This window comes from Lineus longissimus, chromosome 1 (genome assembly GCF_910592395.1).
Source record: "Lineus longissimus chromosome 1, tnLinLong1.2, whole genome shotgun sequence".
NCBI classification, from domain to species: Eukaryota; Metazoa; Nemertea; class Pilidiophora; order Heteronemertea; family Lineidae; genus Lineus; species Lineus longissimus.
The window spans coordinates 20528917-20589864 of record NC_088308.1 but is presented as its reverse complement, the minus strand read 5'-3'; the positions used below and the strand labels follow the sequence as shown (position 1 = coordinate 20589864).

General features: G+C 40.6%; 3 protein-coding genes across 9 annotated transcripts; 2 read left to right on the top strand and 1 right to left on the bottom strand.

Moving 5' to 3' along the window:
• The first annotated feature begins 497 nt into the window (after positions 1–497).
• LOC135491429 (uncharacterized) lies at positions 498–6647 on the top strand. The gene is made up of 5 exons (XM_064777299.1): positions 498–622; positions 1146–1219; positions 1620–1736; positions 2224–3078; positions 3574–6647. The coding sequence occupies exons 2-5, from the start codon at positions 1166–1168 to the stop codon at positions 4822–4824; spliced, it is 2277 nt and encodes a 758-aa protein (XP_064633369.1). The 5' UTR covers positions 498–622; positions 1146–1165; the 3' UTR covers positions 4825–6647.
• Positions 6648–7951: 1304 nt separating this feature from the next.
• On the top strand, positions 7952–23865 carry LOC135491397 (dynactin subunit 4-like). Of its 6 annotated transcripts, none has more exons than XM_064777263.1 (17): positions 7952–8092; positions 10000–10070; positions 10272–10450; positions 10782–10825; positions 11139–11240; positions 12580–12627; positions 14113–14183; positions 14917–15029; positions 16185–16211; positions 18399–18508; positions 18769–18842; positions 19108–19162; positions 19464–19565; positions 19911–20011; positions 20392–20415; positions 22347–22425; positions 22783–23865. In XM_064777263.1, the coding sequence occupies exons 1-17, from the start codon at positions 7964–7966 to the stop codon at positions 22918–22920; spliced, it is 1467 nt and encodes a 488-aa protein (XP_064633333.1). In that variant the 5' UTR covers positions 7952–7963; the 3' UTR covers positions 22921–23865. The 6 variants fall into 6 exon arrangements, with proteins under 6 accessions (XP_064633333.1, XP_064633315.1, XP_064633341.1 ...); XM_064777245.1 differs by lacking the exon at positions 16185–16211 and adding an exon at positions 15210–15260; XM_064777271.1 differs by lacking the exons at positions 12580–12627; positions 16185–16211 and adding an exon at positions 15210–15260.
• Positions 23866–28233: 4368 nt separating this feature from the next.
• On the bottom strand, positions 28234–46186 carry LOC135491386 (sodium/calcium exchanger 3-like). 2 transcript variants are annotated; one of them, XM_064777224.1, is made up of 11 exons: positions 46103–46186; positions 44870–45591; positions 43279–43374; positions 39857–40095; positions 38356–38567; positions 37435–37676; positions 34187–34419; positions 33830–33935; positions 32531–32709; positions 31924–32253; positions 28234–31669 (listed from the first exon to the last, which is right to left on the bottom strand). In XM_064777224.1, exons 2-11 carry the CDS (start codon positions 45561–45563, stop codon positions 31427–31429), a joined length of 2574 nt encoding a protein of 857 aa, XP_064633294.1. In that variant the 5' UTR covers positions 45564–45591; positions 46103–46186; the 3' UTR covers positions 28234–31426. The 2 variants fall into 2 exon arrangements, with proteins under 2 accessions (XP_064633294.1, XP_064633303.1); XM_064777233.1 differs by lacking the exon at positions 43279–43374.
• Positions 46187–60948: the final 14762 nt, after the last annotated feature.

Below are 60948 nucleotides of genomic sequence, written 5' to 3'. Positions count from 1 at the left end.
AATCGGGAAGTATGTCGCGGAAACTTCTTGTGTAGGCCTAGCCCTGAAACTCAAACACACTGTTCCATCTGTCTCTACAGTATATTCTTAAACCATTTCTTTCTCATGTAAATTCGGTATTTTTTGAATTGGGGCCTAAATATATCAATGCAAGCCTCTCAATTCTTCGCTCGACAGATCAATTTATCTTGCTTTGATGACCCTCGGATTAGCAGTTTTATAGGGGCCTCCATCTTGGGAATTTTCCCTGCCCGCTAAAGAAAAAAAAGGTAATGCATTTCGAGACGGATCGGCTCCAATGCAATAATTTTTTTTTTTTAATCTGGGTAATAGTTATCAGTGCGTAACCGGATAGTAAAAAATCATATTTTTATGGGCTATTCTGACTCACGGAACTGACGCATGCGTGGCAGACGATATTAGGCTTCCGATGCTAGTAACTGATTCGGGGAATCCCAACGATCCATCGAGATCAATGTCGAGACTGAAACTGAACATTAGCTTCGCATATATTGCCTGTAGGCTTGTCTATGTGAGATGAAGCCATTTCATATTTGCCGGAATTGATTGGGACACATTGATTAGCCTACAGCGGATATTGGCCACTATAACTCATAAACAGGTAAGAATGTAAATATATAGATAGCCAAAGCAAAAAGTTTCCAAAAAATTGGTCTGAATATATACTGCTGGTATAGACCATTTGTTTGTCCAAATCGAATTGCGTAATGTTTGCCCATCCGCCCATCACCAGGAGGCCTTTCACACAAATCAAAGGTCTGCTTTCAGTCGAGGATTACGATTACCTTAATATTCATTATCAGTGTCTAAAAAACGTCACTGAGTGTTTTTTTCTGAGCAATGGTGTTCGGCCTACCTCATGCTTTGGCCTGGTCTTCCGAGGCAGTTCATTTGACATCCCATCAAGTACTTCCAAATGGGGAGGGACGAGGGCGGTCCACTGCGTCCGGAGTATAGCTTAAGCCAAACTTACTGCCTGTTAAATCGCTGTATATATCATCTTCCAGTTTATAACGGGGACCATAATGAAATGTGCAAATACATGTTCCAAGATGTCCAATATGGAATGAGTTTGTAGATTTTGAAATAATGCTGGGAACTCACAATCCTACCTCCTCTTACAGGCAACACCTTATTAGCAAGCATGGCAGGCCTAGACGATGACGATAGTCTTATAGATATCAGCGAAGAAGAATTGGTAAGGGAGGCTTCGGCCAGGAATAAAGTTAGGATATAGACACTTTAAAAATCCCATGAATCAGAAAAGTGGAAGAGCCCCTCGCTTCACGCTTACCCCTTGACACTGTTGGCAGGGAAGTTCTGCATGAGGAGTGACCCATATTTGCAGCGAGGAGGCATATGAAAACACCGGGGCGGTAATGATGTGGCAATCTGGTGCAACAAATTGGAAGCTCGAATTAATGTATTTCAATTCTGCAACATATTGATGCTAATGTCCGCAAAGATGACTCAGATTATCTGAAAACAAAAACTACGATTGTGAAAATGATCTATAATTGCTCAGTGGCATTGATTTGCACATACCGGTACTGTAAGAGGATGATCAATTCATAGATTATTTTCTGACTGCATTTCAGGAGCCATTCCTAGGCTCGAATGTTTATGTAACTATTGACGACGATGTTGAAGTTCACGATCATGTGCAGTCTACAGAAGAACAAGATGGCGAACATCAACAGGAAGACGTTGATGAGGTATAGATTTATTGTTCCAAAGCAAACGTTAGAGGGCTATCCTTATCAGCATTATTCATCTGCCTGTCAGTGTCTGGTTATTCCTTCTGCATCTAGGGCAACCTGTAAGACATGTTGAACCTTACGAAGGCTAATACCACTAGTATGAAAAGAAAGGAGGGGGAGGCAGGACACCACTTCCGTCCTCGTCTTCAATCGGCATCAGTGAAAAATTCGCTTTTTGGAGACGTCTGGAGCTGGTATAGCAGCACTTCTGCCGACCCTCCCCCCCCTTGCTATCTGTATCGTCTACTGGATAGGTGGTGAATATAAGCACCTCGAATAATCAGAAAAATCGACGAGATAAGGGTATAAACTATGGGGTTTTTTTGGCTCATCGAAGAAGGTTCTGTAAGTCATTACTGTGCCACTTCGAAGATCCTCGCATAAAGTCGTTGGACCCTTTCTATTTTATAGTTGTAGGACTATAGGAACATTTTCTTTTCAGGACTTAACTTCTAAGCCCCCGCTTCCCAGTGAATTCATAGCCTTTGATGAGATCGTGACCAGGTACTATCTCACCCCGTACCTGCTCTATCTAGAAAACGACCAACGGGTTCTCAACGACAAAGCAGTCAACCTGCGGGAGAGCGATCGCCAGAGACTTGCCTCGGACAAACTCACTTCTGCTGAGATTTCATCATTGATACAGGATGTGGTCCAGTACCTAAACGAGGAAGGCGACCCCTTGTTCAAAGGTGGGAAGCTTAGCATGTGTGGTAGTGTTGCGGAGGGTACGAAGGTAAGCAGTTGTGACGAGTTTGACTACCAGTATCTCATCACCTTAGATAACTACAAGGCATATCGTAAGCCTCTTCTCAGAACCAAACCGAGAGCAGCGAATCAGGAGAGTATGGCATTCTACAAGCTAACATTACCGTCTGCTGTTGATGACGGGGAAGGAGCCCATGAAGGAGAAGTAGAGCTGGTGCCCAAGGAAGTCCACGAGAGATTCAGACAAGATGTTTGTAAAGCCATTATCAATCTAAAACTGCCTTACCAACATTACCTTGGGAAGGCTGGTCCTGCAGTAAAGATTGCGCTCTGGGAGAAGAATGCGGTCCAGCAGAAAGTCATCAAGATCGACCTCACCGTTGGAATAAAGGCGGATCCATCAAAACTCTTCACGACAGAAGAGTTGACTCCGCTGACAAGAGATCTTCCATGGGGGTTGACCTTCAAAAGTCACTTCGTCTGCGCTCATGACTACTGGAAAATATGCTATGTTGAGACCGAGCAGGAGTTGATGAAGAGGGTCTGTCATGACGACATGCACAAGCTTACTTGTTACAGAGCTATAAAGGTAGGCTATTTATGAACTGCTCTGTAGCGTAAGAACGATTTTGGAACAACTGTGTCTGAGCGTGATCTTAGGAGTCTCTGGCAATCACATGCTCCCCTTTGATTTATGATGATGCAAACGGTGGTGTGCCAAGTAATGTACGTGTAGTAGTTGTTCCGAACTGTGTGTACGTATTGTAAAACTTCAATAGTACACCCTTACAATAAAAGACTTTTGAGCTTTTGGAAAACATTTAGTGGTTTGACCAACACATACATGAACCCTGTAGAGGTTATTTAAAGTGAAAAACAATTGGAGGTTTTTCAAAAACCGTACTTTTAAGTGTGTCAGGGTAACATCCTATTCCAATTGAAGGTTGCATACGATCTGCAAGTAGTGGGCTTTACAGAGGTAACGTTAGAAGAACTACCTCAGATCATCAAGTTAAAATCGTATTCTTCATTTGCGTGTTTGTGCTAACATTGTATGTATTGTGTATCAATTTTTATGTTTCAGTGTCTTCGCGATAATGTGGACATCAAAGATCCATACGGTGATGGCATTCTTCCCTCCTATCCAATCAAGATGACCTTCTTGGACATTGCTCTAGAAGCTTGCAAAGACAACACCGAATGGGATATGTATGACCTTGGGAAGTACACCATTAAAATCCTCAGGGAAGTGGAAGCTAGAGGTCAAGGCCACAGGCTGACTAGCCCGTTCGTCAGCGGTGATGACGTCATGGCAGAAGCTGACAGATCATACTTGGAGAGCCGCAGAATCCTGAAGGAGTTGAAGCGGATTGAAGCAGTCTATTTTGACCAGCAAAGTCTGCTGTTACCATTTTTGCTTTTCTTCTCATTTCTGTCCTACCTGTTGACGGTCGTTTACTACTTCACCAATATTCTTCGCTATTCTGTGGATCCGGATGATGTCATGTGTTGCTTCTTGTTTCCAAACTCTGTTCTCATATTTGCCATCCAGTTAGAGTTGGGCATCACAGTTCTTGCCATGGGCAAAGGCTTGAGGACGGTCCATCCGTTGCATAGGATCTATCCTCACATAGTTCTGATGAAAGGCGTCTTCTTTAGTCTCTGTATCCTACTAATCTTCGTATTCTTGTTTTCTGGTGCAATTCCAGGGTGCACGAACGTCGCTTCGCTAGAAGGAACTTTGACCAATAAGTTGACTTGCATTGACAAGGGCCCATTCGTTTCCTTCCTTGGAGCCCTACTTGTCATGATTCCCTTGTTACCAGCGTTGATAGTAGCCACGTCAATAAGCCTGAATGCCATCTTCTCCCTTGCCAACGGCAAGAATCTCCTACTTTTTGATCATTTCCTGACCTTTCCCCCATTCAACTGGAAATGGAGGGCTCCAGATGGTGAGCTGTACGAATTTCTGCCAGAGATCTCTGGTAAAGAAGGACTGACAGGCTTCTCCAGGCTTCGTGCTTTGTTGGTAGCTGTCCTGTCACCGCTGACCACCGCGTTGACCATTGCCACGACATGTTTCCTGATGTTCGAAAATGATGTCAGTAACTTTGGGTGGCTCCTCACTGCATGTTTGGTAAACATCTTGCTGGTCGGCGTCACAGTTGTCCTCCTCTCGCACCAGGTATTTGATTCGGTCGACATGAAACACTACCTCGGAGGGGTCTGGCTCATGCGGGCAAAAGCCGTCTTCAGGTTTCCAGGTTGGTATTTCTTCCCGTATCAGTTCTGTCAAGATTGGAAGCCGCTTCGAGATGATCTGAAAACTGACTGAAGAATCAGTGTCCAAGGTTATCAAAATGTAGCATTGGCGGTCATCATGTCTTGTATTACTTTTTCAGCCGGTTTTTGATTCGGTATATGCATACTTAAAGCAGTACAGTAAAAAGGTTGGAACATGCAGGGTAAGGCACTCCAACGCCGGGATGTTCTGGTAACCTATTTTCCCGCATCAGTTCTGTCATCAACTGGAAAACTCCACGAGATTGGGGTTGAAAACCAGGAATGTAGTAAATGGCTCAATGCCAAATAATGTTCAAATTTTGTAAGTAACGTAAACGTAACCGGGTTTTTGGGCATGAATGCAATGTATGAAATATGTGTACATTGACATACAATGTAGTTGTACCGGTAATTAATGTACTGTATCGTTGCATCGTTTATTCAGCACTGAAAGCATAATGTCAAGTAACAACCTCATTTTATGATCGCATAATTACGATATAGTATGTGTGTGAGCAATGTACAATATATACCATTTATTTTATAGCCGCTAGCTAGCTCAAGTTGACCCGCGTAGTCGTTTTAAAACATGAGTGGCCCAAAAGACTTACACTCCGGATGCGGCCTTAACGTCTCTCACATTACATGGGAGAGCGTAGGATGAGGACGGGACTGATCCGGGTGTCTACGAGTGCAATGTTGCAGCGAGTTTACCGAAATTAGACCACGTTCATTTTGTTGTTTTTTGTAATGCATGCTTTATTTATATTTTCAATATCTCATTTAAATTGGTCGCCATGAAGTAGTGTATATACTGAAATCAGAATCTTATTAGTCTTACTGGGTCATTATATTGCGTAATCCGTCGGTATAAAATCCCTGAGATCTGTACTTAAAAATCTGCACCATATTGCCTAAAAAAAGGTAAATGTAGGTCTGTTGATGTTCTGTTTTAAAAAGAACAGTAATTCGGTGGGGGGGGGGGTATAGTAACTCATAAACGCGGCCTACTGTATAGTTTTCTTTATAATCCACGGTTTGACTTTTTGCGTGGCCTGCCTTTAGGCTCAGACTCCTCATGCGTGCATGATATGTTCGTTTTACGTTTTTGGTTAAAATTTTAGAAATCGTTTACATATATACATGTACATGTATGCTGTTATTGTTGGGACTTTTACAAACCCGGTGTTTTATTGTGTGTTTCCGTTTCTGACTTTTTTCCTCTGTTACGTCTGTACGTGTTTCTCCCGATTGAAAAAATCATGGTGTCTCCAGCTTGTAAGAAAACAGTGAAATATGGGGAACAACCACTGATGTTACACCGGCAGTCATATTCGTGTTGTAGTTGATTTGCTTTTCGTGACGATAGTTCAGAAAAGCCTATTCAAATATAGACCATGGGCCACATCCAAAAATGAGTTAAGTTTTAATTTTTAATTCGTAATAACATTTGGGGGGCAGATTAATGCTCTTATCGAGATAATTACCGTGCCTATACTTCACATAAAACAAAAGGTCCGCAAAAATAGTTGCTCCTAAGAAATAATTTTAGTTCATCAGTTGCTTCCTAAGCTGGCAGGACTGAAGGAAGCAGGTTCGGCCACCTAATGCCATGGATATTCTCGTGACTGAAGTCAGTACATCCAGTTAACGAGCGACTACATTTGTCACTGGAAAGTTTATGATTAATATTGTTATCACCTGATTCATCATGTTAACAGCATTTTTACTTTGCCCCGAAATGTTGCCATGAATGACAGCTTTTTGGATTTGGTCAACGGCCTATAGCGCAATTTATAGTGTATAACAAATCATATCGGACTGAGCTAATATGGCATGCGTTTTGTTCTTATTAAATATAGTTGTTAAGAAAAATGTGTTTATTTCTTAAAATCTACCATTAACCTGCCAGAGGTTCATTCACTCTGCCGCATCCGTCGTGCCAATGAGCAATTTTAACGCTGGAAAAAAGACGCGACTCCTGGTCTGGATGGTGTATAATTGTGTCTTGCGAGCAGTCGGGGATCCTGGCGCCATTGGTTTTCAATATACTCCGCCTCTCGATATTTGGCATTCAAAAACTTGTGCCGCGCCCATCCGTACAGGTATGTATGATTAGGACGGACTGTCTCCAATACATATCATGGATCGTCCCAATTAGAATATTATTATGTCTTGTCACTAATTTGATAAATATTGCCGAGCAAAACTGCAATAACAATTTTTTGTTTGCTGGTTTGTGATCATCAGCAAACTACTAGAAACCTTATTATAAGGGACACGGGGACCCTAAAAGGCATGATCGGACACTTGTACTACTCTGACCGATATTTTGGTACTGCAACAGCTGCTTGTCGCCGTGGCTAAGTTGCGATATGGTACAAATGAATTAGTCTGTATCGATGGGTATGCACACCCCTGTCCATTGAAACTTTTTGATGCCCTTACGGCAGTCAGCAGCTTCAATCCACACCCTTTTCTGTCGAGAAAGAAGTATGAATCTGCCCGGCGCCAGTGTTGCAATTACAATTAACGCCCGGGTTGTTTCAAATCTGCATGGGCTTCCCCGCTGTTCCTAACGTGCATGCCCGCGCGGGAGATCTTTAGCCCCCCCCCCCCCCCATTCAATTGCTTAATCAACATTCTGCTGCACAAATCTCCCTCTTGGAGTGACATTCTGCTGCACAAACCTCCTTCCGTTCTGGAGTGACCCCCCCCCCCCCCCCAACCCGGGCATTGACAGTGCAATTGGGGTCCGATAGTATAACATTATAAAGTGGTGGCAACATTTGAAATAAAAATATCTTTGGCTGGGCATGGGTGCCGGGGCAGCCAAATCTGGGCGAGCTGTACTCCGCCTCTCCATATTTCAGTTTCAAAGAATACGAACTCGAGGCCAGGAGTACAAAAAAAAACTGTAGGCCTATCTCAGGATGATATGAATTATGTCCATAAAAATCCCACATTGTCAGTATTGACATGAGAAGGCCTTTTTGCGTTTGTACGGATTCGAATTCTGTTACATCATTCCTAGACTTAGAGAACGACAACCACGCCATTTCCATTCATCAATTGCCATTCGCCATCTCGCCTTTACATCCGGCGACATCGCTTTCCGCCGTTTGCCTCTCGCATTTGGGCCCCGTTTTGTCTGTACTCCTTTAGAGTTTATATTCAGAAACTGCAACAACATGGCGACTTATGAGACCCAGTGCAGTGTCTCATATGTTTGCTCTTGTGGTTCGAAATTCCCCATCTGCAAGCTCTATTTTTGTCGACATTGTCTGAAACTACGATGTGGAGATTGTGTTTGTCACGAAGTAATTTTCATTTCATTTCTTAACCCCCCTGATTTTCCACAAGACCTATCCATATTCTCGATGACCCTCCCAAAATCGATTGCAAATGTACACAAAAGCTAGGACCTGAATTTCGCCAGTTCCCTATCTCTACCTTTGGATGTTATTGTTCCCTACCCTCTCCTGCCTGAGAATCCTTTTACAATGTTTTGACCCATTACTGACACTTGATTTAGTGGCTTGTGGTATGAGGAATATTTGCCAATAATGGCAATTGGACCCTTTTACAGCAGGCGAAGGTGGAGGAAGTCATTGCGGGCCTTCCTCTGGTCTGCCTGGTGTCAAGGGCGTCTATAATATCTCATTTCGATGAGGCAAAATCAAAATGTTGCTTTTGGAGCATGCTGCATATCCCCGAATCTCGACCTCGGTGGGGGAGGGGGGGGGGGATATGCCCACTGTTATTAGTCTCCGTCAACCTACGTATGTAGGGTTGAAAGGAGACTCTTGGTTTAGCTAGGCAAATTCCCCCAATTTATAACCCCGTTCCAGGTGACTACGGTGTATGCAATGCACTGTGTATATCATTAGTGATTGGAGAACCCAGGTAGATTCGTGTTCGCGAAGTTTAGGGAAAACTGGACATTAAGTAAATCAAATAGTATAATGAGTTGTTTATCGAAACATCAAAGGTGTGCAGTGCGAATTTTCAGAATTATTTAGCGAGCAATAACGACATATTTTAGGGGACGAGACAGCCGTTTGGCGATGGGTCGTGAAAATTTGATCCGCCATTACACAATCTCCAAACGAGACGTATTATGCGACCATATTCCCTGCCAATTTCGATTTCCGCCATTGCACATTCTCCAAACGAGACGTATTTTGCGACCATATTCCCTGCCAATTTCGATAGCTTCCATGTTGGACAGGAAGTGGCCCGTGGTTATGGACTGAAAATGGCCGCAATTGATAAATTCGTACTTAAGAGCAACGATTACAGGAACACACTTGCTTAGAAATAAATTGAAATCTTTTATGATTAATTGTTGTTATAAGTTATTCTTGCTACAAACAAATTTTCGCGGCAACAATAGTGGTCAATACAGGCAGGGCCTTGGAGCGAGGCGACGGCGTTGATAAGACGATCAAGTTCCGGTCAACACTCAACCGCACCTGATACTAGCCTGGTACCACTGGCCACCGTCAGACGACGCTGTTGTGTTTAGACGTCCGTCCCGTCAATACAAAAGTCAAAATAGGTCAAACACAACAGCGTCGTCTGACGGTGGCCAGTGGTACCAGGCTAACCTGATACCAAATTCTCCACAGTCCACACTTACTACAGTTACCACAACATCACCATCGCTGCTATCCCAACACAGCGTTAACACAGCAGCAACATAAACCCAATGCAAACCTTGCCAGCGAAGACAATTCTCATACCAAGGTCTACAAACCAGTAACCCGACTTTTAATCTCCAACTATGTATATTATGTATATATCTATTTTCCCAATAAACTTTTAACCAAAACATACTGCCTCCTCCACTTCCTCAACAAAGCACCCCACAGTTGACGGAGACTCCAGAGTCTGCCTGCAGACTCAACTGACAATTCTAGTTGTTAATTGTGGGAATCTGGTCGGGCATGGATTGGGGAGGGAGCAGGAGCAACTGTCCCACAGGCCCAGAGATTTCCGAAAAACATGTTTTTCATACAGATTTGGGCTCTATACTGTTGGTATTACTATTAGGACGAAAAGTGGTGTTCTGCATTTTGCCAAAGAATGCTTACAGAGCAACCGCCGAATATGCTTAGAGTGGAGAATCCTAACACATCAACTTTTTCTTGCCATGGTACACCCTGGCCTACCTCCAGTCCATCCTCCTATCATCACACATCCATACATAATTTTCCTTTTTCAGGTTGATTCCCATTACTGTCCTAACTGCCTAGAAAGTTTACCATCAGCTGAAGCCAAGTTGAAGAAAAATAGGTACGGTATGGGACTCGAGTTTTGGCAATGAACATCTGTTTTGGCTAAATCTTCACTCGTGTAATCTAGAACATCTAGAGCAGTTAAAACGTTTTAAACAAAGAGTTGTTTTAAAGTGAAGTTTGCTTGACCATTTTTGCTATCATTTATCTTATTCTTAGTATGTCAAAGTTTGATTATAGCATTTCTAATTCTTTCTAGATGTGGCAATTGTTTTGACTGCCCCAGCTGCCAGCACACTCTGTCGACCCGTGCCACCACAGTACCAGTACCAAACCCAGATGACCCAAGCAAGACAGTGCCAAAGAAGGTCTACTACCTGGCGTGTGGGTTCTGCAGATGGACATCACGAGATGTTGGACTTGCAGATCAGACTGTTGGTAAGGGTTTCAACTTTGTCCCATAAAAATTCAAAGATAAAGCCAAATTCCAGATACACTCCCTTCATGTCACAGTACGACATAAAAAAGCATCTTGGGTGCATTCAAATTGTGATACCTCCAGACACTTTCTCTTGATGCCAAAGTACAAGATTAAAAAGTGTTAGCTAAGGCATACTGGGTGTATTCAATTAACGATAACTTCAGATACTTTCTTTATAGAAAAGTGTTGGCAAGGGCATCTTGCTACCCAGCAGATAGACTAGTCTTAGTTTATTCTTGGTTATATTTCAATAATGCGATTGCATGAATTATGTTGTCTTTACTTCAGCAAGCGGAGGATGGATTGACCAGGAAAATCCTCACAACAAGCGGGTAATGATATGGTTTTTAAATGGCATTTATCTATGGTTGTTTTGATTACGCAAGCAGTCACATTAAATACGATTTTTTGTAGAAGAATTCAGTTAATTGAAATATTCAGCGAAGAAGAAGGTAGAACTGACTATACTGTAGTTAGCCACTCGTCAGTTTTAAATCAGTAAAGACCAGGAACAGTATTTTTTGCTCGTATTGTAAGGTGCAAAATGGTAATGCTTGCATTCTGACACTTTTGATCGGCCCACCAGCTTATTTGTCTTGGGTTCCTCGAACTGTTGATATTCATGATTGTATGTTTCCATTCCAGCTGTCCTCAATCCTGGAGTACTATCGCCAGTTAGCTCAGAAAGAGAAGGCGGAAAAAGAAAGGCGAAAATATACCCGCAGGCGTAGTTACATGCATTTTTCTGTAAGTGTTCGGACATGCTGATGAGAAAAGTTACAAGCTAGCATATAGCCAAACCACCCCATGCAGTGAGAAAGACATTTGTCATTCTGATAGCTAACAATTTCATTAACTAGGAAGTTTATCAGCTTGGTTTTCGATAATGTTTAAAGGTTATTTTTGACAGTCTCCACCAAGAATTGATCATGAAAGTGCCTTCAGGTATTTTGACCAAACACTGTCTTCATCAGACATGGCAGTAAAAAATGTAGAAGATTTGTCGGCTACTGTAAAATTCACATGACCTAGTTTGAATTACAATGTGTCTTTTTCATCATTTATAAGACTGTGCTCTTTCTTCTCCTTTGGGGTCGGTTATGCTTTTGCTGCAACTGTTCTTGAGAGCATGTTTGTTCCTTGTAATTACCGGTGAAGTACGATACGTTACTCACCAGTAATGATAAGTACTGTTGGATGATGGTGGGAATAGGGTCTGCTAAGTGCTGTGGTGTACATTTTCAGGTTACAATTTACTCCTGATCGGATACTTGATACCCACCATAATACCTTCCTACTAATCATCACCACACTAACGTTAACCAGTCAATGAAGGATCCCCAAATGGTGGGTTGGTGCCAATTCAGGCGACAAGCCATGGGTAGGTTTTCGCAAACCTGTCCTTAGACATGCAAGGGTAATAGCGAGAATACTTCCAGACATGGCTAGGTTCATGTATGTAGTTGAATCCGCAGGTATTCAGACAAAATGGCTCATTTTGGCACCAACTCGCTGTTCAAGGATCCTTGCTTGACGTAACAGCCGAGACTTGCATGCTGTAACTGTTTAGCTGTTTTAACCTTAGCATCTGTCGTTGTTCATACACATAACCCCACCCCCCTCCTCCAAGTTAGGTCTGTTCTTCCCAAGTGTAATAATTACATACCAACACCTATCTGTTTGGCTCAGGATTTAAGAAGACAAGAGTTCATCTTGAGTTCTGAACATTTCGTCCATGAATATGACTTGAGTACTGTACGTTTCTCTCCTAGATGGTGGGTTTCATAATCAAAAACCTCCAAAACTTCCAAATTGTTAATGTAGGCGCTGCCAATGCTTGCCATGTTTTATGCCACTGATGATTCTGGCTTAGTATTTCATTTTTTACTGATGCTTGACTTTTGAAATTAGCCACCAAGGTACTGTGTCATTTGCAAAGTGACAATTCTGCAATAGATTTTGAATCACTGTCCCCTCTGCTGAGCATTGCTTAAAAATGGGTGGTGGCCTTGAAATTTGAACATTTTATAATGCATGTAGATACAAAAAATAACAGTATACTAATCTTCTTACCTTTTACCCCCAGGATCAGATAGCCCCAATGAATCTGACCCAGGCCAAAGCAACTCTTGATGTAATTGTAACGTATTACATTCTGTCTAGAACCAAAGTCTGCTTTTCGAGTACTCCAATGCAATGGTGACACTGGTGCACAGTATCTCTGTTTTAGATTATATTAAATCTGAGGCATAGGGTTGGACTGACTCCACTATATTTGCTGAAACAGATCTTGCTTACTTTTAGTTTGAAAGAACTGGAATAGATTCTGTCATATTCCCAGTTTATTTTGTATTTATTTCCAAAGACTGTATTATTAGTTTATCCCTTTAAAGTTTCTTTAACACCACTTTGACCTTTTTATGGTTTTAATAATTTGGTCCCTGGATTTCTTCAAAACCTGTCTGTTTGTGTGATGTACGTCAATAATGTAAATGCCATGCATGTACTGTACTACAATGTAGGCAAGTAAAGTAAAGTGGTACAGCTGAGTTATATAGTCCATGCAGTGGAGAAAACAGCTAACAGTGAAAATTAAAGCATACGAAGAGTATAGTTAATTGTACATGGACTGTAACTGTTCCACCTTACTTTTCTATAGTACCTCTCAATACCTGTTCAATGAAAAGGAGGAGTCCTTGAAGAAAATGTTCAGTCTTTGAAGACTTCTGGATTATCAGCACAGTCTTTACTCAATACCTGCTTACATGTATGGTGATACTGTGACACATTACTAGAATCAGTGCTCTCATTTACTAATAAGAGAATACATTTATAGCCTGTAAGAAATGAGTAAATATGCCTTTCTGATGGCATCAGTGAATCTGTGGACTTCTCCTGTGATGTTTTCCAGTAGAACATTGTGAAATTGACCGTCGTCTTAATATCCTCACAAGCAAAAGGTGGCCCCTTCTAATCAGAACTGGTCAGCCTTTTCTCGCTTAGATCAAATACTCACCACTAATCACAAGTGCTTTTATAATATCCTCCTCACTGGAATCCACTCAATTAATGATACATGTAGTATCACTGGTACATCCCATCACAGTGGTCCTTATGTCCGTTTGAGACCATTATCCCAGAAAAATGTTGTCACCACCCTCCCGGTAGAGTTAAACTTTTCAGTTTTTAGGAAAGGTAGCATACATATAATTAAGGTTGTTGGTGTACTGGTATTTGTTTAGCCTAGATTTCCTGACTGAATCTTTTCATGTACTGGTTCGTGGGTTTTCTTATGCTTGTGTCAAAAAATTCATTTGTACTATACAACAGGAAGAAAATTTAATGCATTGTCATTGATCAGACACTGTCCTGATTTAAAATTACCTGCTATATGTACCGTGGGATCGCTGCAAGCTTGCCGATGGCGGAAATGTAGCTAGTCCAGCCAACTAGTATAGACAGTCTAGTTAGCTATTTCGAACTAAGTACATGTATAAACAAAGAGATCTTAGCTACAGACTACCAGAACTCATTGATAGATCCAAGCAGTTTTCTGTTTGGGGAACATCTCATCATCTCCTATGCATATTGTTACATGATATAAGTTACTCTCAAATAGGAAAAGTACGGTCTGACATCGGTTGCTGCCCGAAAGAGAGCTAGTATCACTGCTGGCATTGCATCAATAAGGTAAGCCCTTTGATAGGTAATCTAATTCACAGTCTAAATACTGGTCAAGTCAGAATATCACGGTTTTCAGAATGTTTCAAGCAAAACGAAAACTGATATCAGACGAATCTTTAACGTTCATGTTCTGGGATCAAACCTGTTGTCCTAATATCAATTATGAAGCAAGTGATCCTCTTCTGTTGTCTTTGACTTCCATTTGAGGAATGCCTTTCCCTAGTGCACTCAATTTTTATACAAAAAAGCAAGTCTAGTTATCGACTTTGGCTATTGAAAGAGAAAAAATTAGCCTTGGAGTTATCTAATTTCAGGCGTGCTATTAATCGGTATGTCAAATTTGTTGTAAACAGTGTCGGAGTTCATATGATTTTCTTTACCTATTGGTCATTGGTGGCTTGTGTATTATCACGATCTGAAGATAATTAAGGTTCAAAATGGAGGTTAAAGTGACTTAAAATACTAGCTTAAAGACTCTGAAATAATGCTGAACATCAATCCAAATAAAGCTTGTGATTGAGTGGCTGTATTGTGTTTGTCCTGTGGTTGTTTTTGCTTGGCACAAGTGTAATTGGAAAAGAAAACTGCCTCAAATCCTAATACTGTCTGAACATGTTTTATAATCCATAGCATTTTTCTGTTGGTCCGAGACTTCAGTTTTATTGGACTCCATCCCAGTGGTTTCTTCCATTTTACAAATACTTCAGTCAAGCAATTTTATCAAGCGTGTCTTTTCCAGTCTGAAGGAAGGTGAAGAAGTCAAGGTATCGGAGGTGACGCCATCAGTCGCATCTGAGGAGGTGGAAGAGTTGGATGAAAGATTCCTGACGGAGCCGCTCTTACTAGCTGGAGGTAAATATTGCACTTGTTTATCTGTGGAGGGACATCATCTTGATGTTACCTTCTTATTACAATGTAGTTGTGTATTTTGATGTACTTATGACGATCTCTCTCCCAAATTTTAAAAAGAAAAAACATTTAATGAAAAAACCTCCGAACTAATTTATTTATTTCTTTCCCATTCTATTCTAGCCTTGAAATCAAAGTTTGGTCGTAACCCTAACAGTGTAACTGTGTGTACATGTAGGTCACTCTATACAACCAATCCCCGAAAAACTTCCCTTGAACATAAACCAAAAAACAAACTCCCTCTCCATTTCTTTGCCTATCACTCTGCCTGCCCATGATGGTTGTGCAAGCATTGTTTTACATTCTCAATCAGATTGTATATACATGTACATATTAGATTTTACAAAACCGGCCTCACCGTTCATGCTGTTCGAATCTTACCAATATTTCCCAAGGCCTTTCAAGCATCCATCCTGATGAGACTTCTAGTAGCACATTTCCCTTCCCAATCACTAATTCAGTTATGAACTTAGTGTTGTGCAATTGAATATGACAGGAAAATTGTCAGCCCAGGAGTCAGTATCACTATTATGTCTGTTGGGATTAATGATCACTGGCAATAATCTAAAAATGGAATACTTTTGTTTTTTGTTGCAATATTTTCTGACTGTTTGGTGACAGAGTTGCCTTTCTGCCTACTGCATGTCATATTAGCCTTAGGCATGTTTAAAATGCACAGAAGAAAAAATCATCTGCAATTTGAAATCTGTGATGAACAAGATCACTGACATTATAGCTACACACTGTTCTTTCATCGATGTTATATCGTAACTGGTCTTAGCAACATTCATACTGATTTGGCTAGCGCAGTTTTTCTGTCTGTCTTCCGAATAATACAGTGGTGCAACAACTTTCAGATCACTTGACATCAATTTCACGTTGCCATTATATAAATCATTAGCATCCGTAATTTCTATCCAAGCTCATTGCCAGAAAGATCAATAAATGGGGGTAGCGCACTACTTCACGGAACTCGACTTCCTCAGCTTCATCGATGATTGATAATTGCAGATTAGTATTCCGTAGTGTGCTACCCCCTTAGGACCTTTTCTGTTTCTGCATGTTATTGACCCTGTGTCTTGTTCTACATGCATATAGGACATCCTGACATGCAAGTACCTCAAGGTATGTAGGTTGTAGATGGGTGCATAGGGTGCAGCCTAAACAAATTTCTAACTTGTCGCGAGTAAAGCTGGTACAACTTTTAATAATAGACTTCGCAACTAGGGACACACTGCAAATGTATAATGTAAAGATGCCCTCTTGTTGCCAATGGTTCAGTTGTGGTATAATTTTTAACAGACAAAGGATTTTTTATCTTGAAATCCATGACTTCTGTTCTGTATGACATTGAATTTGATGCAGCATGAAGACTTCTTATCATGTCTTAGGCATTCTCACAGCTGAAACTTAACTTGGACTGGGTAAACTGTGGAGGAAGAGGAAAGAAGAGAACTCTGAAATGAGTGCTCACTTCTGATAAAGCAACCTACCCGCAGGAATAAAGTATTTGTGAAGAGCTACTATAAGAATGAATTGGTAACTCTTGATTCATACTTTGGTAAATAAATCAAGTTGTCTATTGTTACTAATGATACAACAAACAAACAAGTAATATAGAAAGTAAAAGTTAACCATAATTAATTGTCATCTATTGCTTGGTGTGTGGATACATGTATAAGTAGTTGGTATTGGGTGTAACAAAACTGGTAATTTTAATCTACCCTATGCACTCTTACCTGACATTAAAACAGGGTTTTAGGATCTACTTGTATAGTGTAAAACTCACACTCCCTGTTCCATCTCAACTTTTAAACGGCTCCAGGTAGGGGACTAATGGGGAGGGCGATGGTTTAGTTATTAGATTTAGCGTACTCGTCCAGAGGCCTCTTTTGAATGGAACAGGGGTACTTGATCTCAAGTCAACTCTGGAGTTGGTTAGTACCCTAAACTGTAAAATGTTGGCAATCGTTTGATGTTCATGATGCGATTTGCCCACTGTTACCTTTGAAACATTTCACAGCACACAGTTTATTCGTACACTTGGGTATCACAACAATATGATTAACTTGCTCCTCTGTTGACTGGAGGTTTTGTTTCGTGAGTTCACCGTACTACATCAATGGTGTACCTTTGTTACAGCTTCATAGTAAACCTCATACGCTTACAGTACGGACTAATTACTAAGTACAACTAATTGCGGATTTCTTTTCAGGTGTGTGTCCAAAAATCTGTTCTCATCATCAAGAATGATTGCGAGTTTTGCCATACCCTATGAAACCTTGCAAAGCTTTTAAAAACTACAGACTGCTGATTTAGCTGAAAAGACAATACATGTACCTTTTCATTGAATTTCAAAGTTGACTACATACAAAGAAAAAGAATGGATTTTTAAGTTTTTTGAAGGAACAGGTTTTTGTGCATGCTCATAGAATCTTTGAACCTGCAGTTGCACTTCATACATACTGATCACGCCATCTTAAAATAGTATGAAGCTTTCGATTTTGTTTCAGCTTTAAGTGGCCTGCTGTCAAACTACATAATGCACAACCCATAGAAGTCGAACAAATCTCATTAAACCTCTGGCTGCTTATCCATAGCCTGTTCCCTTTGAACTTAAGGCAAACATGTAACGTGGATAAGTGGCTCACTCGAACAGCCTATGGATACGCAACCTTAAAGTGCACCATCACTGCTTTCGGTTATTTTTCAATTCTGTCAGAATACAATATGTTTTGTTTGAATTTTCACCAATATTCAGTCGCACATAAATCCAAGGGCTACACTGCGGTCCCTCTGATCCCTAATCCCTAGCTTTTGGGGCAGATTTACATAATATCATTCAGAGAAGCTGTTAAGGTGCGTGAGGAGTTGGTCCTGTGCTTTGGTAGCATTGTACATTTCGCCACCCTCAGAGTTGTTTTTGGCTGCACTGTCTGCTTCAGCCGCGATCAGGAATTTCTTTTCCTTTCAGATTTATTTTCGAGGTTATTATTGCAGCATGTGCTGTCTGGAGAGAGGATGTTGTTATTCAGATGGTGTAAATCACTAGCAATGATGTATAAAGGGGTAGATGTCTTGGGGGGGGGGGTGTTTCTCCTATTCTCAAGGAACCTCAATAATATGACATGAAAAGTGATTCATTAAAGTCACATGAAGCTCTGCTTCAAAGATGAATATCACAGATTTTTGGTATTCTTTTTTCATTATAATTTCTCAGCAATTGCCTCACTCGGATGAATCTTTATTTCACATAATCACAATAAATGTTAGCATCGTTTGTTTCTTCAAATCAAGAATTTCATATTCCAGTCACAACTATGAAACAGCGACTGTCGTCCACAGAATTTCAACCTGAAGATGTGAAGGATCTGTATCCGATTCATAAACATCTCCTGATCAAGAGGTCACAGAGATGTAGGGTAGGTAAAACTTAGTTGCCAACATCCGGGCCAGAGATCAACAAGAAATGACCTGACAGACCCTGATAATCTGTGTTGGGCCAGCTACAGTTACTTGATTTGTCTTGTAATTCAAAATTGCAAGAAGATGAGAATTAGATCTTTAATTTGGTTCCAAAGTTTGATTTCAAGTGTTAAAATTCCATTTGCAATCTCTTCATAAAAAAAGACAATTATGTACGGTATCTTATGCATGTTATGGTATCTTTGTTACCTTTCAGGAGTGTGAGCACAATCTCAGCAAACCTGAGTTCAGTCCTGCATCCATTCGGTTCAAGATTCAGCTAGTAGCACTGTAAGTAGTTGTTGGATGAGGGGGGGGGGCATCTAGTGGAGAGAAAACACTGAAATCAACTGCGTGGTCACCCAGGCAATGGCAACTACTGGGAGATGGAAACTCAGAAACTAAAACCTGATCTAAGATGGAGGGCACTGGCCGCACCATGTACACATAAAGCTACAGTACAGCTACTGCATTGTTCCCTTCAGAAGGTGAGCACGAAGAGGTAAGCATAGGAAAAATGTGATTTCCCTGAAAACAACTGTCCTCTTTCTTACAGGTACTTTGTTCCTGAAGTCAAGATCTTGGCTCTACCGAAACTCCAGTACTTAAAGGTAGGCACAAAAGGCCCCAATTCTGGTTTGCTGTTAGATATTTTGGCGACCATGTTGTGTCCGCTTCCCTGAGGCCTTCGAATGTCACAGGCTGCAACTGGATGATGAAAGAACAAATGCTGCAACTTACTCTATTTCCTTAAATTCTCATGTTGCTAGATCGAGGCGCACCATTATTTATACCATCTTTGTCAATCTCTTCTATCATTGCCTGAATGTAATGTAGTTAATAGTTGATTACTTGTTATGTTTACGATGGCTGCTGGGGTGAAATTCTTACTTGTTCCGTTCAATATTTCAGGAAAGTCGTGTGATTCTGAGTATGTTCAACCCTGCTGACTATATAAGCCAAGTGTTTGTCAGGCCAAGAGAAAATGCGAATGATTACTTAGACACTGCCATCGTAAGTCTTACTCAATGTTGTCCAAGATAATGGCAAGAGCACACTGTGACATCTGCAGGATAACTTTGTCTCGAGTGATAGTCTGATGTAGTTGCGTCAGGAGGTGGGGAGATGTGAATGTTTGCCTTGGCAGGCAAGAATCTAGCGGCGACAGGTAGAACCCAAGAGCCCTGACACGCAGTCTACCTAAGGGTAGAGAAATACCAACAAAAAGCCAAACCATGGTAGACCGAGGTCATCAGCCATTGTGGCATGGAAGAAAAAGTGTGTCCACTCACACCAGATATAACCATGCAAATACACGTATGCCCTTTAGAATTCAGACAGGTAGTTATTATTTTTCAGATGAAAGTACCATTGATTGAGCTGCAGCTGGCAGCCAGGGATGACACAGCAGAATTTGATGACGGGTTGACCAGCCAGCAACAATTCAAAGACAACCCCGAGTAAGTTATCAGCATTTTGACATTCAGAGTAACAGATTCTGTGCCTGAAAGCATGGTATTGGTCTGTACCTTCTTCGCACTTCATTGGCACTCTCCCACAATTTGAATTCATTTTTGAGATTTGATGACAACTTTGACGCTAGGATTTGTTTTTCTACTCTTTGCAAAACAAATCAGATACGAGTTTTGAGTATCTATTTAATTGTTCCTGTGTGCATGATATAATGCATTTCCTTGATTTAAGTGTCATTCCTTTTGCACAGCATGTAAAGTTAAACTGAATGCATTTCTCTCTCATAAGAATGTTGGCATGTCATTTATGAGTGAAACCGAGCCTTGCAACAGTCTGTTACTTAATGTTTGCACTTGTTTGTCTGTAGACCAGAGATGAAGGATCCTGATGGGTGAGGCTGCTAGATCTTTACCTGGAACCTTGCATACACCTGCTAATCAGTTTCCCCACTTTACGAGGAGGTTCAATATGCCCTGCAGGATTGCCACTTTGAAGCATTGGTATAAAAGTGCTCATCTTGGCATTTTACTTCCTTGGCAATGCCACTCATGAAAATATGATAAGAGATTGAGGCTCAAGTACGGCAGACCTGTTATTCCTTTGAAATATGGGGAAACTGACTTAGTTGGACGTCATAACCCCTACTCTGTGACGAGGCTGATGGTGATTTCTCGAACAGCTGCAGTTTAAGCCCAGTTTTGTTCACCTCTCAATACGAAATATCATGTAATGTCATGGAACATTATCAGTAAAATTCTGCGCAGAGAGGGATGTACCATAACTGGATATGGATGTAGCATCATACTTCACGCATATTTCAAGAGGTCTTCTCCTGCCCTTTGGGGCAGTTTTGAGATTTGTGTTAGCCAGAACTGTCATCGTGGCACTTCCTGGTCGGTTTGGTGTGATACATGCAGAGATTTTTCCATCAGCCTATGAATGGTTTTACAATTAGCTTACCTGTTTATAATACCAAGTATGGATTAAACTTATCTATACTTGATCATACATGTATGTTCTGTGCTGACATGATCATTGATTTGGTCCAAGCAATGCTTCATGTTGAAATGAGTGTTGGAAATTGTAAATAAGTGACGTCAAATTTAGATGGGTGCAAAATCTAGTTAAGCTGATCTGATGAAGGGAGACATATCTAACACATGTACATATATATGCGGGAAAAGAACAAAGAATATTGTCGAAAATGGGAGCAAGTCGGATATTTTATTGATATGGTTCCGCATTCTGGAGTTGGTGAAGGTCACTAGAGCATCTAGTCTGGTCATGTGTCTGCTGAAATGTCTGCTGGCAACAGTTAATTCAACCTTGACAGTTCACATCCATCTGTTTTATTGCACATCATACGGTCATGTCGTCACAGAACAAGAAAATGATACTGTTCAATTCTTTTAACATTTCTCCTTTTTCTTAACCATAGTTGTTAACCTATTTTTCTTCTTTTTATCTGTGAATGTTGGGACTTGAAAATAGATCAAATTGTGTCTTTTCATATCCTCTGTAGATTGGTTCTCAAATCAAATATGTTGGAACCGTTAGGTTGCTCATAATAGCCCCCTCCAAAACTGAGGGGGAAAAACAGCTGAAACAAAGTGCCAATCCTGAGGGGATATATCAAACGTTAATTTGAAGATTCACAGAGAAGGAAAAAATGTTCTTGGTGACCCTTGGAGGGGAATTGCCTTCCCCTCAACTAAGGTGCTGTACTGGTATCAAATTTCAACTACTTTCCTCTGACTTTATCTTTTCTAAAACTGCTCATACATAACCTATAAGATCTATCATTGTAACCTGCAGTTTGAATAGCTTGCCTACATGTAGATGCCAACAACTGATGTGATATCTTTGGGATATGGTAACTTTATTGATGCACAGGACTCCCTCGGATTGGGGTCTGTGTAGTTTTCTATATTCCCCTTACTCATATTGGCAGTGGGGTTTGATTTCTCATAATGACCACAAGGGCAACACCGTCACTTGGTTACTCTTAACTTGATACTAATTTTGACTTTTTTACATGAGTTTGTAAATCATCTCTGGTAACAGTGCATCCCCTGCTGTTGTTTTTTGTTCTTTCGCCCATGTAGTTGACCCTTTGATTTGTCTTACTGACCATGAAATACAAACATTATTGATACAAACCCTTTAAAAGTCTAGAACAATTTTGAATAGTACATAATATTTTTTTATAGTGTCATGCTGCTAAGTAATTTCAGCCATTTTACATGTTAGTGATGGGGAGTTGTCTGATCTCCGAATTTGCTTTATCTCTCTCTACAAGCCAATTGTCTTCTTTCTCTACAGTGTTATTGTGTTCCGAAAGGCAAACAAGATTGGATTCTACACAACAGTCACTCCACAGAAGCCAACAGGAGATGTCAAGGTGAGCTTAAAAAACGCATTGGGACGGAAATTTTAGAATATTAAAAAGGGTAGGATGTTTATGAGAGTTAGCTATGGCAGAAATGGCTAGGTACTTCTTTATTAGTCCTTTCATCCATGTGGTTTGGTAACTTGTAAAATGAACATGATAAATGATAACTAGCTTAGTTGGCCCCAAAATCAAGAGATGGCAGCACTTTCTCTTAACCTGTCTTGGTTGAATTTCCCCTGTTCTCACCTAGTGTTTCTTCCAGGCCAAAATAGGAGGCCTCAGCACCCTGCCCGTTTCTATGCTCGTTCCAAAATTCCCTGCAAAGTTCTGTAGGAAACTCTACCACGCTTATCATTTTCATTTCAGGGTTCGTTCATCATTCGCTACACACACCACAACATGACAAACGCCCTCCATACCAAGGAAGGAGAGGCACCAGAACCCGAGGTCGTCTGGATGGAACACCCAGTACTACTTAACTTCGGTCCGATCACACATGCCTAATGCCTCAAAGTGGAACCTTTGGACAAGGACAGTTATTACTCATTCATATGCGGTATTGGTGGGCCCTATAAATGTGCTGACTAGTTGGGTCATGCAATCATACTGCCTGCTGCAAGTAGAACTTTGAAAAAATGTGTTATTGACATTTCGGTATTGGAAAAAAACTATTCTGTTCGCTAAGGAGTGCTAGTGTGCTCATTTTCAGACCTCTGAACAACCATGTTCATTTGGTGGTTGGAAACTATGATCATGACATTTGAAAATGCATGCAAATGCAAATGCATTAACTTACTGTATAAGTTTTGGTGGAATTTAGAAGATTAAGAAGTGTGTAATGTTTTGGGGCTTTACATGTTGGATAATCCTGTGCACTCAGCTTCCCAACTTAAGGCAGAGTACTGATGCTTGAAAACCAGCCCATGGATGAGACTTCCATGTTAATCCAGATTAGGCCTCTTTGCTCTTCACTGGCTGTCCTCATGATTTTACTCACTAAGGTATGGAACTCCAAAACTGCTTGACTTGCTGATAAGGATAATATTATTGGTATAAACTTTATGCCTAATGTGCTTTGAATGTTTTAGCAGACTGAATTCCTTTATTTTAGGTTGACAATTCACAAATAAAATGATGCCACGCATCAATATGTCGACAATATATCAGGCAGATAACTTGATGTATTGATGTGTGACATCATGATTTGTCACCTACGGGGGTCTGTTTTGACTTTAAGTCACTTTACCTGCTTCTACCTAATGGGTTGGAACTAGTACTTGCTATTACCTCCAGGTACAACACATTACGAATTGGCATACCAACTACAGCTATGCAGCTGATGATGTGTTACATTGGATGTAAGCAAGTTTCTTTAACTGTATCTATGTATTATTTATGATGTATATGAATGTATATACAAGAAATGCTTAATAAAATCTAAATAGATGATGAATGCCTTTAAATCAGTTCCTAATGTTAACATCTGAGGCTACCCCTCTGCTCTAGTCTCCACCAACGTAGTGAGACCTCTGTCGAGACGTTGTCTCTGTCAGTTTTGAATTGACAACAAATTTGTGTTGGTCCTCGTTTTGCACTGCAAATGGTGGAGACATTTGACTCCAACATGCTCGTGTCTCTTTGGAGACGAGCACCTGACAGGTAGAAGGCCAGTCTCGAAGACTTGAGGAATAAGGCTCTTGATATCATTACAGCTCCTCTCTTCAACAAGAAAAGCTGTCCTATGCAATCGGCGATGAATTGGTGAAAGACCGTCTCCACCTGTATCCACAGCAAAGTCGCCTCCAGTAAAAAGGAACCTCCTCGGACGTGAATATTGCCAGCAGACGATTGAGAAAGACAGACAGCAGAGAGTGAAGGTGTCTCCTCCGGCATAAAGGAACCTCCTCGGACATGAATATTGCCACCATCGAGAAAGACAGACAGCAGAGAGTGAAGGTGTCTGCTCCGGCATAAAGGAACCTCCTCGGACATGAATATTGCCACCATCGAGAAAGACAGACAGCAGAGAGTGAAGGTGTCTCCTCCGGCATAAAGGAACCTCCTCGGACATGAATATTGCCACCATCGAGAAAGACAGACAGCAGAGAGTGAAGGTGTCTCCTCCGGCATAAAGGAACCTCCTCGGACATGAATATTGCCACCATCGAGAAAGACAGACAGCAGAGAGTGAAGGTGTCTCCTCCGGCATAAAGGAACCTCCTCGGACATGAATATTGCCACCATTGAGAAAGCCAGACAGCAGAGAGTGAAGGAGTCGCCTCCGGCATAAAGGAACCTCCTCGGACATGAGTATTGCCACCATTGAGAAAGACAGACAGCAGAAGGTGACGAAGTCGCCTCCAGCATAAAGGAACCTCCTTGGACATGAATATTGCCACCATTGAGAAAGACAGACAGAAGAGAGTGAAGGAGTCTCCTCCCGTGCAGGAACCTCCTCGTACATGGACATTGCCCCAGTAGACGATTGAGAAACACAGACAGCTGAGAGTGAAGTCTCCTCCAGCATGAAGGAACCTCCTCGGACACGCAGATTGCCAGACAGTTCCCGACTTGTTTTATAATGTCCCCATCCATATCCATGAAACTCTTCTCGGAGACAACCATTGGACAACCAAGAGACAAGTGACGGCACAACAATGGGACAGTGGGTGTGCCAATGGGTGAGACCCACATCGGGGACGTGGCGTTCAGCAAATGAACAAGACAGACAGACAGTCAGAACAAGACCTAATCGGACCTGGCGGCTCCACCGCGTCTTATAGACATGGCGAGAAAGGTGAACCCGAATCAGACAATGGCCAACCCATCATTTTACCAAAACGTTGAGCGTGATGAAACAGTCAGAGCCCGGCCAGATCGAATCAGGAGTGAATCCTGCCCCAATGGGACTGTGTCGCCGTTGCGGTGAGAGAGATGGGACAGGCACAACGTACCGACCGAAACCGGCCTGGTTGGCTCACCATTATACCAACAGAGTGGCATAGATAAGACATGGTAGAGCAGTCTGGCCCGATTCGATCTCATCTCGCTTGGCAACATGGTGGTGCAGCGAGGTCCGATTCGGGCTGGCTGTGACTGTCTCATCACGCTCGCCCTCCGCGTGTTGGCAAGACGGTAGGGCAGCCAGGTACCACCTATCGCGCTCTCCTTGTCGGAGACACGGTGAAGCAACAGCCAACTCGTGCATGCATGCTGTAACAATGTTGGTAATACGGTGGGGCAGCCAAATCCCATTCACTCTGGCTGTGGATGTTGCATAATGGTGACCGGATCGAAACGATGACAATCTGACGAAATCTGACCTTACACTCCATCATCTTCCAAACAAGGTGAGAGATGGGGGAGCCACAACCAGATCGAATCGCACCATAGTTGCTAACATGGTGAGCACGGCAAGATCGAATCGGGTCTGAATGTTGCTCCACCCTGTAGACTAATTCGGTCTTGTTGAGAGGGATAGGATGTTCCACCGTCTTCTAAACACGATGGGATAAATAAGACATCCGCACACAGACAGAATGGGATTTGGCCGCCCGCCGTCTTAACCGCGTAGTGACAGCATGCGATGAGTAACACGCCCATCTTGCTGCTACTTGAACGCGTCTTTGACACGCTGTGAGAGATGAGATTGTCACACTCGGCTCCCCGACCGTCTTGTAAACACGGTGAGCGTCATGAGACAGTTACAGTCAGACCGAATCGGACATAACTACCCCGGACCTGTCTACATGGTTAGAGAGATAAAAAAGACATTTACCAGACAGAACCGTGCTGCTTTAGACGGTAAGAGCAAGAAGACAGTCACAACCAGGCCGAATCGAGCCTTGCTGCATGCTCCATCGTCTTGCTAAGCAGTTCAGAGCGATGATACATCCTCATTCAGACCGAATCGCCCTGGCTCCTACACCGTGTTGCCAAGCCTGTGAGAGAAATGAGACAGTCACAACCAGGCCGAATCGGCCTTTTTGCATGCTCGACCGTCTTGCTAAGATTTAAGAGTGATGAGACATCCTCATGTATACAGATCGATTCGGACTGGCTGCTCCATCATGTTGCCAACACCATCACGCTGCTAACATGGCGAGAGAGTTGGGACAGCTACAACCTTACCGAATTGGCCCTTGCTGCTATTTGATCGTGTTGCCATCATGATGAGAAAGACGTGACAGTAATACCACGGCTGAGATATGGGCTTGGCTACCCCAACGCAACGTTTTGTTAAACAGTGACGAGAGGGATGAATAGTCCGCAAGCAGTTCCATCGGGCTCGGCCGCACAACCGCGTTGGCAACAAGTAAGCGAAATGAGGCATCCGAATAGAGGCCGAATCGGGCCTGACTGCTCATCCGTGTTGCCGAAAGGTTAAGAGGGACAAGAGAGTCCCAACGAGTCATCTATATATAAGAGGATGTCTCAATACCCTCAACTGCTTAGCAAAGCAGTGGAGCATGTGATGCAGCAAGGCCCGATTTGGGCTGGCTGTGACTGTCTCATTTCTCTCAATGGTTCGGCAACACAATGGAGCAGCCAGGCCGACTCGCTCTGAATGAGGACGTCGCAACACTCTCAACTTCTAATACCATGACGGTGGAGCATGCAACCAGACCCAGACAGGCCTCACCGTCTTGGCAATATCTAGGAGCAGCGAGACCCGATTCGATCTGGTTGAGAGTGTCTTATTTTCTACAGTCTTGACAAAACGCTGGAGCAGCAGGTCTAATTCGGTCTGGTTGTGACTGTCTCATCTCTTCCGCCGTGTAGACAGCATGGAGAGGTTGTCGGGACCGATTTGGTCTGCTGGTTGCATCTGTCTGATAACGCTCACCGTGGTCGGCAGGACGGTTAGGCAACCAGGTGTAACTGTCTCATCTCTCTCAGCGTGTTGGATAAACGGTGAAGCAGCAGCCACATGTAGATGGGCTTGTCACTTATTTCGTGCTTTCACTGTGTTGGCAAGACGGTGAGCCAACAAGGCCGGATTCGGTCTGCTTGTGACTGTCCCATCTCTCTCACCGTGTTGGAAAGGCGTGGGGCAGTCAGGTCTCGTTCTGTCTGGCGGTGACGGTCCTATCTCTTTCAACAAGACTGAATTAGTCCCAGCTGCTCCAACGTGTTGCCAAAACGGTGAGAAGGATGAATCGTCCACAACCAGACCTTCTCGGGATTGGACGAACCACCGTCTTGGCAATACATTGAGCGAGATGAGACATCTTATAGAGACCAAAGTTGACCTGACTGCTCAATCGTGTTCAGAAACGGAGAGAGACAGAGAGTCACAGCCACACCGAATCGGGAATGACTGCAGCTCCACCGTGTTGCAAATACGATGAGAGAGAAGATGAGACGGCACTGTTTTGTTGAGACGGTGAATGAGATGAGACAGTCACAATCAGTCCAAATCACACCTGGCCGCACTATCATGTTGCCAAGCCGGTGAGCGAGATGAGACATCTGCTTACAAACCAAATCCAGCCAGGCACCTCTACCGTGATGTCAAAACGGCAGGTGGCACGAGACAGTCACAACCTGACAGAATCCAACATGGCTTCTCCGACCTGTTGCCAAGACTGGAAGAGAGTGGGAATAGTCGCAATCAGACTAAATCGGGCCAGACTGCTCTACCACTACTTTTTTAAGGTGGTGATGAGAGTGATAAGACAACCACAACCAGTTAGAATCAAGCCTAGCTACAATACCGTGTTGTGGGAACTGTTGAGAGGGACGAGACAGTCACAACCGTAGCACAAAATGTAAAAATGTTGACGGTCAAGATGAAAGACATAATTAACATAGTGATTTGTTCATCTGACTACCAAATGTTTATTCCAAGATTATGTTACATTGTATGGATACAAATATAAAGTAACATTCACTGTATTTGGTAAAGAAACTATTTTAGAAAAGAACATTGTGACTTTGGAGAATCACAAGACCTTTAACTCTTTGACTGTCATGCCCATCAAGCTATATTTTGAGATGTCACCTTCTGATCAATAGGGACATAGATCTATGCATATAAAGTGTCCCTTAGCTGAATATATCCTGAAGTTCTGACAACAAATAAGGTGTATCATACAATAAATCACGAGACGATGCAGGAGGGTAGGGCCATGCCAACAACGTTTCTAGGTTAGATGGCAGCGCCTTAGCAAAACCATACAAATGGGTCTCTCATGAATAGCGTGTTTGGCTTCTGTGGGTCCTCTTAATGTTTACTAATCACAGCTTTTATCAGCAATTGATTTTTAAGTATTTTACTTTCAACATAACAGTTGTACAAATTGTTCATACAAAGGTACATTGGTATATCTTTTACCACAAAAAGAAGAAGTTTTCTTGGGTAGCTAGAAGAGACACACGATGGTGGATGGTCTTGGGATCTAAAAACAATGCTAATTTGTCAAATGACGAAGATTTTTCCCTGTAACTACAAACTTGAAATTGCTCATGCATAAACGCATGCATGATATAGAAAATTGTCTGGCATGCAATAATTATTACTGTAAAAATCACTTACTTATTATTGAAATGTACAATCATGCAATCATGCAATTACAGATAAAGCTGCGGCACAAACCTCAAACGGATTTGTGTAAAAACAGTCCAACTTAAATTCATCGCCCTTTTTTATGCTAAAATATTACAATATTCATACATGCAAAGTGATTCTAACATTTTAAAGGGAGACTAAAGGCAGGAATAAGGCTGTCCAGAGTAAGTCAAAGGTGCCAAGAGGTGTCTCCTGTATCTTACAGTACATCAGGAAGTACATTGGAGAGCATGGAACAGCTTCCGCGATGTGATCGGAAGGTCTTCGATTGGATGCTCGGCCTGTGCCTATCAGTACTTTCACCTTGCCTAAAATGACCAAGCGTAACGCAGTCACCTAGAGAGCACCAATTTGACCCTCTATGCTGTACCTATAGTTCCCTTTTAAGACCAGTAACTTGGTAAATATTGGCTGCAAAACGGATATTGTCGGCAAGGAAATGTACTTCAGGCCATTACACAATTAGATGGACTCATTATGTTTATGCCATGGCTGATCAAACACTGTACGCTAATAACAATATCGACCCACACCAAGGCTAAAAGTGATTCATCCTATAAGCTTCCATGTAGATTGCGCCACAAAAGGAGAAGACTAAAGGGACATAGGCTCAGTACCCCCATTACTATCTTACATTTATATTTTCAATTGATTAAGTTGAAATGTCTCTTTGAATGTGCAGGTGACTGCAGTACAGAGACCAGACATAGGTCTAGAGTGCCTTTACAATGTGCACATCTCACAACCTGTAATCCAGGTCCATCTTATCACCGAGCAATCGCTTTATCAGAATTTAGCAAAGTCACCCAATTGATCTTTTTAGCACTGTTTTAAATGAAGTCTATGAACCTTGATTGATAAAGCATACTCTGAAATTTCGTGGAAATACAGCGCTTGCAAAAAAATCATGGTTTACACTTACAGTATTGCATCCAAAATGAGTTAAGAGCGCTTCCATAGGTTATATAAAATCGATACAAAGGCCGAATCTCGAACATGATGTCAAAACAATCGGCCATGTTGGAGTCACAAATCCATTGTCTATCCTAATTCAACATTTTGAATAATCCCAGTTTTTCTCTAATACTCAGAAACAGTCTTAGCGTGGTAAAACTTGAGTAGTTTGACAGTTCCCTCTGAATTTTTATAAAAATAATTCATTTTGTGCATAGTTAAATACAGCAGTAGATAAATAGAGGAAAACCCAGCTTCCAGCTTCATTTTAAGATAAAATAAATTTATCAGTTTTCCACTTGAGAACACTGTTTTATCACCGATTACTAAAAAAAACACAACTAAATTGTAACTTACGTGTGTAGCATCACACTGTTAAAAATAACTGATATAAAAAGAAAATAGAACCACACTTAAGTCTGACAAAATGTAACAGAATCAAGGCTGTTAACATATACATCACAACCTTCTTAAGTGGACACCTCTTTATTAGGGACTCTCTCTATTAAGGACATATCTGGTCCAAAAATTGGTCACTTCTATTGAATTTGACCTCTGTAATCTGGACACCACTCAATTAAGGATGATATTTGTCAGTCCAAAGGGTGTCTCTAATAGAGAGGTTCTACTGTAGATGGTCATTTAGCTCTTAAACTTTGAATAAGAAAAACCAAGCAGGCTATTTGATGATTATCACAGGATACAAAACATTCAACAAAAAAAATTGTGAGCAGTTACTGTAAACCACCATAATTTCTCAATCAGTATATTTTTGTCACCGTAAACAAAATTCATGATCTTTACTTTGATTTGGCAGATCATGAAATTTCTTTCGCTTTTTCGATTGAATTGTTGTTGTTGTTGTTGTTGCAAATTTAGGTTATTCACAAAATTCGCGTCGCCCACGAAAATATGGCATTTTACAGTATGCAAGGACTGAATAAACAATGGTGACTATACAGTTAATACAATGTCATGCAAATAATAAATAAATAGGTAATATCAAAACTTAATAATGACTAAAAGTTCTTGGTAACACATGTATTCTGTAGAAAATTCCGTAAAAATGCAATTATTGTATTTTCATCAAGACAAATAATGTATTTCCATACTAATGAAATGTATGATTGAGACACATACATTTTTGCAAATTCTTTATTTTTGTTATAATAACATGTGTAACTTAACATAATCCATGCTTAAAAATGGACCGAAATATTGGTCCGATGACTTCATGATGCAATGTGCTATGATACTTTACAAAATGCATTACGTTACATCATTGCCACAAATGACGCCTTACAAAGCTGTAGCGAACCATGGCACGCCATGGAACGTCACGTAGCAAAGTGGTTGACAAATAGAAAGTTACATCGATGATACATGTACCTTGCGAGTTAAAGCATGACCAGGCCATTATTCTAAATGAGTTTCCAGTTAAACGCTCAAAGTGTATGTCATCTTCATCTACAATGAAAAAAACACTTATAAATTGACATTGATGATTTTATATGAGTTAAAGGCAGAAAGTAAGACATACAGGACCCACAGTGTGACTAGAAAGGCAAAAGACACCCATTTCATAACATTGTTTCCTCCGAGTTCTCCCTTTCCAAACACTGTAAGATAGCGCCGGAGCAGTATGAGGCCGATACACAGAAGACTGCAGATGGTGTAGAGGACTACGGTGAAGGCAACGGAACCTGCCGGCACGTAGAAGGTCTTGCCCTGAAAAGACATTGAAGAGTATATTGGTGTGGTGAAGAATCGAGGGAGTTTCTCACCAAGCTTTCAGAAAAACCTCAAATTTCTGACCAAAGTTTGTTGGAAAGAGAAGGTCGCCCAAGTGATTGTTTCGGCCAATATCGAAACAATTCACAAATAAGTGGCCCGCCACTTTGCCCCTTCCCCTGCATCCTCTTCTGACTATACTAGTGGCTACAATAAGAGAATACAGAAAAAGAAGTTGCGTCTGTCCTTACCTGAGCAGTCCAGTAAGCAGCAGCGATAACCCAAGGGATACCCAAACCAAGGAACACATTCACCGAGTTACTTCCGGTGACGTTCCCTATCGAGTTGTCAGCATATTTTTCCTGAGTTGCAGCATTTTTACTGGCGAATAGATCTGGAAGGCTTGTACCCATCGCGACAAACGTTATGGCTGTGACGGCGTCCTCAAGCCCGACGAGACAACCAAAGATTCTGGCCAAGTCGCCGATGAGGATGGTGAGAATACCGATGAAGATGAGGGAGATGAAGAAACAGAGCCAGCCACCCCAGATGGAAGGCGGAGGGATTAAGGCAAAGATAATCTGAAATTGAAAAGGAAAATGTGTTGATTAACAATTCAAAGATGCAGGGGTTAAAGGAGTAAATACCTTCTCCATAGACTGAACCTCTCTAGCGAGTGTTCTGTAAGCAGGATGCCCTACATGTATCTATCAAGGAGATTGACTTTGTCTTTCAAGGACACAAATCTTGTCGTTGTTCAACATGTTCAACTGGTACAATGTTCAAGAGGTCATCCTCTTTCAGCCCTATGGGAAGAGTCATAATCATTTCTAAAACATGATGTAATTGTTAACGTACCTTCCACGCAAATGTCACAAAGTGCAAGAAATAGTCAAGTCCCGATGCCGTCTCGATGTCACCTCCGTTCACATTCATTGCATTCTGAAACTGCTCTACCCATGTGGTGTGGTCCACCTTCATCGCGTCCAGGTTCATGTTGGTTGTGTTGACAAGCCGACTAACAATACCATTGAATTCTGAGAAGAGAGAAGTTAGTCAAATTTCGTTTTAAATCAGGCATGATAATTTTTACGAATAGCAACAAGGTCCAATGGGCTTAGCAGGAGTGCAAGAAGAGCGGGCTGAATAGGACCGCCTGGGCCGACATCGCCGCAGGGTCGATTTGAAGCCTTCTTTCCGGAAAAACACATGGAGCGCATAACCTGAAAGCCACCCCTGAATCTGTTACCTCCAAGCAACATGTCCTGAGCTAGCAGCTGCATGGAGCACGTCATAAAATATCCAATGATGCTTTATTAGGTTCATAATTCAATACCTCCACACAATTAGAAGAAAAAAATCAAATTCGAGTTCGATTTCCAAATTTTTGAACAAGCGGAGCAGGCCTTTAACAATCAGACAATACACAATACCCAAGGCCTCGTGGATTTGCAAGATTTATTAAAAGCTCTTGAATGTGCCAGTAAAATCAATATGAAATTCAATAGATGAAGGCAAGGGGTAAAGATTTCCATGACGACCCAGACCTGTGTAAAGCTACAAGCAGATATAAGTTATAAAAGGTTGATAATTTATTCAATTAGTGTCAATTATTCATTCAATTAATGTTAGCAACTGGCGTGCGTACTTGTGTTATCCAACATGATATGGGATATTTTTAGATCTCCAAGAAAGAACCATGCAGACACCTTAGTTCAACAGCTTTAAAGGCCAACTCCTTCATTTAAAGTTTGAAATTTGTAACTGAATTTTAAAATTTCCAATGGCGTAAATGCGTCCCGAATATAGATTTCAACATTGCCATTGTGTAGACATACAATACCTAGTTTCAGCAAAGTTGCATTCATGATAATTGCACTACGGCATTGTGTAGTGTATGATCGTCTGCGACACCGAGAGACAGTTGGGTATTCGACAGACAGAAATTAAGATGTCACCTTCTGATTATTAAGGAATTGATACCGAACTGGATATATGGGTTGTCTTATCAAACACCAATCGCGGGGAGCTGTCATTTTGCCAAAAAAAAAACTCAACCAGAGACTCTACTTTGACTGGTATCACTTAAGGTGTTCGGTGAGACGATCAGTACCTCCAGTTCGGTATCATTTCCTTCCACCAAAAACCTCCACTTACCGTCATCATTCACAATTGTCACCACCGTCCTCTTCAGCCGACCCAACTCAGCACCCTTTGTTGGCTCAGATAAAATGATCCTGAAGTTCTCATCTTTTTCTGCTTCCTGCAAAAGGACACTTCATGAGTATTCTGTCCCGCAACAAAACCCTTTTATTCTCCTAGGTTGAAAATTCTAAGAGGAAATATGCTACAGGCAAGGAAAAACAACAGATAGAGAAATCATTCTAATGCCAAACAACTTACCATGACGATATTAACTTGTTCATGACTTAATTCATTTTAGGTTAATTTTTGTGCATACTGTAACTCACAAAATAAATTGATGCTACCTTTGACCTGAACTGTAATTCTTACCTGGTCATCATTAATTGGTATCTCCAACATCTTGGTGACCTCCCCATGCTCAAACACTATCTCCCCTTCACCCCCGATGAAGTCGCGCCCGTTCAGGGCCGTCATGTCCTCTGTCGCCCATTTGACCGCGATTCGCCCATCGGCGCCCATCGTTCTCTGAATAGGGATCAACGCCTTCCCAGAGCTCTCTTTGAACAGGTAACTTGGTTTGGTGAACTCAAGGATGCCAGGTTCTGGGGGAAGAGACAAAATCTTAATTATTCAACATAAATATTATACAAACAAAACTATATGTTCCAGAGACATTACCACATCATTTACTGTAGTTTCACTGATGTAGGACCGGTTCTGAATATTACCATCAGGCCAGATATTATGTACATGGCTGTTTGTAATATTCTGGATTCAGTTCGAGGTTTAAATTGTAAACTTTTTAATGCATGCTGCTTGGTGCCTCTTCTGAAACCATTTACTCAAAAAGATCGATCAATTGCGCATTCACTTTTCCAGCACGTACGTGTCGGAGGTGGAAATGGTTGAATAGTCAAATGCCTGATATCACTTATTTCACTGAAGTTTCATGAATAATGAAAGTTCTGTCAATTTAATATATTTCCCTGTGGTCACATTTAAAGAATTTTAAAACATAAAACGCACTTCTGCCTTCTCGCCAGACGTTTGTTCCATGACATATGCAATTGTTGTGCAGCTATCTGCAACAAACATTGCTGTTTGCAATTGCAATGCATTCACTTAAAATCATTCTGGAATTTCCACTTGCAATAATATGAGTCTTATTATTCACAACCACCTTCCTTCATGTTTAAAAGGCAAGACTTTTTCTGTCATGTAAAGGTCACATAATGGCTTCATGGTCAAATTACACTCAAACAACATTATGGCCTCAAAGGTGAGTAGATTTCCCCCCAAATGCATGTCTTCTACAGGATGGCCCAGAATTATTTTCCCTCACGCAATGGATACACAATAGAATTCTATTGTGCAAGGGGAAATAATTCTGAGCCACCCTGTAGTACTAGTATAAACTTTACCTAGAAGGCCTGAACAGTTCATTCTATCTATGTAACAATCGCCAATGGCCTTCATGCCAAGTATGTCAACACACATCAAGCCATCTGTGAGGTCTTAACAAACTTAGAAGTGTGTGAAACACAACAAAAATATACTTCAACAGACCTTCCAATGACACACCACATGAGACAAACTTTTTACATGTCCAATCAGAACACATTACGACCAAGACAAGAATTTCACTATGTGCTAGTGTTGGTGGTTCACTGCCCAATATGTAACGCTAAAATTATATTTTGTGCATAAAATTGCTTTCTATCAAAAACATATTCGTCTTATCTTTGCTTTCATCCATATCTTTCATAGTCCACAAGGTATATTTCAGTAAAATGTTTACACTCACTCATGGAATGAGTGATGACGACATTGATGGCCTCTCCGGAGATTAGGTCTATCCTATCTCCAGAATACCGTATGTTCACGCTTGCACCAGGACTGTATTCTTTACTGAACAAAACATGACCCAGTCATACCAGCTGTTGAGCTGTACTGGTATAATGGGTGCCCTCCATGAAATCGATCTTGTGAAAATTTCAAACAAAAATGACAAAAACAATGTTAAATATTGACTTAACAAGTGCGACTTCTAGCAAAACACATGATGCAAACATTTGCAGATAATACTGCGCTATGTACCATTCTGCAACCTACCTGGTACTATAGTTTGTCAAAAGAATATTAAGTGAAAAGCGTTAAAGAAAAATTTAAGGCGTGGCCCGCAGTTAAAGTATACCAGGTTGGAAAATAACCCAGGCCCGTTCAGGTCCGGGGCTCAGGTATACTAAAGATAGTTAATAGCAAACTAACTATCGGTAATGATAAGACATTCCTGCGTGGTTCTAGCCGGGTGGAAACCAATTCATTGTAGCATGGGTAGAATCTGAAGGATGAGCTGCCAGGTTCTGCACAACCATGCTGCGCGGCAGAATATCGTTTACAGTCGTTGATTATAGGCTGGTAGCTGCCAAAGGTGATGTACCAATACTGCTACTGATAACATGGGTCGGCCCAACATCGAAAAAAATTTGCTATCTCCCAAAACTGCATAGTCTAAACCACTTTTCAGGCTTACTTTGTATGATGATAAAATACTATGAGAGTTTTATATTATCAGTAAAAACAACCCCTTGCGAATTTGACCCATTTGCAACGGTTGAAGCTAAAATCAGGCTCTTCATACTCAGTTACATTTAGTAAGGCATCTTGATCATTGCCTTCCGTGATGGTCATTATATATATCATAAGCGGGTTCCCAGGCTACCAGTTACATACACTTCCAGTGCGCCTTGGAGTGTGAACGATTACAGCGTCTCAAAAAGCAAAGAGCTTTATCCTATGTACTCCCTTTGGGGACTACATAGGATCCCAGTTTTCATGGGATTCAGTTCCATGCCAGTTTTTCTCCCCAACATTGCTTCTGAGATGGTCCCTTTAGAAAATTAGATTCCAATTTCTATGTTGATGCTGATTCTGAGATGGTCCTCCAAAATTTACTTCCATGAGTAGCATCTCAGCTATTTGTCAGTTTGAGATGCTCCCCTCAATAAATCGAGTTCCAAGAGTACCGAACGAGTTGAGATGTCCGCAAGTAAACAACGATGCGTATATCTTTCTACGGTGCAGCGGAAAATAGATTCTGTCTATACAACAGCCGATTGCCAATACCTGCGTGGGATACAGAAATACTGGAGGTGTTTTTTTTCAACTGGTGGTGTAGCTCCACCACAGCCAAAGGATTTTCAGCTTTTGACTAAAAAATTCTATCAAATCTTAAAGGTTGTACGATATAATCAAGATCAACCTCTAGTCAAATATGAAGTTAGGCCTCATGAGGCGTTCTAACAAAAACAAATCACTCAAGGCGATTATTTCTTTGGTTGATCCACATTAGATTGCCAATCATAAAGTAAACACGAACATTTACACGTTGACTCCTCAAAATTGATTTTATCGAAAATGTGACAAAATATGAGAACTATTTTGCTAAAAGGAACAGATGAATAGACAGTTTTACATAAGAACAGGCAAATATCATAGAAAAGAACTAGATAAGGAATGGGCGATGGGTTACAATAGGAAACTAGGCAAAAAACAAATGAAGAAGGATGATTTAAAGATTTTTTCAAGGAATCTTGTTTCAAATTGATTCAACTTACTGTCATCGTCAATAATGGTCACCTGACACACAGATCGTCGGCCAATCACCATATTATTGCTGTCTGCCGAGGTTGTATCGACAGCGATCTTGGCAAAGAACATCTCATCGGGTTCCCATTCATTGTCATCAATGATCTCAATGTCTATTTTCTTCTCGACCTCTTCTTTCTCAAAAACAAGCAGTTCCTTTTTCGGGACGTAATCAGAGTTAGATTCTGCTGTGCCATCAATCGTCTCAAATCTGAAAAAAATACCATAATCTTCACCAGTTTGAATAGACAATGGACAGAAAACAACTTTATGAAATGAAGAAAGAAAACCACCATGATGGGTTAGATAAAGAGCACTTTCCCATCAAATCATGGTTATCATTTCATCGACAAAGCAAACAAGCTGAACAATTTGACCTTGGGTTGTCAGTTGTAAGTCCACAAAACAGAATGACAGAATCAGATCAGTAAAGCAGACTTGGATGATGACACCAATGATCATACATAGCTGGCATTTTGTTGTTGGTGGATGATAAATTAGTCGGAGTTTTTTTTGCATGATCAAGTTGAGCACTAGATTCGTGCTAGGCGAAGCCATTGAATGGCAACCAGCAGTTTGATTGCGAATGCCAATAGAAGCTTTGAACGATATAGACGGCAATCTCGTCATGGACATGTTGGAGTTAAAATCCATGAAAAAGATCATTTCTGCTGACTATTTCCCAACAACTTTCAGGCATACCACACGGTATGGACAAAGGTCAGAGCCAGATCAGTAACATACATGTATTTTCTTCCTTAACAAAAGGCCCGAGGGCCTGGCGCTCTGCTGACATAATGTAAGAGGCTGCAGAAGATTGATGAGGGCACTTTCAGCCAGCAGAGCAAGAAAAACATACCTGTACTTTAAACATTTCATCATTAACTCACTTGACTATAACTCGGTTATTTGTGCGTCCATATCTGTGGATTGTAAGCCTAACGTGGCCATCTTTCTCCATTACTGCCACCGACGTGGCAGCAAACTCAATGACTGAGCGGACGCCGCCGTGGCTAAGGTCGTCGACCTCCATCGAGGACATAGAAGCCATGGAGACACGTGATGCTGCCGTGTCTTGTCGTTCCTTTGCTTTCTCGTATAGCTTGAAAACAGAGGGAGAATATGGTGAACCAAAAGATCAAACTCTGACGAAAGATTTCGTAGTTTACAGTACCAGTATTAAAATGAGTTAGTACATAATAAAGATGCTTCTAAAATCAACCCTCATCCATTAGGTCAACACTATAAAAAGTACAAAAGCTGGAAGAGAAATCAATATTCTTATATTTGTGCATCCTTTCTGCAAATTTACCCAGGTCCATGGCTACTGGAAATGCTGGATATGTTTTCATATCAAGCATTCTTGACATGCTGCTTAATCAAAGCTGACCAACCAAAAGATGCCCAATTGTTTCAGAGATCGATGATGTTATTTGAGTCTGATGATGGACTACGATTCGTTGACCCAAGTACTTTTATCAACTAATCGAGTACATGTAGGGTTATTTTTAACAGAGCTTTTGGGTCAAGGCAAGGGCAAGTAGTGGTTCTAAATCATAGAGCCTACCTAGCCAAGAAAGAATTTCTGAGCAAAGCTAATTGTATTTCTGGATAGCCGTACCACAAAATATACAACCTGTACAAACTGTGTAAGCAGTTATAATTATAGCAGTACTGGTAGAACAACCACAAGGGTGGTCCCTTAAATAGCCACTGACCTTGCACAAGAAGAGCAATGTGCTTAGAGGGTCTTGCCCCCTCCCTCCTCCGTGCTCCACCCTCCGATACCTAATTTTTTTCCAGATAACATTCGAGCCAACAGAATTCTTTTTTATTACATCATTGTAATTAGTCCATTGGACATGCTGGAGGGACACTTGACCTAAATCCCAAGTCTAAGATATCAAGTAGGTCTAGTGTCTTTATCAGAGTTCATGCTCTTATATAAGTGGCAATGCTGACAATATAATAGGCAGGAATAAGCTCAAGTACAAACGAGATTACCGAAGACTGTGTTAAAACTTGAAGAATTGGTGCTAAGAATGGGATGATATCCCATTTTAAGTCAATTACGAAGCCAATGTAGCGGCCCCTCAAAATTAAAGGTATGATGGTTAGGAACGTTGTTTCCAAAAACTTTTCCTCGCTTCTTGTCAACAAGGGTACTATAGAGTTATATGTAGCAACAGAGCAAACATTTTATGAGGTTTGCGATATTCCTTATGGCTTAGTGGTATATAGCGTGTTGGATTTCAGTTCAAGAGATCTGAGATCGACTCCCTGTGAACCCAAAATGTTTTTCAGGCAAAGACCCATGCAGGAGAGCCTGCTCATCATGCCTTGATGATGATGAGGATGATGAAGTTAACTTCAAAACAGCGCTCTTTTTACCTCTGTCAATAATTCGTTCAATGCTGGTGTGAGCTTATTCGAGCCAGTGATGCTCCTCGTGGCTTGAATCCTGTACCAGAGGCGGCTGTGGGACTCATGCTCACTCGCGATGGCTGCTGCAAGTTTGGCTGCATCTTCTTCAGAGAGGTCCGGATGTTTTCCGATGCTCTTCAGGATCAATCTGATGGTATCGGCATCGACCTTACCACCGGACAGACCAATAGTGCCACTTGCACCGGCTGTAAGATACGAAATAAAGAAACACTGAAGGAGCAGTGACAAAAAGGGTTCTTTAAAACATTTTGCAGGACTCTGAAGAGAGGTAGGAATAATGCATTTTTGTATCATCTGGAAAGAATGTAAAATGATTCGAAGCGAAAGACCACTACATCATGCCAACCAAGCATTCGAGCCTCGCTGGTCATTAGGCATAATGCTTAGCGTGATTGATAAAACATTATGAAATTATTGATTGATCAAATATTCATTCTTTCATTCGTCTGTACCTAAGAACACTGTTTTCCACAGTATATGCCACTTTTACGCAAATGAGAAAATCCTGTTATACAGGCGGACCCCATGGAAACTCACAAAGTCAATTTGTAATGACTTGATGAAGAGTGTAAATAATAGAGCAGGTAATTAGTGTCATGACGAACATGTAGAGCAAGTAGAAATATATCATTATTTATGCCTACTTTCTCCCTGTAACTGCCAATAACGCCATCAACTTTGAAGTCAACAAACAATAGCATACATAAACTTGGTTAGTTACCAAATACGGTTGATACGTATTCACAGCAACAACGTCACAGTATGTTACATTTGACAATCTCAGGGCACTATCTCCATGTCCATTGTTCACGTTTCCCCCAGTCAAAAATCGGTGAAAATATTAGGATCGCAAAAATATAGGGGTTTACAATATCATGGCCTCACTCTGGACCTGTCTGATGTTGTCTCCAAAGTGCCTGGCCTGATAACCTGACCAAACTATCAATTGTGGTCACATCTGTAACCTAATTACCATCACCAAATGGCCCCTTGTTCCCCTGACATTGTGACATAGAGCTAGACTGGTTGCGTATTGCAATCTGAAGGGGCAATTAGCACAATTATCATTTTGATATAATTGCTGTCCCAAAACAAATCAAACCAATGGGTAATCAGTCATGCTTGTAAAACAAAGATCAGGCTAATTAGCGTTGTATATGAGATACTGTTAGGTAGAGGTGACATTGATCATGGAGATGAGTACACAAGTCAATAATGTCAAAACCATCTCAATCCTGCAACTGGCAAGAGAGAGAGCTTTTGTCAGCTGTCAAAGACTGATCTTTGATGTACAATTTACAAAGGTCGCCAATATCCGATGAGTGACACAGCTCAGGATTACAGCCACAGTTGCAATCGAATTCGTCTTTTTGCTTACATCACTTGACAAAACCATGCCTACCCTTGTGGCAACTAGCAACGTGTAGCGGCAGCCATAGTCGTCCATTGATTGCAAAATCCTGAGAAAATGTCACGTTTATTATGTTGACTTTTAAAGAGACTGGCCATCAGTGATGGAAAGTTGAAAGTTTGTGTAGGCATATCACTTTGGGGCCAACATGAAGACTTACTGATTTTAGGAGCAAAGCAATGAAAAGCCAAATCAATAAATTTGTCCTAAAAATCAACCCAGAGACCTTGCTCGCCACATGGAGTAAAATGCTACAATGAAATATTTCAATGAATGTCTAACATAAATGAATTCCATACACGAAGTTATCAAAGATTACATGTATCCCAACTACAAGTCTATCATAATGCATAAATATAGACTAATCACCTCAGTTATTTCTATTGTTGGCAATAGTCAATATTGTATTGGTGACAGGATTATATTATGGAGACCCATGTATTAAACGGGTAATGTTCACTGGTGGCTCAGGAAAACAGAAATGTAGTGAACACACACACTGCCGTATCGTAATGCAATTTATCAATATCATGAATGCAAATTTGCTAAAAAATGGATCTTTCTAAACAACGGCAATGTTGTCATTTAATTTTGTTCAGTCCATATTCAAATACAAATTTACAATATTTAACAAACGGCTAGTATAGGGCTTTTAAAAAGCTTATTGATCAACCACACTTTGTGAAATGTCCCCGTGAGAACATCGATATACACTTGTACAGTCGATTACAAGGCGTTGTGGTCGATCACACACAGGAATATCCATTCCATAGTAGGACCTCACCAATCGTTAGGGAGGGAGGCAAAGTTCTCCACTAAAATTTCTTTTGATCAGGTGCTAAATTCAGATTTGTTGGGGCTATAGTTAACTAAAATGGTCCGGTGGTAGGATATATTTGGTCTGGTGGGCTAACTTTTTCTAATAGAAAAACCCATTAACCACGAAGATTATGGTCCGATGGAATGTTTTATGGTCCAAGTTTGGAATTATGTCCTCTAAAGTGTTCTCGACTACCCATTTTGGTCTGGATGGTCACAATGGAAATGCTCAGCTTCAGTCAGGAGGAGCATTGAAACAACTCTATGATTTATCAGCCACAGTTAGGAGGAACACTGAATATTTTATAGAAATGCATGTCGAGTGGCAGTCAGGAGGAACACTGAAACACTGAGTCAGGGGGAACAATGAAAAACTATTAGGAAAAAGGTTTGATTTTTACAACACGTGTACATGTATCTAACCTAACAATTAGAATAAAGCACCATAAGTCTGCTAACATCTTAAACTGAAGACTGAAGTGTGATAGATTATGGTGTTTACTCAACAGTTCGTGACTGGGTAGATTCTGTGTTGAATGTATGTAACACATGGGAGGTGACAAAAAGTGCATGAGACAGCAAAAAACCCACAAAATACAACTACTACAAACTTCTATTTTCACGAATCTGATCGTTTTTGATCCATCATTTTCAGGTTTTTTACTAAAATACGCAATATTCAGTGATAAAAAATACATTCAAACCCCTTTGCATGATACCCCTGGATTACAAAAATATCAAAAAATCTTGAAGAACCTTTCATGTATTGGTTATTTGTCATATAACCACATCATTTGTTTTGCTTTTATCCTATCAAGCAAAGTAAAACCACTATAAAATGCAGCGGTCAACAAGAACTATTTACCTCCCCCCCCCCCCCCCGAACAGACACTCGACACATATTCCACCCTTGGCCTTAAAATGTGGTGGCCATGATTTCAATAATTTCTGCTCTGATGGGAATGAAAGGCACGACATTTGTTGTTGCATGTATGTTATAGAAATATTGACGAATCGGCGTCAACCGCTGACCAAGGGAGGGAGGGGGGGTAGAGTTCATGTTGACAGCTGCACAAAACTAACACGTAGACCTTTGTGGTAACACTCTTTCCACACTGTGACAGTAAGACTACTGTACCATAATTTTGATCAGCCCCTATGACTAGATCATCCGTGGGCCCATTCATGGGTGCAACCTTTCCTGAAGAGATTGATTGCAATCCCTCGTTGGAATCTGAAAGCAATAAGCAAGCTTGACTAAAAGCCACAGGAAGCACCAGTCCTTATCATTTCAGGCCCTGGATGGTAAACTTCTGGTCAGATACCCAGTGTTGTACAGAAAGAGGACTGCAATCTGGAAGGAATGAGAAAGCTGGCTTTGAAAGCATCTTCGAAACAGGCAATATCTACTAGTGAGGCAACCTGCAATAATTATTGCATGCAACAAAAATTACCCATCTGCATGATCACTGCAGAAAATCCGTCATCCCTGTGACCAAGGATGACTGGGTTAACCCACAGACACATTTTCATAATCATTATCAACACACTTTAAAATTTCTCCCCTCATTTTCACCAACCACAAAAATTTCCGGTGGGTATATATTGCGGGCCATGGTATATCAATTTAGATAATATAAAAGCATTTGGCAACCATGGTAACAGCTGAAGTTCACTTTTAAAATGCAAAATTTTCAAAAATCAATAACTGAAGAACCGCACAATAATTTCTGATCCGATAATGACGGTAACATGGTAACGAGCCCATCAACGTCTTTGCTGTTGTCATTGTGACCGGATGTACCAAAACTGATTTCGCGCTGTGTTCTGATTTTGTGTTGGTTTTCAAGTTTTTATTCTGAGTTGTTTTCTCATTTGTTTTCCCAAGACGAAAGCGTGATGACCTGTCTACGACCCGAACTGAGAGACAAATACTGACTTCATCAACAGTGTACTTAAAGCTTTGTGCATGTACATGTACCTGTGCTCCTTAAAATAGGTTTATTTCTTCAATACCGTATGATTATTAATATCCTTTGACAAACTGCTTTGGGCACAGAAGTATTATGAATACGTACATTTCACACCATTTACATTTTTGTGCAGTGCTCATAACAGCATATACTTCATATAATACATGTCAGGCTGCACATTACGCTAATTCAATGGTTACTGGTAATTGAACGGTTTTATAATAACATAATTCATAAGGATACACACACCTAAGCAAAGTTGTCACCCAAGATATTAAAGATGTTCCACTCCAAAAACCTTTTTAGAAAAGTTCATAAGTGGACCAAGCTCAGAAAGATACAAGTGGTTTTATAACTGTTGCACTAATAGACCATGCTGGTGGTCTTTGTAAAATTTAGGTTAAATTGACTGGACTATAATCCAATATCAAATAATTGTGAGCTTCTTTCTGCTTGACAGATTAGTGCGTTCAACAGCATATTTTCTATGCGATTGTCAAGAACATGAAGGGACAATATTTTTTTTAATCTGGTTTAAAATATCCCAGCATGTGTTATGACGTCATCATGGATCTCCGCATGTGATTGGAATGTGAAAGATTGCCTCTGAAGTTGTAAAATTTGCAGGACTTAACACATGTCATCTTGCAACAAATATATAGGAGGTCATTTCTGAAAAGAAAACCAGAAGACTTTAATGAAGGAAAACAAAGCAAACTTTTGAATCGACTTCAATGTGGTGATAATTATACTTACGTCTCTTTTCTGTCATCATCATGCTGCCTTCCTCGTCTTTCTTCTTGGCGCAGTAGTCCTTGTCAACCATGTACGCAATTATGACCAGAACTGGGAAGAACAGTAGTGTTACGATAGCCTCCCAGAGTTCGACGTAATCAGGAGAACTGACTAACAAGACGATGATCAACCAAACGTACGCAAAAACAGAGAAGAATGCGGTGACTCCGAATACTTTGATTTGTTTGATACTGCGGATTTCTGGCGATGGTATACTGATTATACACACCCCGACTATAACCAACAAGTTAAATGCAGCAGAACCGACAATTGTACCCGGTCCTAAATCGCCCGCTTTGAAGTCATTCATGATGACTTCAAATATGGACATCAAGATTTCCGGCGCACTTGATCCTAGTGCCATCAGTGTTAAATTTGCTACAGTGTTATTCCATACTTTAATCTCGATTTCCTCAAATCCTGACGAAGATTCTGGCGATGCCATTTTAAGTGTCGTTGTCTTACTCGTGATTTTTTCAATGGCACACATGAAGACGTCAGCGACTATCGCCACACCGAAGAAGCACCATAGTAATCCAAGTAGATAGAGAGCGGCACGCACCTCCTTGGCCCACGTGTATTCATTGATCAAGGGCAAGAAAGTCCCCAGATGGCTACAAGAGTAATTGCTCACTATTATGTCACAATTATTCATATTGGCAGTTTGCGCTCACTCTTTAAACCTGCAAAAGAGGAAAAGTTGAGATAGTCCATTTAGATTATCATGACTGAGGACCTCCTGCAGTTTACAAAATACTCTTTTAAATGCCAAGAAAAATGAAAGAAAATATAGCGAAATGGGAAAATGGCGAAGTGGGAAACTGGCGAAGTGGAAAACTGGCGAAATGGGATGACACCGTTTTTTAACTTAAGGGCTCTACTTCTGTTGAAACCCCTTATCTATTTATAACACACACTGTGTTCTGTTGGGGACACACTAAAGCGCCACATACATTAATCCCGCACCCCGTACCGGACATGAGGGCCACGACAGGTTTAGGGGTTCATTAGCGCAGAGAGCGCACAGCAGGTCGTTAAAGTGGTGTGCCCAGAGCAGTAGGCCTATTAAAGCATGCTCAGATAGCTATATATATATATCAATTTAGTGCAGAAGAAAGGTAAAAAAACTTAACAGCAAAAGCCATATTGAACCTAGATACAAATCGAAAAAAAGACGTTTCAAAAGTTACTTACAAAAATAGGGATAAATCAGCCAGAGAATGCCATAATCCGAAAGTTTGTGTCAGGCATGTCAGGCGTTGCTAGTTTCCACGTCACACCACTTCACATATATCATTTGTCCATGCGCGCTATGAGAAAATAGTGCACTGCATAGCTTTGATTTATATTACCCAAATGGTAATGAAAACAAATGAAACTGATAAAAATCATTACAATTTTTATTGAGATTAAATTTATTGAATAACAAGATTGGATTTGGTATTGGTATAGTTTTTTAAACTTATTGCAAATAAATGGGCAGTCAACAAAAGAGCAACGTATCAAGATGTGTGCTAGCGTCCATGGCAACATGACACGCCTTCTGAATAGGCAAGTTAAGGTGGGCAATGAAACTATGCCTTTAAGCGACAAGTTGTGCTAGCAACCGCTTCAAGGTAAATTCGACGCTTCGATTCTGATACGTCCAGACAGAGAGGGAGGGCGGCGAATTGAGCCCAGTTTGAAAGCGCTAGTTCCCCCTTTTTCTTTAGCTAGCTCAACTCCTTCATGCATTATTCAATAAATAACAGATTGCTTTTTGATTTATAGCTCGGGAGACAGACCTTTAAAACCCGGCCTGTGTTTATAATCAACACTACTACACTAATTGGGTGTGGTGTCCCTGTCATACCGGAGTAACATAATTCCCAACACGTGCTCAACCACGAAATTATAGTGCTGCCATCTTAATTTACGTACAGTAACAAAACTTCTCGTCGAAGACTCATTTTGGAAAAAGTGATTGTGTGCAGCTGATACATTGTTTTCATCTCAGAGTCCTTTTACAGTTGATGTTCTGTGGGATTGGTGACCCTGGTGTTCCTGTATACATCTCGGGTCCTGGTCAATAACGGAAGGCAATTATGCCTACTAAAGGCCGGCCGTTTGTCGATAAGCCATGGAGAATCTGCGTGGAATAAGAAAGAACGTACCTTACTCGTATGTACATGTAGTATCTTCTGGTGAGAAAATTGACAAAATATATGACAATCACTCGCTGCTGCCGGTACGCCTACTGTTAGGTGATGTCATGACGTCATCTGTCTGCATGTAACAATTTCTTGCCGTGGTCAAATAATAGGGGTCACTGCGGTGTGCATCAAAAAGTGTAAGCAAACGGCCGTCTAATCGAATGGGAACGCAATCAGTTTTAGAGGATGATAAAAAAATTTGGCGGCCTTCGCTTCTACTGATGATCATGGTGCATCTTCTTCGTAATCATGAAGGCAAATCGGTGCAAGTTCCCCTTCACGATCCTCCAGTCCACCGCCGCTAATTACTGCAGCCAGGTATCACGTGTAACAACCTTGAATTACAAGATAAAGACTTCAATTCGCTCCGGATATCTAAATGAAGGCTTGTAATGTGCTTTTCATGACTGAAACTTCCTCTCCCAGTTGTTATCGAAGCCATATTTGTGGCCGACCGGATCTCGCGATTCGTCGAGGGGGCAACGTCCGAAAGTGTATGATCTAGAACCAGTGAGATTTTTAGCATTTTTAAATCCCCGGTTGGAAAAAAATAGGAACGGTTGGTAAGAAAATTCGTTTTGCTCACAAACCGGACATTGGTGGTATTACTATCATCATGTTAAAAATTTGTCATCTCCACGACACAAACTTTTCAATTTGAAAAAAGGTTCAAACACGTTGATGTTGCTCGGCTTGCTGAGGAATTGATATGCTTGCTGCAGAGTGTTTACTCTCATCGAACGTTTTTGTGGTGTTGTGGGAATGCTTTATATTCTGTCCACACCGAATGCGTAAACGGGACCTGCTGTAAAAAAGCTGCAGCAAGCTACCCGGGATGAGTTCATATTCGTATAGCCAAAGTTCTGCGGAGTATATTGTCCTCACTATCACATCGGAATGACTGTCACGTTCTCCAACAAAGGATTCTTCAAGTACCTCAAAAGTCTTCAAAACACTTCTAAAATAACACGCCGTTATTTGGCACAGATTACATTCTTGTGGTGCGAAACTGGCAGGCCTCCGCCCACGCGCTCTGTTTATATTGGATTGGAGACACCTAAGATGCAGTCTACATACATCATGACATGCTTCTCAATAGACATCATGTTGAAAGATATAATGCAAATTTACCAACATTATTGAAAACAGCTCAAGTCAGTTCAAACAGAACTCTCCGCCTATTCCAATGTTGATACATGTACTTATACAAGGCGAGCCCAGTTGCGCAACTGGTATTAGAGACGAACGCCAGCTTTACTGCTAACGCCGAATGATGAGCAACGGGGCCCACGACGTTATGACACCAAGTTACTTGTAACCATATACAATGTCGATTACCTCAATTTGATGCATTTTCGAACGGTTAGTGGATGCTTTAATTTCAACTCGTGGTAAAAACTGTAGCCGTGGTGACGGCCTTAGATTATGGACGATAACTCCCATCGTTCAGGTCTTTCTCCACACTTAATTAGTAAAAATACATCTACATACATGAACATGTATTTCAGAGTGATGTTTTACTACTGTGGTAGTTTTTATGGCACTGACTGTGAAATCTGTTTGGCCACTCTTTGAAAAGACGAAAACGATTTTTTATATTTCTTAAGTTCCTAAGTCTTTACCAATTCTTGGAATCATGTACACTAGGCCTACAAAGTAACGCGACGTAAGCCTACATGACTGTATCATGGCCTTGTTACTTGATTGACGACCAATTCAAGAAATATTCGGTCACCTAGATTTTACCTCCAATGCTGAGCTGGAGAGGCATTTGCCCTGTGGTACAAAGCCCGTGCAGTCGTTTTTTTCCGTCAAGTTAGTGTCCTTCGTTTTCACCTGCCCCACCTGTTCGTAACATTGTCACAGCGCACTTAAGAGAATAATCTCAATGAAAAGAAGACAGATGCAGGTATTTTTTCAGAAATCGTCTCCATTTGTAATTACATAATAGTGTCCCTTATCATGAGGGTCAAATGAACCCACGCGTATGTCGCCTAGCTTATGAATGTCATGATTAAACAGCGGTTGAGTGCAGAATCCTTGGAATGGTGGGGGTGAACATTCCAAACCATTGTTGAGTTGACACTAATCCTCGAAAAAGAAAACGAAATATCCGTGGGGTTTGAACACGGCATTCGAATTCTTTACCTACACTATTGGTATTGCGACTGCATGCTTTTTTATGTTTTTTATCCCCCATTTCTATATCAATATCATACAACCTGTTCGACCACCTACATGTAGTTGCAAATAAGTTTTTTATGCAAATTAAATTGATTAACCTATGTTACACACAAACACGGGTAGACGAACTACTAAATCACCAAAAACTCGCACCCTATCTTTTATGCTGATCTGTGGTGGCAGCATTAGGCCTATACACTGCTGATGGTGGTAATTATCATTTTCATACTTCTGTAGCAAGAATACTATTCCCACACTTGATTTGCTACTCTGAAAATGACGTCATCACGTCCGATCAAAAGGTGTCAGTCGCCAAGACGTTTAGGTTTGGACAGACGGTTTGGGATCTGTATACTGTTTTGAATGTATCAAACATGTGGCGCAGCACCAACCAGATGTCCCTGCATAATTTGTTGGAATGTTGATGGTTTGATGCATTGTGTAATGATAAATCGCTCCTTTCTTTTTCCACATTGCCAACATACATGTACAACCAGGACATTCTTATTAGACAAAGCGGAAGAAACGCGTTGCCGCCGGCCTGGGCATGTGGATAGAGTACGGCCAAGGGTTAACTCAATTTTTATTATAAATGATTTGGTCAATATCAATGACAAGACTCACCACAGAGCACAGAATTGCTGTGGATGTGTCATTGGCATGTTCAATACCTGTTTTTTTACAATAACGTCTGGCATGATAAAATATGTATTTTAATACATATACATGCTTGTTATATTTGGCACCTTGCCGTGACGAAAAAAACTCCTTGGCTCAATGCCACATTGTTGCATATTGAAACAAGCAGAAATAGAGCAGGTGAAAATCTGACCCAATAACACATGCGTCACATACATTCGTTGCCAATAATAAAGTGCCTTCCTCATTATTGCGCCTTTGTAGTACGATACTATCGAGCGTTCATTGACTCAATTCCAGGAAATCGTATTCAAGCATGCGCATTAAATCCGCTCATCTGATTGGCTATCATCCATTGATTCATAAAACCGACATATGCAATCTTGCTGAAACCACTCACACAACTGAGCAGATGGCAGTCGACTACACATCATGTATATACCTGATATAATTTTCCGTAATTTATATATGACTCATAACTATTTCTACGCAATATGAATGCAATAATTTCCTAATCTAATAAAGACACGCTCAGGCTCTTGCAACAGCAGCTAAATTGCATAGTCATTCTTTCGCAATAAAAAACCCAATATGACACAAGAAGTTTTTCGCGCCACAGAAGTTAGCCGTTTTCAAACGTGCCAAGATTGTTAGTCAAGAGCCCATTCATAACCGCGCGTGTGTGGGCGGTGAGGAGTGGTGCATGCGCATACCACGAACTACCAACCACTAACCGGATCCAAGTCCAAGTATCGGCAAAAATGATCCACTGATGGTTGTAAAGATAACTTTCCTGTATTTTCCCGGTAGTCTTTCGTGGAACTCTTTAGGAACAGGATCTAGGATTGATATAAAAGCCCAGCTTGGCCACAACTGAGGTAAGAATTGACTATTTCCTCTTATCGTTTACGTTATTGATCCGAAACGTTTTACTATGCGGTTTCACTATCCTGATCCTGTGCTTTGCTTTGCCTCGTACAGACCGGTACGGGAGTGACTCATAACCATGTGCCTTTACGCCCCATGTGATCCGAACACAAGATGAAGACAATGCAAATATGCCACACCAATCATTCTTTTCGTCTGTACGAACGATATATTTTTGGTTCGCCTTTCAAAACTGAGAAGAAAGGAAGATTATGATTCCTTTTCAAGATCGACTGGATGTCTTCATCTTTCCCAAATTCTTAATGAACGAAACTAAAAGACTTGAATACCCAGATGATTTTTGATCATGAAATATGTGTTATGATCTCTTTTCCCTTCGTCTCTTATTTTTATCAACAACGCATCCATGATTTCAAAACAATATTCAAAACATGACCCACATCCCTTAATAACATGCGCATCATGAATGTCCATTCTATCGGTCAAAATTCGAAATGACAGTGACCAAAAATTTCTATATTCTTCATTTTTCGACATGCCACATGGCCTGCATAGCTCAATTTCTTTATCTCCTCCAATGTTAGCAGGCCTTTACATTCAGTATCGTATCCGCGGGCTAAAATACATCATCTCCGCTGTCTCTGGTGTTAGTGGTTTGGGCCCTATATATTCCAACTCTTTTCAGTGTCGGAAATAAATCATTAAGTACTAATATTAAACATCTTAAGGTGTGTATATATACCTCAAGAACAATACATATCTCAAGAATATCTAAAACATTTCCTTTAATGACCTAGACCTTCTCTATTGACGCAGATTTCTTGGCACCCGGTCGGCAATTTTGGCGGGCATGCACCTTTTGTTGACAGCCTCCACTATATCTCTTTCACAAAGAACATGTTCTCCTTCAGCTCGGTTCGATGCCAAGTTATTGCGCAGTAATTTAGACCAGGAAAGTTCGCGTGATCACTTGGAGATGAATCACATGACAATAGCTTCAAAAGAAACTAACATTATAAAGCTGTTTCAGCCAAAATTCGACGAAAATTATTTATAGATATTTTTCTTAATTACTTGGTCATGAAATTAGCAGAAATGATCAATTTTTTTCCCTTTTTTATAATTGCGTCACTTATATACGAATGAATTTGGATTGTTCGTTTTGTTTCTTCCTGGTTAAGTATAGTGACTTGGCAATTTTTACAAAAACATTTCCGAAACTTGAACGTATTTAGGTCTTACCCATTGCTTGTGATACCATCCACCAACTTTTCGGCGTTCGGGTTTTCCCGGCCATTACTAACAATCGCCATATTACACATCTGGGTTTGGTACATTTGATTTGAAATGTTATCTTTTTAAAAATTTGATAAGATAACAAATGTGTAACTTTATTTTCTTAATAAATTGAGATAGTATTGGCGCGGAAATCTTCATTTTTGCGCTATTGATACATGTAGTCATAATTCTCCCGTGCATTAAATTGGGGTTGATTGCCATGGGGTCCCATAACAACCACCCATGCCGATCGCCCCAAAAAAACGATTATAAGAAAATTCCAGTTTATATCTTACTTTTTTAAATCGGATTTGCTCTGTAATAATGTTAAAAAAACCCGCTTTGCAAACTTGGTTTGATATGATATATATGATGGCAGTGTTTGACATAACCCAAGGGACGTTTATATATCAGTGTACGCGGGCCTTAGCTTTGAATAGGTAGCACGAGGCGAATGATTTTTATAATTATTTTGCCAATAACTTTTTATATAGCGGAGGACCTGTGCCAAAAACTGACTCATGGTTATTTAAAAAGATGGCATATATATAAGCAGGCCTAAAAATAAACAACAATGTAATTGAACATGTGTTGTTGTTGCGGCAAATCGCCAACAGGCCTCTATTTATGAGCCATTTTGAAACGATTTCATGAATAAAATATTTTGTGTGGGCAGTTTTATCGAAGTGTTTAGGCCTGTATACACGTACAGGCCTGTTAAAAAGTTGTATTACATTCAAATATCTCTCTATATAAATCTTTTGTGAATCCCTTTTTTCATCCAAGAATGCCAGGCTCAAAAGCGCAAATTGTACACATACGTAAATGAGATAGCCACATGTGTCCGTTTTTGGATAGAAAATGAGTTGTGACCGAAAAAATCATTTCAAAGGGTCTTCTGCATTATTTAGAAAAGAGAGTGAAATATTGAAGATCGTACGCTGTTTTAATTTTTTATCAAGATAAAAAAAATGAATTCATAAAAGTTTTATTGGAATATTTAAAATTCATACATGTAAGGTGATGAATTAACTATACTGCAAATATATTACGCTTATAATTTCTGTGTGGCGTAAGTGTGTATTCAGGCCAACCGTTAGCACTCATCCCACTTGTAAATGGCATTGGCTTCTGACCAAGAAATGTATGACATCTGGCAAGTAGTTAAAATTATGGCAAGTTTCCCAATACTGTAAACTACATGTACAATATTTTCACGCGCAGATTCGATAAATAAACTACATTTTTTATCCGAAAAAAATCATTGGCAAAAAGAAAGCGATCGCTCAAATAATTATTGTTCGCTGCCCATTGCCAGTCGAACAGTGCAACTACGCAGTTCCGCCATATTTCACTGATATTCAATATCAATTAATAAAACCCTAATCGTTAATTCATTAACAGTTAATTAATTAATAGGGGGCCATATGAGAAGGATTATATTACAGATTACATACGCGTCACCTAGACCGTAAAATTCTAGTGATCCCGGTGATCATCCTGTTACGCCTAGTAACGGTCGATGACGAAGTCAGTTCTGTTACTTACTAGCCTTGTATCTCCTTAAGTATGATTTCCGTCCTGTGGGACCCATCCCTCAACCCCCCCCCCCCCTTCCCAAATAAGTCGCATTTGTTCATGTTGTTGAGGTATTTTAGAAATGATGCGGCCAAAGGGGCGCATGGAGTTCAGAAAAATTGTTCCCTACTATCCACAGCACAATCCATCAGCTCTTGCACAACTGGTGCCAACTATAAGTGGGTTAATAGCTTCTCAACTTACCGTGATTTTGATTCCCATATACGATATACATGTGTACATGTATTACAGTCAGTGTAATTGCCCTAAAGTACCTGACTTAGAGGCGCCAGTGCACTAATTCATCATTTTTTAAAAATTAATTGATGACACCATATACATGTCGATGTATAAAGAGTTTCATTGATCTCTGACGGATCTGTGGTAGAGTGATTTCTTAATCCTCAAACGCATTTTTCTTGTGAGATGATTTCCGTCTATCCAGTGTGGTGGTCACTGACCATCAGTTGACCTCGCGGAAGCTCCTTCTAAAGGAGAGCACGGCGATGACATTCCTTTTCTTAGTTAAATTCAAACACGACCTTGAACACTCTTCCAAGAATATCATGACTATGCCCAGGGGGCCTTTATCGGCGTTTTATGGGTGTCGTGTGTCACAACTTTCAAATCTTGATGATGATGATAATGTGGATTCGGAATAAAATGAACATCACCATTAATTGGCGATATAGCCTCAGATCTGCTTAGGGACGACTAAACCCCGCTGACGATGTTGAGATTTCTCTAGGGTGTCGACTCTTCGATGATCGATTGTGGTCTTCGGTTTTATTTTTTGGATACTTATACGTCCACATTTGACTCGTTTTATTCAACCAAGATATTTCACACCACGTGTTCATTCAGTTAACACATCAAATGCGTTTCCTTTTTTGTTTTTTGCAATGATTGGGAGAAGTAACCACGCCTGTCTCTCTCTGCAACTGGAAATGTTCTTTTGACGAGGATTCCGAACTAAATTGTGATTATGATTGGAGAATTTACTTTAGTCTTCAGTAAGTGCTTTCGTTTTCGTCCACATCCTGCAAACTGTGTATTAAAACATCAACTTACTGCTTATTTGATTCCTTAGATTTTGCGGTAGATGCACATTGTAAGACATATGATTCAACAGTACGGTAGGCACGACACTCGGAGATGTTCCAGGTGTATTTTTTTTCTGATTAGTATAGGTTATTAGACCTAAACTATTGTATATCTTTAGTTATGGTTGATGAAAAACTGAGCAGGCCTTCTCGTGTGAGGTTCTTAATTGCTGCTTAATTGATGTAAGAGTAATTGTCTATTTGACAGGTAATATTTCGTTATTTGATACTCGAAGGTAATATTAACCTATAATCCTTCAAGTAGAACCGGAAGTAGAAAAACGCTAAAAAATGCTGTGAACGTGTATACAATGCCACTTAGATTGTTTTGAACACGTTCCTGCCTCATTATCATAGCATGCACAGACCTGGCTCACGTCTTAAACATATCTCCTTGTGCCGATGCCCGAGTTGAGTCAGCCTTCTCATTCGCCACTACCGTCTGCCCCTACCAAATTTGGCGCCAACTCTGAATCAGTCCTAACCGCAACTATTCCGTGGAGGCTCGATGTGAATGAAACGCGCTCTTTTCTGAGTTGAATATTGAACAAGACCAGATGGTGAATGGGAATATATTTTTTATCATTTTGATGAGTGGGAGGAATACTCTGCGAAGATGCTACTTGATGTGATAGGTAAATAGGCCTGTAAATCGTTCCCTGTTTATCTAATAACTCATATGCGGTGGCGGAAATTATGACCCTCTCCACGATGCTACCCGTCTCCAAGTTTGAAGAGCATTTCTTCCTTCATAATTTTCAAAACAATTCAACCGGGGACCTACAAATCGGATACGAGGTAACATTTTCACGTACCCGCCAAGTGGTAGCTACTGTCAGAAAAACCTGGGGCTAATTATATACACATGCCTAAATCATGACGAAAAACTAACCATCTTCACGTAGACCAGGATAAATGAGTCGACCTTGGAAAACATTTTCTTAGTTGTAGCCAATTTGATATACCAGCCAACTCCGGCCATGAAATCACCTTGATACGATACCCACAATATCATTACCGGCCGATCAGATTTTTTTGGTTGAGTCCTCTTGAACGCTTGGAATTTGAACGTGGGCAGAAGGTCTCGTTCCAAGCATTCTTATAACCTACTTGGCCTTACGAACCGGTAGTGGCTCAGTTACATAGGCCTACCTAGTACACCTGTCCTTGGCTTTCCCTTATATGAAAACACGCTTTTTTATTACCAAAAAATTAATCATTATTCAGATCTCAATATCGCGGGGGTGTCAACTAATGCTTCATACCATGTCAGTGTTGATCTATGTGGGTATTGGATAAACGTATACGGGATCCTTCTTGGCTGTCAGGTGACTTTGTTGGCCATGTGACGGACCGGAAATGGTTCAGATATGCCAACCTGGATTATGATGTGGAGGTGTCATCATATTCTGTTTAAGTACTCTCAATTTTATCGTGCAGAAGATTCCCTTTTCGGGAGTCTCATTACGTTCACATTGCCAATGAAGGTCGCAGGAGTGTCAAGTGCCAACATATCCACATCCTCGCCGACATCTGAGTGTCGACAGTCAGAAGCTGGGATGTACATGTAGAAAGGAAAGGCATTAACTGTAACTTAAAAAGTATTTATATTCATAAGGCCTTGTGCGTTCGTTTTGACATGTTACTTATTTCTGTTTTTGTTTATCAATACATGTTGGCCAATGAATTCTCAGAGATGTGTAGGCCTATCCGAGCTCTGACACCTGTGTATCAATCGTTGCTCGTTCATGATAACAAAATCCATTCACACCAATATTTATCACCTCATTGAATAACCTTTACTGGGTTCTCTCTGCCTTGTTCTGTTAATTTCTCTCACATTTAAATTCATTCATCGTCATGCGAATCGTAATGTAGTTAGTGATAAATCTTCCAATTGAGCCAATGTTGACACACATCCATTCACACCAATATCATACCTCAGTGAATAACTTTTTTACGGTTATCTTTCGAAATGCTTGTGGCCATGGGGTGCTACATGTAGTTGGTGTTGTTGAATGGACATATTTCGGCTACTACTATCACCACCAAACCTTTTCGTTCATTATATTCCTCTTACATTTCAATTCATTCATCGATTTCCGAGAGTAAATATATAGTTAGTGATAAATGTTTCCTTTAAACTATGATATTATTCTATCGGAATGTTGACATGTATGTAATGGACACGTAACGGGACAGCAATCTTGGCTTTCATCTTTGGCGTTGCTCACGGGAAATGTTCATGGCCTAGGCCTACCCGGTCACACTATACTACCTAGGCACACGGGGTCTTGATTCATCTTTCAACTGAAGCATCATAAATAAAAGTACTGTTTTGTATCAAGTCAAAGAACAAAAAGCGATAGCGGCCGGTATTTTTACAAAATGATGTTCTGCATATTGACACTTACGAGGTTTTTTTCTCATTAATTTTAGTCTAATCACCTTCGATAATTTTGTTATTCGTGTTTATGCATTTACCAATTGGGGTTTGCCTAATTTTCACTTTCAAGTATTCTACCATTTCTAACTGCGTAATTCACCTACAATATCCGTATTTACCGATCAAATCTGAGACTGCGATGAAAAACACCTCGTAAACAAAGCAGTTACCAAGGAAAATGGCTGTTGGCGGCCATCTTGCGAGTCCACACCCGTTGTCCCCAGCCGCCCATTCTTTTACCTGTAGATATGTTAATCATGTTAGATAATGATGAATGAAATGACAACAGCAATGGAGAAACTGGGACAGATCCGTTTTCATATTTCACACGAATGATTTTCACTCAGTTTGGTATATCCTGGACGTTTTTTCGAATGTTATATTTGTATTATGTCGCATTTTCGAAACTGGCAGTGTCACAGAACGGGAATTCGTGTTAATAATAGTTCTGATTTTGTTCTGGCGGTGCTCCATTATCCTCGAATGCTACGGACACTACGCTTTGTATATTGTATATAGAGATCAGGTCTTCAACCTTTCTCTCCCGATATTTTTTTTCCGTCCGGTCTTTGTGGTCAGGTATTGTCAAATATTTCGCATAATTTCGGAGTTTTGGTTGAGCCCTAAATTATAGACAAGCACGTTTGACTAAACGATCTAGGAGCGGGGTCTGTGATTTCTGTACGTAACCATTACAAAAATAGGTTGCTGGTATCTTGACGACAAGAAGTGACTGGATATGGAGAAGTACAATTTGCTGGACAAGAAATGCACGTGGATTGATGGAGTATTGTGGCTAGGTACTAATACAAATACAATGTCAAGGACGATTATATCAAAATAAGGAGTGCTGTTTCTTTTTTATTTAAGAAATAAGGTGTAATCATTTATAGGGGAGATACATGTAGCCTTAGTATTTTTGGTATTCGTACAATGTGTATTTATGATCAGATACAGTAGGACCACAAAGGATTACATTTCTTTGGATTGTTGTTATAGGAAGTACATGCACATGTCGCTTATATCATTCGACATGTTGTTTTTTATATAGTGGAAGCCTGAAAAGATCATAACCTCTTGAATAACAAGCCGACAGAGAGAATGTTATGAATTAAACTAATGTTATTTATTTGACTTTTAAATGTCTTTATTGTTTCATCGATACACTTAGTCGCTCGAACTATGGCAATAATTGAGGAGCGGTTACTTAATAGATTACACAATCAAGTGTTATATCTTTGCCGTTAAATGCGGGGTGGGTCAAATTAAAACATGTAGGCCTGGTTGACGCCAGTAAATAATTAAGCAGTGAAATTTGTACGACGTTTTGACTCTTCCAAAACATAAAGGGCATCATGTTCCTAGGCATTTTTCCTACCAAAAGAAGACAGACTCCGTGCTGTGTATTGTTCATCGGCACTTACCAACGTTGCTTTTACAAATTCACTGGGGTAGCCTACATGTTCATTGTCTGCTTGGAGAGTGTTGAAGGAGTGCCGACCTGAGCTATATCAATCGGTTCCAACATTTCACAGATATTTTTCATGTAGGCCAATGCCAAGATAATTTGTGAAGTATTCTATAACAGCTTCTATTTTTAGTGATTACATGTACTAATGTACTTCTATTGGGACATTTTTTTCCACTGCCACGAAGCGAACATGTTGAAAGAATGCAGTGACCACGTTTTGGGATAATATTTTTACCTTATCGAATAAAAAATAAACCGCAATCCGTAATAGGCCCCAGCGTTTACATGTAATGTCGAGGGTGATTCTTGAATTTCGATGAAAATATAGAATTTCGGCAAATATTTATAAAAAGGCGCCGCATTTCGACCGCCAGCAATCTTTGGAAGTCTTTCCTGGAAATGTCATTACATTCCTCTTGCCCAGGGTCTTCGTCAACTGCGACTGATGGTCTGCCACTTTATCTTGCTTGCTTATACACCGCTTTGGTTGTTTGATTAAAGATTTAGCGGATAATTCTCAAAGAGATGATAGATTGGATTAGAAAGTTGACGGGCTCCGACTTCGTTTAGAGAAGGAATCACCGAGGCTCTCCCGGATTCAAATGGTGCCAAGGTGTCCTTCCTTTATTCCCTAGGATTTTTTTCTTAGAATTCATGTTATCAAGAATACATAAAGACTGGGTTTTTTAAAATTCTTGACGTTATTTATCATTTCAGGAATACAACGTCCACCTCAACACAGTAACGATTGAAGATGAAAAACTTGTAAGTAAAGAATGAAGACGTGATATTACAATGTACGTACCGGTATATTGCTGACGTTTTCAATCAGTTTTATCAATTGATAACTTCTGATATAATGTAAAATTTTCTTTACTCTTTCACTAAGAATAAGAATATACTTGGTCGACAAGATCAGAGAAAGCCTTCCCAAAGAAAAGCAAGACATTTTTCGTGGTAAAAGAATGTTAAAAACGTCGTTTTTTGGCTCCGTAGGCCTACTTCGTGAACAAACAGTTGATAATCCTGGTTAAATCTTTATTTTCCGGGGTGATTAGGTTTGATGAACTCTGGCCGAACCCCGGCGCCTTGGGCTTACCAAGGCCTTGCCAGTTACGCGATGTTGCACTAAGGCAAGTGCTAGTGCGGGGGAGTGGACAATCGCAGCTAATCGAGGTTTCCTGCGATTAATCGTATCATTACGCTACCTATTACACACGATTGCCTACTTTCTAGACATAATATGTACTCGTACATTCATTAATAAAAATATCATTCATGACAGGTTTACTATGGGATGGTTGTAGCATGGAGTAGTGGAAATACATGTAGTAAATCGTTGATCGCAGATGGGCGTCAAGTTCAGGCCAGAGACCTCTATTAGCCAGCGTGTACATTCTGTGTTCATTTAAATGAACATAGGTTGGTGAAAAAAGTACACCAGGGGTGCTTTAATTCCCACCAAATTTTATATGTGTTATGAAGAGGCTTTTATCGAAATAATAGTAAATATTTAAAACAATCCAATACCGATTGCCTGAGAAAAATTGATTTGTGTACAGCATTGCCATCAAATCGTCACTCGCGGACTGATATGGACCTATTAGAATACAAGTTCTAAACTGGCCAGTGACACAATATTTCCTGAAATTAATTATCAAAAAGTATATCCCTGTTATGGCCTGGCTCTGTAGATTAAGAATCCACCAAAGATTGAAGAATAAATCCACTTTCACCCATCACAGTCATGTATGTGCCACACTTCCGCCTGTGGATGAATACATGTCTCTGCCCCTCAGTAACGTAACGGGGACGTCTTTAGTATGGTGTCTATTGACCAGGAATGTTAGATGTGATGTTACGTAAGCTCTCCAAGATGCCTAACTTAAATCGTAAAATTACGCTGTAAGTTGAACTTAAGAATTATGAATATCCAATAAAAGCGTTCAAAACGTATGAAAACATCCTATAGATACGTTGTACATGTGTGTACGTGTATGGTGGACTCCTCATAAAGATTGGAAGAAAAAACACCTCTTGAAAAATGCAGGGAACTATATCAACAAAAAAGTATCCCATTCCTGTGTTAACCGGGCCCTTTACAACACTCCTTTATCATATTTCATCAAAGGTAAGACTATTTGAAAATGTTTAAAATTATATCTGGGCGGGCGCCTTTTCTTCCACCCGAGTTGATTGAATGAAGTAGTTTGGTGGGGATGGGCAGTGACTCACTGTCATCTGTTATGAGGAGTGGAATC

Bases quoted from the DNA above. Each gene is read 5' to 3' on its own strand.
- LOC135491386 (XM_064777224.1), bottom strand. From the start codon at position 45,563: ATGAATAATTGTGACATAATAGTGAGCAATTACTCTTGTAGCCATCTG. The intron at 40,096-43,278 runs GTACAGTAGTCT...CGTATCTTACAG, and splicing joins AGGGGCTGATCAAAATTATG to CCGGTGCAAGTGGCACTATT. The intron at 31,670-31,923 runs GTAAGGACAGAC...ATGTCTTTTCAG, and splicing joins CTGCTTACTGGACTGCTCAG to GGCAAGACCTTCTACGTGCC.
- LOC135491429 (XM_064777299.1), top strand. From the start codon at position 1,166: ATGGCAGGCCTAGACGATGACGATAGTCTTATAGATATCAGCGAAGAA. The intron at 1,220-1,619 runs GTAAGGGAGGCT...ACTGCATTTCAG, and splicing joins ATATCAGCGAAGAAGAATTG to GAGCCATTCCTAGGCTCGAA. The intron at 3,079-3,573 runs GTAGGCTATTTA...TTTATGTTTCAG, and splicing joins CTTGTTACAGAGCTATAAAG to TGTCTTCGCGATAATGTGGA.
- LOC135491397 (XM_064777245.1), top strand. From the start codon at position 7,964: ATGGCGACTTATGAGACCCAGTGCAGTGTCTCATATGTTTGCTCTTGT. The intron at 10,071-10,271 runs GTACGGTATGGG...AATTCTTTCTAG, and splicing joins GCCAAGTTGAAGAAAAATAG to ATGTGGCAATTGTTTTGACT. The intron at 19,163-19,463 runs GTAGGCACAAAA...TCAATATTTCAG, and splicing joins CGAAACTCCAGTACTTAAAG to GAAAGTCGTGTGATTCTGAG.